Source organism: Oryctolagus cuniculus, chromosome 7 (assembly GCF_964237555.1).
Source record: "Oryctolagus cuniculus chromosome 7, mOryCun1.1, whole genome shotgun sequence".
Classification (NCBI taxonomy): Eukaryota; Metazoa; Chordata; class Mammalia; order Lagomorpha; family Leporidae; genus Oryctolagus; species Oryctolagus cuniculus.
In genome coordinates, this window is record NC_091438.1 from 74266589 (window position 1) to 74338677 (window position 72089).

Below are 72089 nucleotides of genomic sequence, written 5' to 3' on the forward strand. Positions count from 1 at the left end.
GTATAAAAATTATTCCCCAACAGTTGAAACAAGGGATGTTCAAAATCATTGCATCTCAAAATGTCAATTTCCTTTCTATAGATTAAATTTTAGGGACTCTACTGGTTACCACAGATCAGGTAGAACACATGGTATTTGTCTTTTGGGTCCTGGCTTATTTAAATAAGGATAATGGTTTCTAGTTGCTTCCATTTGTTGTAAACGACAAGATTACATTCCATAGTGTACATATACCATAGTTCCCTTATCCAATCTATAGTTGACCAACATCTGAGTTGATTCCATATCTTAACTGTTGAGAATTGAGCTGCAATAAACATGGTGGTACAGATAACTGTTTCATATGCTGATTTCATTTCCTTTGGGTAAATTCCCAGGAGTGGGATGGCTGGGTCATATAGTAGGTCTATATTCAGATTTCTGAGGTATTTCCATACTGTCTTCCAAGTTTACATTCCCACCAACAGTGGATTAGGGTACCTTTATCTCTACATGTTTGTCAGCATTTGTTGTTTGTTGACTTCTATATGAAAGTCATTCTAACTGGGGTGAGGTGAAACCTCATTTTGGTATTTTTTAAAAAGATTTATTTATTTATTTGAGAGTCAGAGTTACACAGAGAGAGAGGAGAGGCATCTGGTGGTTCACTCCTCAGTTGGCCACAACTGCTGGAGCTGCACCATCCGAAGCCAGGAGCCAGGAGCCAGGAGCTTTTTCCAGGTCCCCCACGTGGGTGTAGGGGCCCAAGGCTTGGGCCATCTTCTACTTTCCCAGGCCACAGCAGAAAGCTAGATCGGAAGTGGAGCAGCCTGGACTAGAACCGGCCCCATACGGGATGCCGGCGCTACAGGCCATGGCGTTAACCCATCACGCTGTAGCGCCAGCCCCTCATTTTGGTTTTGATTTGCATTTCCCTGATGGCTAGTGATTCTGAGCATTTTTCATGTCTGTTGGCCATTTGGATTTATCCTTTTGAAAAATGCCTCTTCAAGTCCTTTCTCGATTTCTTAACTGGATTGTTTGTTTTGTTGTTGTTGAATTTCTTGAGCTCTTTATAGATTCTGGATATTAATCCTTTATGAGTTGCATAGTTTGCAAATATTTTCTCCCATTGTATCAGTTGCCTCTTCATTTTTCCATTTCTTTTGCAGTGCAGAAGCATCTCAATTTGTTTTAATCCCATTTGTCAATTTTGGCTTTGACTGCCTGTGTTTTGGGGGTCTTTTCCAAGAAGTTTTGCCTATGGAAATTTCTTGCTGGGTTTCCCCAATGTCCTCCAATAATTTGATGGTTTCAGTTCATAGATTTAGGTCTTTGATCCATTTTCAGTGATTTTTTTTGTAAGGTGTAAAATAGGGGTCTTGTTTCATACTTAACGTGTGCAGAGATCCAGTTTTTCCAGCTCCATTTGTTGAAGAGACTGACCTTGCTGCAGAGATTCATTTCAGCTTCTTTTTAAAGATAAGTCAGTTTTGGATGCAGGGACTGATTTCTGGAGTTTCCATTCTGTTCCATTGGTCTACCCATCTGTTTTTGTGCCAGTACCAGGCTGTTTGATTATAACTGTCCTGTAGTATGTCTTGAAATCTGGTAGTGTGATGCTTCCAGCTTTGTCTTTGTTTTATAAGATTGCTTTAGCTATTTGGTGTCTCCTGTGTTTCCATGTGAATTACAGCATTATATTTTCTGGATCTGAGAAGAATATCCTTGATATTTGATGGGAATCATGTTGAATCTGTAAATTGCTTTTGGTATTATGGATTTTTTTGATGATATTGATTCTTCCTATGCATGAACATGGAAGATTTTTCCATTTTTTGCTTTCCTCTATTTATTTCATTACTGTTTTGTAATTTTCATTATGGAGATCTTTGACATCCATTGTTAAATTTCCAAGGTATTTAATTTTTTGTAGCTACTGTGAATGTGATTGATCCTAGAAGTCTTTCTCTGCCATGGCATTGTCTGTGTAAACAAGGCTACTGATCATTGTTGTTAATTTTATATCCTGTCACTTTATCAAACTCTTTTATGAGTTCCAATATTCTCTTAGTGGAGTTTTTTGGATACCATATATATAGAATCACGTCATCTGTAAATAGAGAAAGTTTAATTTCCTCCTCCCCAGTTTGTATTCTTTTTATTTCTTTTTCTTGCCTAATGGCTCAGGCTAAAACTTCCAGGACTATTGAATAGTGATGGTGAGAGTGGGCATCCTTGTCTGGTTCTGGATCTAAGTGGGAATGCTTCCAACTTTTATCCATTCAATAAAATACTGGCTATAGATTTGTCACAGATTTCAATGATTTTGTTGAGGACTGTTCCTTCTACACCCAATTTGCTTAAGGTTTTCATCATGAAAGGATGTTGTCTTTTATCAAATGCTTTGTCTCCGAGTATTGAGATAATCATATGATTTTTGTTGTTCAGTTTCTTTACACGATATATCATGTTTATTGATTTGTGAGTGTTCAACCATGTGTGAATACCAGGGATAAACCACACTTGGTCTGGGTGAATGATCTTTCTGATGTGTTGTTGGATTTGATTGACTAGTATTTTGTTGAGGAATTTTGCATGCTCATCCGGGAAATTGGTCTATAGTTCTCTTTCTCTATTGTAACTTTTTCTGATTTAGGAATTAAGGTGCTGCTGGTTTCACAGAAGGAATTTGAGAGCATTCCCTCTCTTTCAATTCTTTCAATTATTTTGAATAGCTTGAGAAGAATTGGAATTAGTTTTTCTTTAAATATGTGGCAAAATTCAGCAGTGAAGCCTTCTGGTGCTGACCTTTTCTTTCTTGGGAGGGCCTTTATTACTGATTCAGTTTCTGTCTTGGTTGTTGGTCTGTTTAGGTTATCTATATCTTTGTGACTTAATTTTTGTAGGTTGTATGTGTCCAGGAACCTATCCATTTCCTCTACGTTTCCTGACTTGTTGGCACACAGCTATTTGAAGTAATTATTGATTATTTTATTGTTTATTGATTATTTCATTGTTACTTAAATTAACATATAAGATTGTATTTATCACACATAACACGGTCATTTGAAGTATATACACTTTGCAGAATGTGACCTTGCAAAACTTCGGAAGTGCCTCTGTTTCCAGAATTTGAACTTGCCTATCAGCTTTCAGCATTTGAAAGTCCTAGGTGCAAGTGTTCCCTTGTAGGAAGAATCAGGCTCTGCAGTCCAGGTTGTGTGTATGGAGCGTGCTGGGCACTTGAGATTGCTTGAGAAGATCACACACATCATCATTTTCTCATACAAAGGATCTTACTCAACTGTTCTACTTCTAGCCAAATTCAAGGAGCCTGAGTGAACATTCAATGTAATAATGTGTTGTGGTTGGCAAAATATGTAACAGAAGCCCTAGTCACTTCTGTGTTGATTTGACCACCATGAGAAATGTGAAGGAAAGCCAGTGTAGGAGGGGAAGGATGGATTACAGAAGAAATTCTCATGAGAGCTGGAAGCACGTGCTTTGTGCTTTGTGCTTTGTGCTACTGGGTGTGCCATACCAGTGTTCCTGCAGTGACCTGACAGAAACGCAATAGGATTCTCCCTGCCTGATCTCAGCTTCAAGCAGGAGAAATTGCTGTGGAAATGGTGCTGTCTTTTCCCCAGTAAAGAGATTGCAGTATGTGAAACAGAATGGTCTGATTTAGGCTCTCTCCCTTGGCAAACTGAACTTTCCTAGGACCAACTTGTCTCTTTTATCTTGGAGCTGTGGTCTACAAAATGGCTTTATATGAAATGTAAATCCAATGGTAAAGAATCAAAATCTTCATGAGAGACACCAAGCTCTTTCTTGGGCTCTGTGTTCCCAACAGATTTGGAATTGGACCTAAAAGTATATCACAAGAGCACATATTAAAGTCCATAAGTCTGGGCCAACACTGTGGTGTAGCAGGTCACGCTGCCACCTGCTACTCCAACATCCCATATGGGCATGAGTTCAAGTCCTTGCTGCTCCACTACCGATCTAGCTCCCTGATAATGTGCTTGAATGAAAGAAGTAGAGAATGGCCCAAGTACGTGGGCCCCTGTACCCATGAGGGAGACCTGGATGAAGCTTCTGGCTTTAGCCTGGTCTGGACCTGGCCATTGCAGACAGCTGGAGAGTGAATCAGTGGATGGAAGAACTCTTTCTCTCTGTAACTTTGCCTTTCAAATAATAATAATAATAATAATAATGTCCATGAATCCATCTAGAATCCATATGACTTGCATCCTATCTAGATTTCTACCCATTGGCTCTGCATGAATATACCCAATAATACACACAAATGCATTCTATCCTTCTCTGACTAAAATGTTTTATTATAAATCAACCAAAAGATATTTTGCATATTATATATATAAGATTTTTGGTTGTAGGTTCCTATCTTAACTAAGGGTATAGACTAAGAAATATTAATTTTTAAAACCGTACCTAGCACAATATCATGCCATCTGTGTTTATAAAAATACTCATTGATAATCAAGTTATTTACATGTTTTCACGCACAAGACACAGCAGTTCTCTTCTGACAATTTAGTGCTGCTCTTTTAGCATCTGTTAGGACGACAGAGTACATTTTGTGTGTACAGGCACTGATAAAACAACAAAAATATGTAACAAATAAAATGAAAATGTTTTATATATAATTAAAAAAGGATTGATAGCAAGAAAAAGAAGAGGGAATGGGTGTAGGGCTGCCAAGCAGCAGTGTCTAAAGTTCTACATACATTGTAACCTTCTAAGAGAGGGATATGATCCTATATGGTATTATTCACCACATTATTTCACAGAGTTCCTGTCAGAAGCACTCTGAGGAAAACATAATTATCATCACGGCTGGAAGAGGCCCTTCACAGACTTTAATCTCCCTAGCATATAACTCTGTGTTCTGTTAGACAGATAAACAACCGGGGGAGGGTTACCTTTCTTCAGATTGTAATTCTGAAGAACCTGGGTCCTCTGTTGTTGCTATTGTTGGGTTACAACACTGTGGGAAGGTCTAAGTCTGCTGATGAAGATGCTGGCAAAGTAAGGGTTCATCTCAAGCAGGGGCATACAAGGAACAATTTAAAACAAACCAGTCCTCACCAGAGCTAGTCCTTGCTCTACCCAGCTTCCCCTTAATTCTCATGGTGAAAGAAGTAAACAAGAAAAACTATATACCAAGACAGTTTTATTTTGGTTTGCTTGTTACAGATTTATTTATTTATTTGAAAGTAATAGTTGCAGTGAGATAGGAAGAGAAAGAGAGAGTGAAGACAGGGAGAGAGAGAGAGAGATCTTCCATGCACTGGTTCACTTCCCCAGACCAGTGCGACAGCCAGGGCTGTGTCAGGCTGAAGCCAGGAGTCGGAGTCTCCCACGTGGGTGGCAGGGGCCCAAGCATTTGTGTCATCTTCCACTGCTTTTTTCCTTTTCTTCCTGGAACAGAAGTGGAGCAGACAGGATGCAAATCAGTGTCTACATGGGATGCTTGCATTATAGGCATCAGTGCCAGTCCCATACACCAAGATGGTTTATATCTAGCGGTCTTAGACTGTAAAATTGGCCTTAATTTGTTCACTCTTCCCATTTAAAAGGCCGAGTCAATAGTAAGCTTGGCATATCAAATGTAGGCGACTGACAGTGCTCCAGTTCTGAGTCTGGGTCCCAAGAGGCCTGTGTGTGTCTTTTCTCTGTCTTGCTCTGCTGTCTTGGACTTGCCTGCTGGAGTATATTCAAGTGGAAGAGGGCCAGGATGACCCAGACTTGTGAGAGTCCAGCCAAGGTTTTAATGTAATTGACCTACAACTGGCAGTTGACACTGAGTAAGTCTCAGTGAGCCTGGCTCTGAAGAACAGAACTGCTTAGACAACCCAAAGACTTGTGACCAATAAGTGTTTATTACCATATGCCACTAGGTTTTGTGTTCTCTATTGCTGTTAAACAGCGTCACAGTGATTATACATAACTGATACACTAACTCTGCTGAGAAGTCTACCGAATTCTTCCCATGTACATTTAGATTCCATAGTTTCTCACCTTTAGCTACCCTCCTTTGTCTTGCTACTGTTCCAGTATTTATCATTCTTTGACTAAAAAGTACAAAATCATCTTAATTTGGTTATTTTCTTCAGATTTCACTGTCTTATGAAGATTTCCATGTACACATAAAATTAATAAAACTTACATGCTTTTATTTTGTTAGGCAGCTCTTGTATTAAGTAGATTTCCAGACCCAGCAAGATTCAGGAGGTGGTTGAAGGGATCTCTTCATCCTCTAATTTACCTTTTAGCTTTATAAATTCACATTTTACATTTAGGTCTGTGACCCATTTTGAATTAATGTTTGTGAAGTTTTATGGTCCATGTCTAGATTCAAGGTTTTTGTTTATTTGTTTTGTATTTTTCATGTGGGTGTTTAGTGCTTCCTGTATCATTTAGTTGACAGGCTACCTTTGCCCTGTTGCATTGCCTTAGCTCCTTTGTCAAAGGCCAGTTAACTATATGTATATAGGTCTGTTTCTGGGTTCTCTATTCTTCCCATTGATTCATTTGTCTATTCTTTAACCAAAACCACACTGTCTTTTTTTTAAAGATTTTATTGATTTATTTGGGAGATAGAATTACAAGAGAGGAAGAGACAAAGAGAGGGCTTCCATCTGCTGGTTCACTACCCAAATGGCTGCAATGGCTGGAGCAGGGCTGATCCAAAACCAGGAGCCAGGAGCTTCTTCTGGGTCTCCCACATGGATGCAGGAGCTGTTTTGCTGGACACATTCAAGCCATAGTACAGACATTCAGGTCACAGCAGGAAGTGATGTGTTTTCAGGTTACCGACCATGCTATGATGAACATCCTTGTATTCGCCTTCTTGGCCACATGTTCTCAGGTGAGTTGAGCCATAGAATATGGTAGACAGAAGTCTAAGGTGCCTAGGAGTCTGTCCCCTGGTGTATGTAGCCTGTATAATTGCTTCCCTTTTAGTCTGAGTAGGACTGTGAATGTAAAGTATTTCACTTTCATGATTGGAATACATTATAAGGCATAGATTAAATAACTTTTCAGATATAATTAAGGAACAAAATCAATTCAGTTTGAATTAATCAGAAGGAAGATTATTTTGGGTATACCTGACATAGTAAGGTAAGCTTTAAAAGAAAATGGGCCTTTCCTGAAAAAAAGGCACTGGAAGCATGAAGAGGTCATCTTTCTGGCCTTTAAGAAGGAAACTGCCTTGCAATAGACAGCTTGTGGAGGGTCCCTCAGGCTGGTCCCTAAACACTGAGAACAATTTCTGGTCAACAATCAACAAAAAGCTGTGACCCATGTTACACAATCACAAAGAATTCAATGCTGTCAGCACACACTGCTCTTGGAAAAGAACCCTGAACTTTAGCTCAAGAGTGCAGATGTAGCTGATGTCTATTTCAGTCTGGTGAGGTTCTGAGCAGAGAACACTGTCAACCTATACACCGACTTCCAATCCACAGAAACTTTGAGATAATACATTTGTGCATTTTTAAAGTGTGTGGTGATTTCTTTTTGACAGGCAGAGTTAGACACTGAGAGAGAGAGACAGAGAGAAAGGTCTTCCTTCCGTTGGTTCACCCCCAAAGTGGCCACTACGGATGGCGCGCTGCACCGATCCGAAGCCAGGAGCCTGGTACTTCCTCCTGTCTCCCATGCAGGTGCAGGGCCCAGGCACTTGGGCCATCCTCCACTGCCTTCCCGGGCCACAGCAGAGAGCTGGACTGAAAGAAGAGCAACCGGGACAGAATCTGGCGCCCCAACTGGGACTAGAACCCAGGGTGCCAGCGCTGCAGACGGAGGATTAGCCAAGTGAGTTGCGGCGCCGGCCAAATGTGTGGTGATTTGTTATACGACAATAGAAACCAGTTAATAGATGCTATGGTTTGCATGTGCCCCTCCAAAATTCACATTCCAAATTGGTGGCCTTATAAAAGTCTAGAGGATCTAGACTGCTGCTTCGGCCATGTGAAGACTTAGAAAAAGGCACCACCTAAGAAGTAGTGCATGAACCTCACCAGACACACAATCTGTTGCCACCTTGATTTTGGACTTCCTTCTCTAGAACTGTGAGAAATAAATTTCTATTATATATAAATTATTCATTTCAGGTATTGTTGTAGTGGTCTGAACAGAAAGATAATAGGATAGGCACATTTTGAATTTTTATAATTCTACAAGATAATCAAAATCATTATAAAAATGCTTATTCCAAATAGAAGGAAATGAGGGAATCAGAGTTCTTATTTTCTTACAATACTACCAGCAAATGTTATTATGTGACTTTTATTTTTAAAATGTTTGCCTATGTGATCATTGTGAATCACTGTGTCATTTTGCTTAAATTTGAAAATTTTCTAGCTACTATTTGGAAATAATACACTTACTTTATTGAGCTCCAAAACTATGAAGGGTCTTAGATGCTATCCTACTTGCAAGTTAAGAAGTTAGCGCACGATAGTGAGGTGTGTGTGTGTGTGTGTGTGTGTACACACATATATTTTTATGCTAGCTACTCCTACTTATTTGTGTACCAGTTCCCAACAAGGCAACTCCATGAGGCCTCGATGTCTACCTGCATCTGAAGGTGTTTTGCAATACAGGAGAGGAGCTGTGGAAAGACAAGTTTTGGAGCCATGTTGAGTACCCTTTGAAGAGAGACACAGAACTTTCCAGTGTACTATAAGGAAACTCTCTGAGAGGAGGAGAGAGGCTTACCCTGGACCATAAGCAAATATTTCTAGAAGACAGGAGGAAGTTGTTTCTGGGTTTTATTACGCTTAGAATAGAAGCAAATTGCTCCAGGTGAAATAAATCTCTAAATCTTATCCAGAGCAATTTCCTTTTTCTAACTTGCAAGGCATGTTCACTGTTCAATCATAAAGCCTGAGCTACACAGAAATATGAGAATATTCATGGAACATTTCCTTCCAACAATTGTTTGTTAAGTCAAATGGGTGAAACAGTACTGTAAATTATGGGCATGCATGTGTGCGCAGCTGTGTGTGTCTGTGTGTATAAAACCAGCAGTCCTCTGCCTTCTGATTTTCTGTGCTCCAGCCCTACTCCCAAGAAGGAAATACGTTCAACTCTTTTAGCCATGTATTCTGAGATTTACCTCTATATCTATAAGTAATCAGCTCATCTCACATTCTTTAAGTTTATAATTTTGCCCAGTATCTTCTGGCTTCTTGTTACAGTAGAAATGATAATTAACTCTTCTACATGCTCCCTCATCCCATTTCCACTACTTTTCCTTCTTCTGGACAGAGGCATATCATAATTTAGGTTAAGTCAATACTCAGCATTCATGATTCCATAACTATGAAAATATTCACTGATAAATCAGTGAACTGTGATAATATGTTCTTTCTTGTATTACTTTTGAATTTCTTGGAGATTACTATTTGCTTATTTTGCTTTTTCTTATATTTTGAATTAATGCTTATTTTAAGTGCTGTAATTAAGTTATAATTGACATAGTAATTTTCATATAAAGTATATACTTGGGTAAGTTTTGTCATATGTTTCACAGGTGTATATAACTATTCATACAAAAATGATAATGAATACATCTGTCAACTCTCAAGGATTCTGTGAGCCCCTTTTTAATCCTTTCCTCCCTCCTAGTCCTTCTTGCATTCTAAGGAAGTTACTAATCTACCTTCCGTCACTATCGATTGGATTTATTTTTTTTAGAATCTGTATAATTTGAGGAAATGTTATAACTTATACTCTTAATTTGGCAACAGTTCAACAGAGTTACTCTGGGACCTATCCATGTTGCTTGTGTTCATTGCTCATTACTCTTATTGTGGAATAGTACTGCAATTTTTCCATGCCAGCAAACATTTGATTTGGTCAGTCTTTTAAATAATTGTTCTAAGGGGTGTGATAGGTGTGTTGTGATATGTCAATGTGATTAATTTGTATTTTCATACTGATAAATGTTATTTTCATGTGCTTACCTGCTATTCATATATGTTTGTTGATAAAATGTTTATTTAAACATTTTGCACATTTGATGTTTTTTATTATTTACTTTAAATTTTTTAAATTTAGTTTTAATTTTTTATTATTTTAGCTTTTATTGTTTGATTTTAAGAGTTATTTACATATAAAGTCTTCATAAAGTTCATGGGAAATGCCTGTTATGAAAAAACTATGACCTAAATGAATGATCTCTGTGAGTGAGATCCCAGTGGAAAGAACAGGTCTTCAAAGAAGGCGGTACCTTTCTCTGAAGGGAGGAGAGAACTTCCACTTTGACCATGGCCTTGTCTAAAAATTATCAGAGTCAGTGAACTCAGGGGGCTTCCATAGCCTTTGCAGCTCATGACAAGAGCCTAGGGTGATTACTGAGGCCATGAACAAGAGTGTCAATTTGTTAAGTCAACAACGGGAGTCACTGTGCACTTACTCCTCATGTAGGATCTCTGTCCTTAATGTGCTGTACGTTGTGATTTAATGCTATAACGAGCACTCAAACAGCATTTTTCACTTTGTGTTTATATGTGGGTGCAAACTGTTGAAATCTTTACTTAATGTATGCTAAACTGATCTTCTGTATATAAAGAGAATTGAAAATGAATCTTGATAGGAATGGAAGGGGAGAGAGAGCAGGAAAGGGGAGGGTTGTGGGTGGGAGGGAAGTCATTGGAGGGGGGAGCCATTGTAATCCATAAGCTGTACTTTGGAAATTTATATTCATTACATAAAAGTTAAAAAAAAGAAAAAAACTATGCATGAATTTTCATTTTTTGGCACTAAAATTAATATTTTAATTGCATTTTCTGTAACTTTTTGATGTAGACATAGTCTCATATTGTGGATACAAAACCAATATCAGATAAGTGATTTACAAACATTATTTGTTTTGTGATTCATAAATAATATCTTTTAGCCTGTGGCTCCTATTTTCACTTTATTAATTGTGTTTTCAAAGAGAAGTTCCTAGGGGCAGATGTTTGGAAGTCTGGCTATGGTACCACTTGGAATGCCAATGTCCTATATTGGTGTGCATGGATTTAAGCCCTGCCTTCGCTTCTGATTCCAGCTTCCTGAGAGGCTACAGGTGATGGCTCAATTACTTGGGTTTCTGAAACCCAGACAGAAGACCCAGGTTGAGATCAAGCTCCTGGCTTAAGCATGGCCCAGCCCTGTGTTGTGGGTATTTAGGAAATGAACCATTGGGTGGAAAATCTCTTTGTCTGTCTCTTTAACTCTTTATGCCTTTCAAATAAAATAAATATAAATAAAAAACAAATTTAAAAGTCCTTATTTATAAAACACAAAACAAACAACAAAAGCAAAAAAACACAAGAGAAATTCTTAATTTTGATAAAATCTGGTTTTCACTGTTCTTGGATTGTGGTTTAGATATTCTATGAATCCTTTTCCTAAAACAAGGTCCCAAAAGTTTTCTTCTATCTTTTCTTCTAGAAGTTACATAGCTTGAATATACATTTAAGTTTGGTGTTCATTTAGTTAGTATTTGAATATAATAGATAGGACATCCATTTGTTTTGAGCACCATTTATTAAACAGAGTATTCATTAATCAATTATTTTTCCTTTTTGTGGCATGAATCTATTTCTGGACTCTCCACTCTTTAGCATTGTCGATTAACCTATTTACATTTGTGTTAATAACATACTGACTTGATTAGTGTATCTTAGTGAGTTATGAAGCTAGTTATTGTAATGCCCCTTTGCACTTTAGCAGGTCTCTGAAAGTCCCTTATTTTGATAATGCTGGTTTCCACTTACCCTGGTCTCAAAGATGGGATAGCTGTAGCTCACAAGTCTTGGAAATTCTGGTATCAGAGTGGGAGACCAGAGGCTCAGCAGTCTTTAAATGGCCATTTTCCTCAAAGTGTGGCCTGTAGCTCTCTCACATCTGAACCAACTCTAAAGTTAGCATGTTTGTGATAATTTCACTTACATTCTGGATTTATGCCTCTCTAGTTGAGGACTGAGATCTATGAATCTACATATTCAAAAAGTCTTCTTGAGTGATTCTTACAGACACTAAATTGTGATAATTACTTAGACAACACTGTCTAAGGAAGGAGTATTTTCCTATTTATTTTTCACATATATTAAATATATGGAAAATAGATGTTATTTAGCTGGAAATAAAGGAGCAGTTTTAATTTACCTGGTCATTCAATCACTCAGTTTTTCAATCATTGATTTACTATGAATAGATCACAAACACTAAAACATTAAAGAGCAACTTGACAAATTTGTTGAGTCTATTTTCAAAGACAAGATGTGTTTCTCGGGTATTATTTATGGCTGTCAGAGGGTGAATAGCAGCTGATGCTCTCTGCAACTGGGGAACCGAAGAAATGCTGTGCTGGAAGGGATGCCCAAAGGCATTCCCACCCCAAGGCTTTTTGCAGAATTCTTTCAAACAATCCCAGTCTAAAAGAAAACTAACTTATTCTTAAATCTGTTTAGGACAGGAGATTTTGTAGCCTCCTTCAAACATCCATTCTGGCGCTTAATACTACTCCTTTCTCTACAAGTTTTAGAGTCACAACAGATACGGATTGTTACCAGGACAATAACAGTAGTGGTCTGGAAGTTTGTACAGGGCACGCCTGATAAATGTTCAGAAGCAGATGATATTGGTCCCCTTATTTTTAATCTAGTTTCTTTTAATGGGTTAGGTCCACACAGGCATCATAATGTTTGTTTTTGGTTCCTTCTAGTTCAAAATCTACATTAAAGAAGTGGTCTCTGAATCTCATTCATAACAATGACAAATGGTAGACAAGCGACACTTTACACTGTAGAACTCAGGTATGGAACTTTCAGATACTGGAGCCGAGTAAGGATGGTATCTTGAAGATCTTCTCTGGTATCCTGGAAAATAGTTGCTAGAGGCAGGTTGTTCTGTCTTCTCATTAGGGAGTCTCAGAGATTGTGAGATTAAAATTCTAATAACAGGCCAATAATTTTGAGCAGTCACACACAAAAATAACTGACTCTTTGCAATATAGAAGAGACATCACATTGATTAGATTTGCAAGACATGACTTCGGAGTCAAGAGAAACTTTGCTGTCATAGAAAGGCAGAGCATGCTAAATTTGGGACAGGGGCCTCACACAATGGTCTCATGTTAACAGATGAGGAAGTGGGTACGCTGAGGTGAGGTGATGCAGGCTAATTCACAAGGATGATTAGTGAGTATCTGTAACATGGAAATCAGGTATAATAGCCTCTACACTTTGGTAAAATTACCATGGGTTTACTAATGACACAGAGCCAGTAAAGAGCTTGCTAAATGCCTTCTTATTTCATAATCATGGCAAGCACTATGCAATACAAATGCAAGATCATGTCCTCTGAGCCCAGTCCTTTGTGGAAAGAGGCACAGTGTAAATAAACAAGCAAGCAAGTAACCTCCAACTTACACTCCCAACAACGAAGAGTTTTAATGTTTTTTTTTAAATGAATGCATCCATAGGGGTATGTATGTATATTAACTTATATTGTGTACTGACTAGAAAATGATCCATGATCTCTCAAAGGACTCTTTCCCTTGATTAGTAGTAAGTTAGGTTAGTTAATTAAGGTTACTTTAATACTAATTAGTCAGGGCTTTAATTATGTTTTCCAAACAAGAACACAGGAATGATATGGCTCTTAGTGACCCAGTTAACCAAAGTGATGGGATTTGTTATCTTCCCTGTAATAGTGATTTGTAATAAGGAACAGAGGGAGGAAGCTGATACTAATGGGATTATAACAGCATTCTTTAACCAGAGTCAACCTTGACAGCAGCAGTAGGTCTGAGATAAAAAGTGTCCTCTGTGGCTCCTGGAATATCCCTGCAGAGAGAAAGGCCACAAGGCTGAGGAATGGCTCACTTTGTCAAGGAAAGCTCCAAAGAAATTGGCCCGACAATATTGCAAGTCAATGGATCACAGAGTATAAGCAGTAAGCCAGGGCCTTAAGTTATAGGAAGGATGCCACGGCAAACAAACAGAGTGGACTGGGGAAAACATTTCTCCATTCAAGACAGTGCGTTTTGCTTACCAAGTGTCCTCTGTAGGATAGATGTGAAGTCTGAGTGGGGTTAAAGGGATGAGAGAGTCAGGATTACTCTTCCCAAGGAATTCAGAGTCTGGTGGGACAGATTTGTAGACAGATAAATTTCACTGCAACACATGAAGTGTGCCATTGGCAAATCTGTCACTTCCATCAGACTGAATGCAAACTGGAGTGTATCCAGTTTCTCACCAAATGAAGCATGAAAATTTAGTTAAACTCTTGCCAGCACCAGTACTCTATTTGAGTAGCTGTGGGCACTTGCATTTTCAGGGTAGTGCAGTGACAACAAAGCTGGCTTAACTTATCTGAGAAAACTTTTTGACTTGAGTATTCTTTAGAGGTGAGAATAAGCAATCCGACAACTCAGTCTTGGCTCAAAAGACTAAATTTGGAGAAAGTAATTGGATTTGTATATTTTGTGGTTGGTTTTAGTAGATTATATATGTTCTCTATATTTGCAAAATATTTTACAATCCCTTCCAGTAAAGCTGCTTTCCTCTAACATAAAAGTGATGACAGGATAATTTATTAAGTTATTAACTGGTACTGTAAGTTTCTTCCTTTGGCATGCATTTCCCTTCCTATATACCCAGCAGGCTGTGTGATTCCCTATTTGTTGGTCTTTCACATCCTTAGGCAAAAAAAGTTTTATTTGTAAAAGTCCAACCTCAAAATTGTACTGGATCTTTGCTGGAAGGTGCCTAAATGCAGAGGAAGTTAAGGGCAAGGCTTAGAGGCTGAATTACCATTCTGAAAGGGGGTGTTGGGGAAGGGAAGGCTAAGCCAGGATTTTGCACTTGCTTATCTACCTGGGTGGCTGCAGAATCTCTGAGGAGAATCACTGTGCACCCAGGGATCTTGAATACCTGTACTCAACAGAAACATATTGAAGTCTGCTCTTAAGGGACCCTGCTTGCTTAAATGGTGAACATACAAGCAGTGGTGCACAGGACACCCGAAGGCCATTTCAGAGTATTTGGCTGGACTGTACACATCCTGGAGTCTTTTTGTAGCAACCTTATTGATAACGTAGATTGAATTTCATGCCAACTTTTTTGAACAGGAGCTGAAAACAGAAATAATTTGTTTTAGAAAATTATAAGCAATTGTGACATTACTCTGTGCTGTAGTTTTCAAGTTCTTACACATTACCTCTTCCATGCTCCGTTATAAGCAAATGCAATCTTTGTCTTACATCAGAGACATATGTTCTCAACAGTCCCATTTCTGTGTTCTTAGGGCTCCTCATCTGTGAGTTAGTCACAAACACAGCAGTTTTTGATCATACTGGGGCAAAACCAGGTCACTTTGGACCTACTGAAAGATTTGTGTGTGTATTGTGTTAATATACAAGACTTGCACTCAGTTTTATATGAATGATCTAGGGAATTTTTAAGGATATTGTTGATTATTTTAAATTTCCTTTTACCTTTTTTCTTGGCTCTTGAAACTAGCCCCAAAGAGACTCTTTGCCATTCTCTCTCTATATTTTTTTCTCAAATCACATATGTACTCATATTATTCAAAAATAAAGAAATGTTGGGGCCAGCATTATGGTGTAGCAGGTAAAGCCATTGCCTACGTATTCCTTATGCATGCTGGTTCAAGACCCAGTAGCTCCACTTCCAATTCCCTGCTAACGTGCCTGGGAAAGCAGCAGAAGATGGCACAAGTCCCTGTGTCCCTGTACCTGGATAGGAGACCCAGAAGAAGCTCCTGGCTCCTGGTTTTGGATCAACCAAGCTCCAGCCATTGGGGCCATTTAGTGAGTGAGCCAGTAGATGGAAGATTGAGCTCATGTACTCTCTCTTTCTCTCTCTCTCTTTCTTTCTGTCTTTTCCTCTCTATGTGTAATTCTGACTTTCAAATAAATAATTAAATCTTAAAAAAAGAGAAATGCTGACTTTTCCCAACTCTACTTCCATAGTACTGTGAACACAAAAAGAAATGCCATAGAACATGTAAAATGTAAAGGAATTCAGGTAACATCTGATCTTCCAGGAAAGCCATGGAAAATATTCAGGAAGTTCAAAATGATGGGTTAGGGAAGTGATCAATAGATGTGACAAATTTTCCTGGCTTCAGAACTCTTTTTTTTTTCTCTCTCTTTTTTTTTTAACTTTTATTTAATGCATATAAATTTCCAAAGTACGACTTATGGATTACAATGGCTTCCCCCCCATACCGTCCCTCCCACCCACAACCCTCCCCTTTCCCACTCCCTCTCCCCTTCCATTCACATCAAGATTCATTTTTGATTATCTTAATATACAGAAGTTCAGCTTAGTATACATCAAGTATGGATTTCAACAGTTTGCTCCCACACAGAAACATAAAGTGAAAAATAATAGACGATTTTTTTTTAAATGATGATGAAATCAGAGCAGACCTATTGTCATGTTTAATCCCAGTGAGAGTCAAGTTGGGAATTGATAATTTCTTTTTTTTTTCTTTTCTTCTTTTTTTTTTACAGAGGATCAGTTTACTACGCATTAAGTAAGGATTTCAACAGTTTGCACCCCCATAGAAACACAAAGTGAAATATATTGTTTGAGTACTCGTTATAGCATTAAATCTCAATGTACAGCACATTAAGGACAGAGATCCTACATGAGGAGTAAGTGCACAGTGACTCCTGTTGTTGACTTTACCAATTGACACTCCTGTCTATGGCATCAGTAATCTCCCTATGCTCCAGTCATGAGTTTCCAAGGCTATGGAAGCCCTCTGAGTTCTCCGACTCCTATCTTGTTTAGACAAGGTCATAGTCAAAGTGGAGGTTCTCTCCTCCCTTCAGAGAAAGGTACCTCCTTCTTTGATGGCCTGTTCTTTCCAATGGGATCTCACTCGCAGAGATCTTTTGCCAGAGTGTCTTGGCTTTCCATGCCTGAAATACTCTCAGGCTTCAGAACTCTTATCTTTAAACCTGACACTGCAAATAGTTCACTCCATTCTTGCTAAATATTAAATATTTCTCTAAGAAACATTAATATTATCTAACAAAGAACACTCTTCTATATGGTTGTGGAACCCCAATTATCTTCTGCTTGTAGCTGGAACAGCTTCCATTGTTTTAACTACTACTAACCTTCTGATAGCTCGAAAACTTAACACCATAGTGACAACCTCTCTCCAGACCTGCAGCCTTTCATCCAATGGCCTGCATGACTTCTCCCCTAAATTTTTAAAAAAGAAAAAAAATCACAAAATGAGTAGCTTATATGCCCCATGCGGATACCTGTTCCAAATTCTTCACATTTTAATAATTAACCTTTTTGCCATTTCAGGTTTTTTTTCATACTATTTGTTGAACTCTTTACTTAGTGTAAGGATAATCTTCAGATTATAAAAATTGAAAATAGATCTTTGTAAGAAATAAGATTGTGAATAGGAGAGGGAGGAAGAAAAAGTGTAGGAATGTGGAGGGGAGGGAAGAGAGGATTGGAAAATTACTATGTTCCTAAATTTGCATATATGAAGTGCGTGACGTTTGTATACCTTAAATAAAAGATTTCTAGCTAAAAATTAATCATTTATCTAAGAGTTGATCTAGGCAGAGCCCAAGGACAGTTTTCTAATTCTTTCTAATCATGTCTCCACCCCAACATCCACATCCAACATGCTAGAAACCTGCCTACTGTGTCTGCAGACATATTCTAAGTCATGCAAGGTTTTTTTTCTCTTGTCCACTACTATCATAGTCTGAGTAATCACCATCCTTTACTAGGAACCCAGCAATAGTTTATAAACTGATCACTCCTTTGCCTTTCACATTCCTATCTCTATAGAGCAGCTATAGTGAATTAAATAAACAAAATTCCTATTGTATCCTTTCCTAGCTAACACCCTCCGGTAGCATCCCATTACATACAGAATAGAGTCCACATTTCTGACAGTGGTCTAAATGTTCCCATATGACTCAATGCCTATTTATCTTCATGAATCACTTCCTACCACTCTCTTACTTACTCAGCTATCTTTGTTTACACTGTGACCTTCTTTCAAGACCATTGAAATGCCAACCTCATTACTGTATTAAGGCCTGTGTGCTCTCTGTCCTCTCTACCTAGAATGTTCTTTTCCCAAGGTCTTCTCAAGGCTGATTTCTTTGTGTTTTTTAGGGCCCATCTCAAGTAGCAACTCCTTAGCAGGTCTTAATGAAACCCACTTGGAGCCCTGGCTCTCTCACATCAGTCTTTTTTAGTTTTGCATTCCACTGATCAATACTTGAGATGATATTTTTGGACAGTTTGTGATCTTCCTTTACCTTTCCATGACTATCTTGTTAACTGCATTGTTCTTGGCACCTGATGTGTTGAATGCATAAGGTAGACCCCCACGAATAAGTGTTATGTGTATGAATGAAAATCTTTAAGGTGTTCAGACCTCTATTCCTCTACACCATTTTTTTACTTTATTATTTCTATAAAGGGAACAAATTTCATGTATTTCACAGATACAGTTTTAAAGGAATAATGATACCCTCCCTTCCTCACTCCTATCCACAAAATACAAGTATCATAGGTTTTTCCTGATTTATGGTTACTAATGTACAGAGCACAAAAAATGTAATGTATATGAGCAATACTGACATTTCGAGATCTGATTATTGTTTATAGCCCTTGTCTATACTCTTGAGGAACAGTGGTTTTTCTACTTACTACTTGTTGAATTCTCTATTTAGTGGTGTGTTAACCTTGTAAATCTAGAGTAAATTGAAAGTGTGCCATTGTAAAAATGGAAAGAAAAAGATTTTTAATGAATGACCATGTGACAAACCCCTTACCCTTCTTTTGTTCTGTTGCTTCAGCTCCCTTTAAGGATGGCTACTGCTAAAACTCCATAGCCACAAGGGAAGGTTTCATTTTTTTAGAAAGCTTTTATTTAATAAATATAAACTTCATAAGTACAGCTTTTGGAAATAGTGGTTTTCCCCCCATACCCATCCTCCCACCCCCATTTCTGTGCCACCTCCTGCCCCCTCTCTCAAGCGGAAGGCTGCTGCAGTTCATTCCTTCTCCCACCTTCCTTCCTCACAAAGGGTGGGCAAGGGCAATTGCTTTTTGTGAAGCTGCATCTAGCTTCTCAGAGTAGTTCTGTGAATCCACACAGTTCATGGAGCAGCTTCTAGATCATGCTAAGGAAACACCTTTTGTTTTTCATGGATGTGTCCAAATAGTTTGTGAGATTGTTTTTAGCAGACCACAGAGCTGTCAATAGGAAGGTTCTTTTAGTAGATTTTTGCAGTCTTCATTCTCAAGAATTAAGTTAAGAGTTTAGGGTTGTTTGTAACCAGTGAAATAATCTGGGGAACAGATCTAATGTAATGCATATGCTATCATCTTTGCAAAACTAATCTGGTCAGTGGGCCTGACACTTGCAAGACACTTCGCTCCTTGTGCAAACAGAATTTATAGATCTTTCCCTCCTAGCTTCCAGCCTTGCCTAGATGTAGCTGGATCTCACCATGAACCCAGCTTAAGCTCCAGGAACTACTCCAGTTCCAAGCCAAAGTGCTATTATAGTCCTGACACAGAGCTGACTAACTATGCTGAAGTAACTGGGAAAGGATTCATGGGGAGATATTTCAGCTTGTAAGGGTAGGGGTAAATTGAAGAATTTAAGGCAAAGAAGGAAGTGAAGGCAGAAGGAAAAGCATATGTAAAGGCAAGAATTATACAATATGGAACATAAGAGGGATTTGGTAGAGTGAGCGTAGAAACAGAGAAGGGAGAATGGCAACATATGGGGTAGGTAGGGCACCTTAGAAGCAGATTGTGAAGGCATTGTAGGTCTTGCCAAGAAATTAGGTTTTAACAAATAGGTGAGTGTCAATGAATATGTTGTAAAACAAGAGATATAGGTGGTTATGATTTTCTTTTTCTTTTTTTAGATTTATTTATTTATTTGAAAATCAGAGTTACACAGAAAGAGGAGAGGCAGAGAGAGAGAGAGACAGAGAGGTCTTCCACCCCAGGAGCTTCTTCTGGGTCTCCCACACGGGTGCAGGGGCCCAGGGGCTCGGGCCATCTTCTACTGCTTTCCCAGGCCACAGCAGAGACCTGGATCAGAAGTGGAGCAGCCAGGACTTGAACCGGCACCCATAGGAAATGCCGGCACCACAGGCGGTGGCTTTACCTACTATGTCACAGCGCCGGCCCCCATGATTTATTTTATTTTCTTTCTTTCTTTCTTCCTTCCTTTCTTTCTTTCTTTCTCTCTCTCTCTCTCTCTCTCTCTTTCTTTCTTTCTTTCTTTCTTGACAGGCAGAGTTAGTGAGAGAGAGAGACAGAGAGAAAGGTCTTCATTCTATTGGTTCACCCCCCAAAATGGCCACTATGGCCGGTGCACCGTGCTGATCTGAAGCCAGGAGCCAGGTGCTTCCTCCTGGTCTCCCATGTGGGTGCAGGGACCAAGGACTTGGGCCATCCTCCATTGCCTTCCTGAGCCACAGAAGAGAGCTGGACTAGAAGAAGAACAAACGGGACAGACTCTGGCACCCCCGACCGGGTCTAGAACCCAGGGTGTCAGTGCCATAGGGCGGAGGATTAGCCTAGCGAGCTGCAGCACAGGCCAATTTTCTTTCATGAAGCAACTCTGGTAGAGGTCTGTATCATCAGCCAGAGTGTGATAAAACAGTGATAAAGAGATCAGAGAGGGCTCATTACACAGTTAGGCAAGTGTAGACTAAAGGGATAGCAATGATAGTAATGAGGAAAGTAAAGAAAGGTCTGACTTAAAGGACATTTCAAGGATAGACTAGACCTGATACAGGCTGATTGGCTTTGAGAATTATGGAAAATGTGTTTCATGGATGATTTATCAAAATTTATCTTTGGTGAACTGAGGAACTTAATTTGGTTTCAGTTGAGATCATTACTCCTGGAAGAGAAAGAACAGGGAAGCAGAAAGGGAAGTTTTCCTTATGCTTTAATTATACAGCCTAGAAGAAAAGTCTTAGGTCATGGATATAGCATTTAAGGGGGAGGTTGTTGTCCTCATAAGAGAGGAAGAGCTGCCACTCCATTGATATTGTAGATGGAATTGAGGGATAATCTGACACATGTGGCATATTATCAGTTTGTGCTAAAGATTTTGATCTGTATTGAAAAGGTAAGTGATCCTCGAAGAGCCACTGATCCTTGTCTGACATTTACCCATTCCCTCCAGCTTCCATTAGCAGGCTGCTGGCATTCTCACCTCGAGACATTTCAGTCTCATTGCACAAACACTGAATCAGTGTCCGTGCTCCAGGAAAGAGAAATCAACGTTTTGTTTTTTGCTTTTTAAACTTTGTGTGCTTAGAGTACAGAGGGATTGAAGTACAAAACTATGATTCATATAGGTGTTTTTTCTCATTGTTCAACAGGTTGCCTTTCTTCCCCTCTCCATCTCTCTCTCCTTCCCACCTCCCCTCCATTCCTCCTTTCTTCCTTTATTTTTGTGATTTATTAAACTTTGGTTTTGTAAGCAGTACAAGGATGTAATTGGTATTACTATCCATAGTTGTTATTTCTGCCTTCAGCCACATACAAACGTCCAAGAATCTCAACACCTCATATTGTGGTTTGGAAGAAGAAAATCTCAACTCCCCAACTCATTGTGGTTGCTTCCTAAATCTTCATTTCCAAGTTCATTTGATCCACTCAGATAGGATACAGTCTGCTGTTTCTGTGTTAAGTATGGTTGTGAGGGGTCTTGTTAGAGCAGAGAGCCTAGGCTATTAGAGTATTTAGGTATAGCATACAACCACTCCTTTACAAAGTCTTAAAGTAGAAACTGAATTGAGTATGGATCATTGCTATTTTAAAAACTGGTCAAACTTGCAACCCCCTTGCAGGTCCTAGGAGTTCAGAATATTTGATATCTATGTCTCATTTGGTCTTCTAGTCAACCTTTTTCATTGTCCAAATAATTTCTTCTCAGAGAGTCTTTGCATACAATATTGCTGTTTCTTTTTTTTTAAATTTTATTTAACAAATATAAATTTCCAAAATACAGCATTTGGATTACAGTGGCTTCCCCCCTCCCCATAACTTCCCTTCCCCTGCAACTGTTCCAACTCCCACTCCCTTTCCCATTCCATTCACATCAAGATTCATTTTTCAATTCTCTTTATATACAGAAGATCAATTTAGTATATATTAAGTAAAGATTTCAACAGTTTGCACCCACACAGAAACACAAAGTGTAAAGTACTGTTTGAGTACTAGTTATAGCATTAATTCACATTGTACAACACATTAAGGACAGAGATCCTACATGAGGAGTAAATGCACAGTGACTCCTGTGGTTGACTTAACAAATTGACACTCTTGTTTATGGCATCAGTAATCACCCTAGGCTCTAGTCATGAGTTGCCAAGGCTATGGAAGCCTTTTGAGTTCACCGACTCCAATCTTATTTAGACAAGGTCATAGTCAAAGTGGAAGTTCTCTCCTCCCTTCAGAGAAAGGTACCTCGTTTGCTGGCCCCGTTCTTTCCACTGGGATCTCACTCACTCGCAGAGATCTTTCATTTAGATTCTTTTTTTTTTTTTTTTGCCAGAGTGTCTTGGCTTTCCATGCCTAGAATACTCTCATGGGCTTTTCAGCCGGATCCAAATGCCTGAAGGGCTGATCTGAGGCCAGAGTGCTGTTTAGGACATCTGCCATTCTATGAGTCTGCTGTGTATCCTGCTTCCCATGTTGGATCATTCTCTCCTTTTTAATTCTGTCTGTTAATATTAGCAGACACTAGTCTTGTTTATGTGATCCCTTTTACTCTTAATCCTATCATTGTGATCAATTGTGAACTGAAACTGATCACTTTGACTAGTGAGATGGCATTGTGCATGCCACCTTGATGGGATTGAATTGAAATCCCCTGGCACGTTTCTAACTCTACCATTTGGGGCAAGTCAGATTGAGCATGTCCCATATTGTACATCTCCTCCTTCTCTTATTCCCACTCTTATATTTAACAGGGATCACTTTTCAGTTAAATTTAAACACCTAAATATAATTGTGTATTAATTAAAGAGTTCAACCAATAGTATTAAGTAGAACAAAAAAATTACTAAAAGGGATAAAGTATTAAGCTGTTCCTCAACAGTCAGGACAAGGGCTGATCAAGTCACTGTTTCTCATTGTGTCCATTGCTGTTTCTTTTCTGAGTGTGTGGTGAAAGGGAATTTCACGTGTCTGACATGTGAAATCTCTGTTTTGTGCATGTGGATCAGTTCCCACAGTGCTCAGTGAAAGGTAAGGGCTCCGCTGTTAGTAACCAGCATAGGTATCTGCTGTTGCTTCATAACCTCTTAGCCTCTTCAAACTCCACAGTCCTGTGTCATCTGGCAATCATATACTTCTGTTCCCCAGGAAGCTGACATGCAGGGCAAGTCAGTGGGAACTCCTGCTTTCTGGCTTTGGGTTGGGTCCTAAGAGCGAGAAGAATAAGGTTGCACTATTCAGCTGCCAGCTCCTGTCTGCAAGTTCTGCTGTGGACAGCTATAGATCCTGGCATGCAACCCCTGTTTCATTGCCTCTCTTCTCCTCTCCTTTCCTTACCTCTTCATGCCTTTGATGTGAAAATAGCTTCCACGGGCCCTATCCCAGAGGTATGCCTCAACCCTTGTTCATTTTCCTCCTTAGTTCAATAGTCCCCACTCTCATTCCTCTTTAAAGAATTTTGATTTTATTGAACTATTGGGTTTTCAAATGTGTCATGAATCACTTTCCAAAACTACATAATAATTCCATTCCCATGTCAGCAGAAGCCGTGGTCATGCAGTGACACCACGGTCAATGAAAGGGGAAAGGAGTCCTCCTGGAACACCGCAGGAGGTCTTCATTGCCCTTAAAAAGCAAAATCCAACAAGTCTTTGAATTTTATTTTAAATTTCCTTTTGTAAGTATATGATACTTGGGCCATTGCAGCTATTTTGAGAATCACCGCAGTTCAAGAAAATCAAAGAAACCTCAGAGAGTTGTTATTGAATACAGCCTGCAACTTTCTACCACCAAATGTTGCTTATGTTATGCAATTAATGTTCTATACTTGTAAGTGCTTTCAGTTGGAGTTTTATGTTACTTGTAACCAAAAATATCTTGGTTAATTTTGTCATTGTTCTCACTTCCTAACTTTTTGTGTAAAGACTATTAATGATAAAACATAATAATAATTCCAAGTGTTCAGTAGTTGATATATACTTTTTCTATTTCACTCCGTTTTAAAGTGAAGACTATAAAATAATAAAAGAACACTTATCCGTAAGGAAAGACTTTTAGTAGGATGAAATTCTGTGCCATCTGAGAATCACACACTTCTGAAATGAATGTGATCAGAATGGGACATCTACAGTTTCAACATATGTCAAATAGGGGTTAAATTTTTCTTGAGAGAGCAAAATAACAAAATAACATATTTAATGTTACCAAAATGCTCTTATGCTTTTCTTAGAATTTCAATTTTACTGTGGAAATCACAGAGTCAGAGAAAGTAAGGATACTTACTTATCGGTTTAAAAATAGACAGTTTCGGAGATGCTGGCAAGCTATATAATAGTCATTGTACTGATTGCTAATGTACCATTTTCCAAATGTTTGGAACGTGCCATGTCTATTATTAATGTAATGTGATTATTTGTTTAATGTCCGTGCTACACAAAAAGAGAGGTGGAAGTTGAGAGGAGCAAGTTTTCATTCTCATATGCAGCTCAGAGGGAATGGAGTTACTGAGTTGGATTTTCCAGTAAGGGCCCTGTTATTGGTACAGGTCGATTCATTCCGTTCTCCTATAGTGACTCAAGTACCACAGATCATGAGGGCTGTGAGTCATGTGACTCTACTCCTCTCTTTCATGTTTTTCTGTTTTGAACAGAAACTCTATCAGTTGTCCCTCCTTCCACCAGCACAAACACTGCAATTTTGTAAATTCCTGACATTCCCCCAGAGCTCTTTATGGTTTCATTCTTTTCAGTGCTTTTGTCCTAGGGAGAGTAAAAACAAGAAGTAGATAACATGGGATAGGAAAATGCTACAATCAACATTTATGTCTCTTCTTTTTCTGTTTCCTTCCTTCTTATCCCTTATTTGCATTTTTAAAAAAGACATTTATTTATATGTGTATTTGAAAGGCAGAACTAGAGAGAGAGAGAAGGAGAGAGAGAGAGAGAGAGAGAGAGAGAGAATCTTCCATCTCCTGGCTCACAGCCCAAATGCCCACAACTGGAGCTGAACCAGGCTGAAGTCAGGAGCAAAGAACTCCATTCATGTCTCCCATGAGAATAGCAGAGGCCTAAACACTTTGTCACCACTGTTTTCCCAGACACATAAACAGAAAACAGGATCAGAATTAGAGTAGCCAGGCCTCAAACTGGACTCTGATATTAGATGCAGGCATTTCAAGGGGCAACTCAACCTACTGCAGCATAACAGTGACCCCGCCCTTTATTTTCAATTTCGTGTGCCAACCTAGGTAATGGTCCTGACTCCTAGGCTTTGGGGAGGCATAGTGAGGAAGCAGGTGCTGGCTGTGAGAAATAGCTACCTCTTCTTCTATGCCTCTCATGCAAGATACTTATTGATACCAAAATAAAAACAAAGTACTACACGTATTATCCAATTTTTTTCTGTGTAAATCCAAAAAGACATTATTATTGACTGGGTTCTATATCAAGTCAGGGCAGGTTATCCACAAACAGGATAAAGATAATAAACTCTTCGGGGCATCAGGATACCATACAGCAATCTCACTGTTCCCTAGAGCTGCAGAAGAATTCATTTACCTCACATAGGTGAACCTTTCTCTTCCCCAGAGAGCATTTTGTTCATCTTAGCTCAATAGGAGATCAGATCCATTGTCAGCAGTAACAATTTGTAACATGTTTCTTTCCACTGGGCTCAAACTTAAAGCATCACAGAGTGGAAAATAAATGCCAATAGCTGCATCTCAATTTTTACAAAGCGGCGAGAAAAGGAGAGGGGGAAACTTAGAGAGAGACCAAAACCTTCGCCTGAAGTCACAGGGCCTCCAGTCAGTGATAAAACAGGAAGAAAAAGTCAGCCCTTGGAAACAGTAGTCCAGTTATTTCCTGAAATCTCCTATTTTCTTATTTGTTTCAGGTAAATGACAATCCTTGCCTTACTATCACTTACACAAGACAGCGAAGAACCCCTGGGCATTTGGAAAGAATTTTATTTTGCTGACTTTGGAGCCTGGTCTTAGCAGACTCTCCATTAATGTTAGAGGGAAAAGTCAAAGAACATTATTTTTCTATTAAAGCAAAGGTTTCTATGTTAACTCTGAACTTCAGGACACCACAAAGAGCTGAAGATAGAAGCTAGAGTGACAGTGACACAGAAATGAAATGAATTAAAATTGCCACTGACAATAAAGCGAGAAGCAGTGGTGGGCAATAAAGGTTTGTCCCTGAAAATTTTACAGCATTGCTGATGCTGGAGGGAACAGTAATTTAAGACAGTTATGAACCTGAAAAAAAAAAAAGCAATAATGTTGAAGTCAGACTCAGTCTGTATGGGATGGTTATTATTTGGTTTAAAACTGCAGAATGCATTTATGACTTTGGTAAAAGAGATACTGACCTTGATGCAGTGCAAATTTGAAATGTGATTAGAGGACCTTGTTCTTGAATCGCTGCTCAGGACAGAGGAGCGACGATAAGAGAATTTGCTAGCACTGGATATATGGGTATGCATGTGCAGTTTGATCTAGTCAGGTCTTAGAACGAGCAGACTGCTGGATTTGGGGCATATGTTCCAGAAGCTCTAAGAAGCCTGAATAGCACTTGGAGGTCACACTTGTGCACAGTCTCACTGAGGGAGGTGCCCTACTCCATCTGCGAATGCTGAGCATTGTGCAAGAAGTTGGTGATGGAACAAGGAACCAGGATCTCAAGACGGCACAGCTGTATCCAAGTCCTGACTCAGTCCTTATTGCTTGCGTTATCCTTGGGCCAGTTATATTCCTTTTCTTTGATTTTAATTTTCCATCTATGACATGGGATTATAGTTACACTTCTTTCATAAGGTTAAAGGATTAAATGAAAAAATTAAGGAATAAACTCTGTCAATATCAAGCACTATAAATGTTAAAAATTGGTTCCTCTACATTGGATTCACTTAAGAGACTGTAGTTGGCCTCCTTCTAATATGTGGATTTTTTTTTCACTTTGGCATTTGATATAAAATGCTATCAGAGCTTTGGACAAAATTGCAAAGCACGCAAAATTTGAGTCTTTCTAATTTCCCTGTGAACATCATGTCTACCAATTTCTTCTCTTACCCCTACTCTCCAGAGAGCCAGGTTAAAGTAGAAGGAAAATTGACATGTTAGTAGATAATGACATGCAGGCAAAGTGTCTCACATATATAATATTTCAAGAGCTACTGTGAGATTTGAAACCTGAAAAAATAATTTTGGCTCCAACTGAAGCTCAGCCCAACTTAAATAGGTTACCATAACATGTATTTATTGTATGATATAAGTATGTTAATATACTTAAGATTATGTCTAGTATGCACTGAGAATCTTGGAAGATCTTATACAATTTACCATAACATGTATGTATTGTATAACATTTTATATCTATATTATATTTAATATAATATTTTATATATAGTGTGTGCCTATAATCTTAGATTTTAAAAAGGCTCAGTGACAATGATAAGGAAGGATTTTTTTCACCATGGTGAAACCAGCATCTATCAGCTCAGATTACAGAGAAACTGTCTAACTGTCCCAATAATCCTTGATGTTGAGAGTGAGTGTGTGTGTGTGTGTGTGTGTGCATGCACATGGGTTGTATGTGACGAGATGACCAGGCATCATTGAACACTAGGTAGGGGAGACATTATCAAAACTGACATATTTCTGTCTCTCTCTATAGGACATAAGGTAAGATGTAGGAAGTGACATTCCAGGCTGTAACAATATTTGTTCCTCAGTGAATCCTCAACTGTGGCAAAGATCCCAGCACACACAGGCATTCGAGAAATACTGAGTGAGTAAATGAACCACTGGTATGAGTCAGAGTGGCCTGTGGCACCAGCGCAGGTAGGGAAAGGAGAGTAGCATGTGTCTGAATTGGGTGCCACCTGCCTGAACAGTACTCTGAATGAGATGAGGCAGTCTGGGAAGCTGAGCTTTTGGAAGGGATACTAAATATACTAAAGTCACAAAAATGAAATTTTGAATGTACTATTCATCTAGTGTTACCTTATGAAACTTGCAATCCATGGAATGTTTTATTATCAAATCAGCTCGGCAATACCGGCATTATCACAATAGCTGTTTTAAGGACAAAGAGTTACCTCACACAGCTAGAATGCAGCAGAACTGGGTCTCAACCCAGACTTGTTAGACTTCATGTCCAATTGCTCCTAATGACAGCAGTGTCGAGATCATTAAGGTATTCAGAAACGGAAAATAAAGCCCAATCTTAAAGGAAGCTGGGATGAAATCCTGGTTATGAATGCAGACAATTGACCTGGAGGGAAGATGCCAGAAATCCCCTTCCTAGGAAGCTAAAGGATATGAGCAAAAAAAGAAGAACCTGATTTCTTGATTTGGGCCACATAGTTATTACCTAGATATTACTTTGGACTATTCTTTCTAATGGGATACAAAAAGCAGTGATGTTTATCTCCCAATGGCTATGGCCCTTAAGAAGAGAATTAGACTTCTTATTCCGTTGAATGCAAAGGTTATGTAGGTCCCAGAAAGTCCCTGGTTTTCTGAGTTATCACATGGAGAAAAGCCATTCATTTACTAGGAACACTGGCAATGGGCTGAATGTGTTTAAGGAACACATCTGTTAGTGTATCAAGACATTAAAATACGGAGATTTGCTGTGTAAGCTACTGTGTGTGTGTGTGTGTGTGTGTGTAGCTTTTTAGCCTTTAGTGGAGGGAAAATGGAAGGTAAAATCTCAGTGAAGTCAAAAACAAACATGAAAGGGGAAACGAAAAGAAAAGAAAAAATAGGATGGGGCCAGAGTCGAGGCAAAACTGGGTAAGCTGCCATCAGTGACACTGGAATCACACATGGGTGCTGGTTTGTATCCTGGCTGCTCCATTTCTAATCCTGTTAGCTCCTAGGAAAGCAGCAGATGGCCCAAGAAACCTGTACCCATGTGGAAGACCCAGATGAAGCTCTTGGTTCCTGGATTTGGCTTTGACCAGCCCTGGCTGTTGCAGCCATTTCGAGAATGTACCAGCAAAAAGGAGATCTCTCTCTGTGTCTCTTCCCACCTCTCTCTGTAACTCTGTCTTTCAAACAAATAGGCATATCTTTAATAAAATAAAAGAAATATGAAGTAAAAAAGTGGTATAACTGACTAAAAATGCACCATGTCAATGGAGTAATCATGCAGTCAAAATAGTAATAGTTTCAGTTTTAATATGTAAAAATTATGTATATGTTATGTTAAAAATTATTATATGCATTTGGCCCTAAAAAGTAAAAAGTTAAAAGATATATATACATATTAGGCAAGTATGAAATAAAAATAATTTGGTGTAGCTATGCATATGTACACACATGCATATACAATTATCTGTTAGACAAAATTGTCTTCAGTGTAGAAACAGTTTTCAGGGTTCTAAGAAGTGTTAATATTTACTGATAAAAGGTCCAATTCTCTGCAATCAGTGTTTGGCTCAGTTGCGAAGATAGTGTTTGGGACATAGACCATCCCATGTCAGTTTCTAGGTTAAGTCCCCATTCTACTTCCAATTCCAGCTCCATGTTATAATTCACACCTTGAGTGGCAGCAGGTGATGGCTCAAGTATCTGGGTTTCTGCCAGCTACATGGGTGATCCCAAAATTATAGGTGCCTGACTTTGGCCTGGCCCATTCCTGGCTGTTGCAGGCATGTAGAAAGCAAACCAGTGGATGGAATCTCTATCTTTCTGTTTCTGTCTCTCTGCCTTTCAAATAAATGAATAAATGTTTTTTAAAAGGTCCAGTTCTCAGGCTGGTGCCGCAGCTCACTAGGCTAATCCTCCACCTGCGGCGCCGGCACACTGGGTTCTAGTCCTGGTCAGGGCACCGGATTCTGTCCCGGTTGCCCCTCTTCCAGTTTAGCTCTCTGCTGTGGCCTGGGAGTGCAGTGGAGGATGGCCCAAGTCCTTGGGCCCTGCGCCCGCATGGGAGACGAGAAGAAGCACCTGGCTCCTGGCTTCAGATCAGCGTGGTACGCTGGCCGCAGGGCGCCAGCCGCAGCGGCCATTGGAGGGTGAACCAACGAAAAAGGAAAATCTTTCTCTCTGTCTCTCTCTCACTGTCCACTCTGCCTGTCAAAAAAATAAAATAAAATAAAAAAAAGGTCCAGTTCTCATAGGAAGACATCAAAGACATTAAACTTATAAAGCAAAGCCTTCATATTAAGAGAAAATTAAATACCACTCATAATAGGAAATTTTCAATTTATTCATAATATATATTAGAAAATTCAGACAAAATCATTAGGAATTTGAACAGCACAAGTTTCATCTAACAGGCACTTGCATATATAACTACATTAAAAAAGCAAAGATTGTTCATTATTCATAAATACATACAGAACCTTTACAGAAATTGATCACATTCTAGGCCATAAAACTGTTTTTTTTTTTTTTTTTTTTTTGACGGATACAGTTAGACAGTGAGAGAGAGAGACAGAGAGAATGGTCTTCTTTCCGTTGGATCACCCTCCAAATGGCTGCTATGAACGGAGCTACGCCAACCCGAAGCCAGGAGCCAGGTGCCTCTTCCTGGTCTCACACGTGGGTGTGGGCTCCCAAGCACCTGGGCCATCCTCCACTGCCTTCCCGGGCCACAGCAGAGAGCTAGACTGGAAGACGAGCAGCCTGGACAAGAACCAGTGCCCATAAGGGATGCCGGTGCCGAAGGCAGAGGATTAACCAAGTGAGTCATGGCATTGGCCCCATAAAACTGTTTTTAAAAAATAAAATGTTTGTATTTTCTTTTAAAAATGTTTTTAATTTAGAAATAATTTTAAACATTAGTTTAAAAATCTATTTGGAAATTACAATAAAAGGTACTTCCAAATATTCACGAATCCTAATGAAAAAATCATAATGAAAATTAGAAAATTTTTAGAACTGAAAATTGACAAAAAATACATTCTAAAATGTAGAGGGAATAGACAAAACATTATTTAAAATAGTTCTAATGCTCAGATTTTTTGTATTATAAATTAATTTTGAAAATTGATAATCTAGGTGACAAGTATATGAATGAGAAAAAGAACAGTAAACTCAATCTAAGTAGTAAGGATGAAATAATAACAATAAAAGGAAAAATTAATTAGAAAGGAAAGAAATGAGTTGAAATAGAGAGGATTCATAAAGCCAAATACTCACTTTTTGAAGAGTCTAATAAAATAGGCACCCCTGGCAAGGAAAACAAAAGAGAATTCATTACAGGAAAATATTAGCAGTGAAAAGAGCAGTGTCATAACCCCAGAAACTCAAAAAGCAGATGTTTTTAAAAAAGAAACATAACTTTTTAGCAACTAAAATGGAGAACTTTGGGCAAAGTATTTAATTTTCTAGAGAATAATAATGAGGCAATAGGGATTCTAGAAGAAATTAAGAACTTGACTAATGCTTGAGTATGAAAGGAAATTATTTGATGGTTAAAAAATATCACTTTTTTAACCTTGTTTCAAAACTGGATATCTGAGTGAGTGAATTAAAGAAAAACTTAGTCAAAATCCCTACAGGTTTTTTTTCCTCCTTGGAATTTGACAAGATGATTATAAAATATATGAAAGTGCAAAGGAAGGGCTAAAATAGTCAAGATAATTTAGAAGAAGAAATACAATATATTTTCCTGCCTAATACAAATACTTATTATAAGCTATAAATAATGTGAAGCCATAAGCAATAAAGCCAATGTGCATTGTTCTAGGAAAGATAAATAGACTGAAGGAACTGAATAGGGAGTTGAAGCAGCTGAATGCATGGGTGGAACTATGATATTTGTCAGCTGCCGTGTTGCCCACCAGTGGAGAGGCTGTGATATTGATCAAATCGTGTAAATACTTAGTCTTCAAATATGGAAGAAAAAATTGGGCATCATTGTCTCTAATGAAGCACTAAAATTAATTCTCTAGATTGAAGATTCATTATGATATTGGTAATTTATAATGTAGGAATTATAGGAAACTATTTTTATAACCTTAAAATAGAGAAAGTTGTATGTTTTAGTCAATCATCTGTTTACTTTGTGATATAACCCCCCCAATATTAGGATTGCCTAATACTTTTTGCTATCATAACATCTTTATATTATTATTATTATTATTATTCCTGAACTGGCTGTTTTTATATAATAGATCAGGAACATTGGTGGATCACATTTATTCTTCCTGTGAATGGAATATTATTGTTCAAAGGGATCAATAATATTTCATCATTTAAGCAGAGTACCTTTAAAGCAGAGTTTAAATAGGTAAAATTCTTCAAACTGTAGGAATTGTACTTCCTTTCTAAAGCAAGAGGAAAAATAAGTCAGAAATACTTATTCAACTAATGGGGGGAAAGAGATTGTAGCATTTAATTTTAATTTTAAAGGTAATAAAATTTGTTCTTTTAATGAGGTTTTTAAAAACACAAATTTATTGAGCAAATCATAGGAGTGATGAATCAGAATATACTTATGACACCCTACATTGCTGTAGTATAGCTATTGGAAGCAAAGTATTATAGAATACTTAGCAGAGGTGGTGTCTATCTCTGCTAATCATCTTTGGTCTAGTATGTAACATAAATACAAATTTGAGAATGGGCATGTAATGTTTTGGTTTTTTTTTTTTTTTTTTTGACAGGCAGAGTAGACAGTGAGAGAGAGAGACAGAGAGAGAAAGGTCTTCCTTTGCCGTTGGTTCACCCTCCAATGGCCGCCGCGGCCGGCGCGCTGAGGCCGGCGCACCGCGCAGATCCGATGGCAGGAGCCAGGAGCCAGGTGCTTTTCCTGGTCTCCCATGGGGTGCAGGGCCCAAGCACCTGGGCCATCCTCCACTGCACTCCCAGGCCACAGCAGAGAGCTGACCTGGAAGAGGGGCAACCGGGACAGAATTCGGCGCCCCAACCGGGACTAGAACCCGGTGTGCCGGCGCCTCTAGGCGGAGGATTAGCCTAGTGAGCCGCGGCGCCGGCCCAAGAATGGGCATGTAATGTTTTGAATATAATTCTAAGAAAACATAGTGATCCTATATATCTGTTAGTGTCCAGCTCGATGAAATATAACTAAAAAGTGAAGCCTACTTTTTGTAGTCTTTGGTTTTACAAACACAGAATTTTATGTTCATTTTACTGTACAAAGAATTCAGCTATAAATATTTTGTGCATGTGACGAGACAAAACTGAGATAAAGAGGTATTTTATAATGGGGTTTCTTCTGTCTTTTATTTCAAGTAACAGCAATTAGTTTGTTTATTTGTAAGTAGCCTTAAATATTCTACTAACTTAAAAATGAAAAAATGATATGTTTTTCTACAGACTTATATGGTGAATTCTGATACTTTCACTAGCATTTTCATGTTCGTATCTTTTTTTGTTTTGACATGCAGAGTTAGATAGTGAGAGAGAGAGACAGAGAGAAAGGTCTTCCTTCCATTGGTTCACCCCCCAAATGGCCACCAGGAGCCAGGTGCTTCCTCCTGGTCTCCCATGCAGGTGCAGGGCCCAAGCACTTGGGCCAACCTCCACTGCCTTCCTGGGCCACAGCAGAGAGCTGGACTGGAAGAGGAGCAACCGGGACAGAATCCAGTGCCCCGACCGGAAATAGAACCTAGGGTGCTGGCGCCAGAGGCAGAGGATTAGCCTAGTGAACCGTGGTGCCGGCCCCATGTTTCTATCTTAAGATCACTACTCCTTAACAAATCTAGGACATTGACTGCAATAGAGAAGCAAGGCAACTGTAAATGTTATTTAGTTAAGCAGGGCAAAGAGTTGTTATGGCATACAACATCATAGTTGTTTTTTTTTTTTTCCCATGAGCATGGATAGTTTTGAGTGACCCTTCCTAATACAAAGAATAATTTTAATGAACTATAGGAACAGTCAATAAATTCAATATACTGACTTTGCATAGTAATGCTGTTCATCATCCCAATTTCAAGCCTTTGCTCCATGTGCAGCGTAGGGCAATAAAAATACTATTCTGTAGTTCATTTGTTAATTCAAAGATTTATAAGTAATTTATAAGTGTTCTCATTTATACAGCATAATTTTGATACAATGTTATAGGATAGTGTTTAGAAATCATTTTGAAGAATCTTTTTTAACAGTCTTCCTGGTATCTATTCTCCCTGTTACTCCACTCTTTTTTGAACCCAATATCTTTATAGTTTAGGAAAAAAATTTGCTTCCACCACTTTCTCAATTATGCACATGAATGAGGTTGAATTCATTTTCTTCTTTAGGAGCTGGCGTTGTTATGTAAAAACCAATTACAATATTGTAACCTTGCTAATATAGTGATTGGATTGAGGAAAGGAACATGTTCCCATTCAGGCCAATGCAAAGAAATGACCCAGGATATGTGCAGTAGCGACCATAAGAGATTCTCACTTCCATGAGAGAATGTGCCATCTAGAATTGCTGCAAACATTTGCTGAAATTACAGGAGACCCTGGAGCTCCCAGGGCAGCATGGGGATACAGCCAACAGAGAAGAGTAGAAAGAATATGAGAAACAAGGCCCTTGGAGATCTCATTTGAGGTATGAGATCAAACTGCATTCTGACTTTTTAGTAACATAAATCAATATTCCTTTTATGGTTTAAGTTGTTTCTGAGCTTAGAGCTTTTTGCTTTATTTTACTTTTTGTCACTTGTTCCTGAAACATTCCTATTGCAAATCCTAGATATTTTGACTTTGAGAGGCTAATGAAACAAACATCCTGAACCTTACTCAATGATTCTTTGAATGCCAGGACAACAGATCTACAAAGTAAGGAAATAAAATATTAGAAAGATTCCTAGAAGTGAAACCATTTTCTACCATACTTAATAGGACCCCTAAACTTTCTCTCTCTATTTTGCACATGCTCATCTTCTGTCTCTTTTCTGGGCATGCTTACTTTGCTACTTGAACTCAAAAGGTATACTTCTATACTCATGATCTTTCTCTAAACCATCTACTACAAACTACATCTTCCCAAGTATTCTCTTCTTGGTGTTGGATATTTCATTCAGTCTTTTACACTATACAAAAAAAATTGCATTTTTTTACCTTTCTTTTATCTCTAAGCAACATCCAATATATTAGCAATACCTGAGCTTTCTATCTACAAGATAATTTTCAAAATCATCCATTTCTACATCACTACTATTAGTACTCCAGTTCAGGTATCATTGTCTTGAGTCTTATCTATGGAAACAGCCTTCTTTCTATTCTAATTTCCACTCTTCTGCTCTCTGAACCATTTTCCACATGGTAACTGGTAATAATTCTTTTTTTAAAATATTTATTTTATTTATTTGAAAAATGGAGTTACAGAGAGGTAGAGCCAGAGGGGGAGGGGGGTCTTCCATCAGCTGGTTCACTGCCAGATGACCGCAATGGCCAGAGCTGAGCTGATCTGAAGCTAGGAGCCATCAGCTTCTTCCTGGTCTCCCATGTGGGTGCAGAGACCCAAGGACTTGGGCCATCTTCCACTGCTTTCCCAGGCCATAGCGGAGAACTGGATCAGAAGTGGAGCAGCTGGGACTTGAACCAGCACCCATATTGGATGCTGGCACTGCAGGCCCCTAGTTGGTAATAATTCTATGACATTTTGATATATTCCAGTTGCATTTAGAATACTGTTGAAACTTCTTTCCATTGCTTAATTTTTTAAAACAATTCTTTATTCATTTGAAAAGCAGAGAGAAAGTGGAGTGGAAAAAAGAGATATCTTTCATCCACCGGTTCACTCTTCAAATGGCCACAACAGTCACAGATTGGCCAAGCTGAAGCCAGGAGTCAAGAACTTCATCCAGGTTTCACACATGGCTAGCAAGGGGCACAAGTACTTTTACCATCTTCTCCTGAGTTCTCAGATGCATTATCAGGAAGCTGGATTGGAAGCAGGGTAGCTGGGACTCCCATGTGAGATGCTGATGTCACAAGCAGCTGCTTACCCCACTGCTCCACAACATCATGCCTTACCTAGTAGATTCTAAACAGTTTTGTCATTATTAAAATATGTCAAATTTTTTTCTATTTCTTTTTTTAAAGATTTATTTATTTGAAAGTCAGAGTTAAACAGAGAGAAGGAGAGACAGAGAGTATTCTTCCATCTGCTGGTTCACTCCCCAATTGGCCACAACACTTGGAGCTGTGCCAATCTGAAGCCAGGAGCCTCCTCCAGGTCTTCCCATGTGGGTGCAGGTGCTCAATGACTTGGTCCATCGTCTACCACTTTCCCAGGCCATAGCAGAGAGCTGGATAGGAAGTGGAACAGCTGCGACACAAACCTATGCTTATATGGGATGCCAGCACTGCAGGCGGTGGCCTCACCCACTATGCTGGCCCCTTCTATTTCTTGATACTTATAAGTGCTACTTCTCCCATTTATGAGAAGACTTCAAAAATTCATTTCAAAATGAAGTTAAATGATAAAAATAAAAACTTTATTTTTAAATGTAAGCCCCATCAAGTTCAAGAAAGTTTGTAAGTAAGTAATTCTATCCCTAAACTTCTGAAGGTCCTGGGAATTTAACCATATCAGTGCAGATATTTTTACATTATTAACTGTGGAAAATGGGTGCCCTTTAAGAATCAGTATGATTAGGAAACCAAGAGAAGTCATAGGAAGACAAATCAGGACTGAAAGGTGAATGCCTAATGATTTCCCATGGAAAATTCCCCAAATTGCCCCTTATGATGAGAAGAATGGGCAGAAACATTGTCATGGTGGAGAAGGACTTGTCAAGCCTTCCAGGCACAATACTGCTAATGTTTTAGTAACTTCCTCAAAATACTCTCATAATAAACAGATGGTATCATTCTGTGGGCCTCTAGAAAATCAACAGAAAAAGTCTTTGAGCATCCCTCCAAAATCTATTTCCATGACCCATGCTATTGATCCATCTGTTTTGGCTTTGACTGGACCATGTTTTCCCCCAAGATTTATTTATTTTGAAAGTCAGAGCTACAGAGAAGGAGTGAAAAGGAGAAGGGGAGGGGACAAGGGAAGGGTTATGGGGAAGGGTGAGAGGTGAGGGACAGGGGAAGGGGTAAGAGGGAAGAGGAGGGGGAGAGGGAGAGGGAGGAGAGATCTTTCATCTGCTGGTTCATTCATTAGAAGGTTGCAACAAGCCCTGAGTCTGGCAGAAGGCAGGAACCAGGGGCTTCTTCCAGTCTCCCACATGGGTGAGGAGCTCAAACATTTGGGCCATCTTCCATGGCTTTTCCCAAGACATTAGCTGGGAGCTGGATCAGAAGTATAGCAGCTGAGACAGGAACTGGTGCCCATATGGGGTGCTGGCTTTCCAAAAGGTGGCTTTACCAGTTATGCTGACCTCGACTGGACCAATTTTAAGTGTTGGTAGTCATTGCTTTGATTGTGATTTGTCTTCAGAATCATCTGTGTTTCATTCCTTTCACTATTCTTCAAGGAAATTCTTTAGGATCTTGATCCCACTTGTTTATAACTTGCATTGAAAACTGATCACGTGTTTAGTTGATTTTGCACACAAACTTCTGGCATCCACTGAGTAAAAAGTTTGCTCAATCTTAATTTTTCAGTTAAAATTGCGTAAGTTGAGCAAATTGAGATATTTATGATGTCAGCCATTGTGTCTGTTGTTAATGATCAGTCTTCCTCAATTAGGGGAAAAATAAGATTAATGGTTTACTCACAATATTATGTGGATGAACTGCTGCTGTGGGCTTCATTATCAATACTCTCTCATCCTTTAAAATAGAATTATCCAATTGTAAACTGTGATCTCTTTAAAACTGCCCTCATAAGCTTCACAAATCATCTATGGTTTCATCATTCTTCCACCCAAACTTTCATCATAAATATTTTTTAAAAATGTTTTTATCTATTTCAAAGGCAGAGAGATAAAGAGAAATCTTTCACCTACTGATTCTCCTCTCAAATGCTCACAACAACCAGGACTGGGCCAGGCAAGAGGCGGGAGCCTACAAGTTAATCCAGGTCTCTCATATGGGGGGCAGAGACTCAAATGCTTGTAAATAATTAGAAGTAGAGCAGGTACCTGAAACCAGAGCCTCTGATAGGTGATGAAGTATCCTAAATGACATATTAATTATGGGACCAAATGCCTGCCCTGACCATGAACTTTGTGTTTGTTTCTGCTTCAATTTTAACATGATTCACATTGCCCTGATAGAAACACTTTTCAAACTGATATGCTATCCTTCCTTGTGCCTCAAACTATATCATGTTCAGACAGCTTAAAACAAATGGGTACAAGTTTTGTTTGGTGTTAAACATTCTGAAATCCATGAGAGTACATTCATAATATGTATGTTTCATGAATTTTTAAAGACCTCTCATATACCATATTTTTATTATATTTTCCCCTAAAATCCACAAATTTCTTAGTCATTGCATTTTCTGAATATTTATTACAATATTTAAGGATTTTATTGAGATGCTATTGAAATACAATGACACACTTCTGTCTGTTACATGGCAAAAATGGTCTAAAATTTCACAAGGCAATCATGCTTTTAATCCAATAAGGCTATAACTGTGTATCCTGCTGGATGGTATATTCTACTGGACATGAGCACTGCCAAAACCATTCAATCTAAGTTTGAAAAGAGAGAGAGAAAACCCTCTTGTAGTTTATTTTATATAATAATGAAATGGATAATTCTTATCACTAAACCTTGAAACCTAGAATTGTTAATTCTGTCTATAGGAGAATAGCACTAAATAATGACTGCTGGGTTAATTATATACTCCATCCTTTATGTTAGAACAGTAACCTCTAATGATACTGTTATCTACCTAGTACCCGCACTGTGGCTCCAACAGAGCATCCACCATTCTGTTTAACCATCTGCTTCCTGGATGATGGGGATACATGGTAAGGCCAGTGAATTATATGAACATAAGATCATTAGTGCACCACTTTTGCCTTAATATATGTCATCTATTGCATGGATGCATTGTATGTCATCCATTGGATTGTATGTCATGGATTGTATGTCCATTGTATTTTGTGGAATATGACGGCTGTAGAAAAGGTATTTGGAGGGCCAGAGCTAAGGTGCAGTGTGTTAAGCTGCAGACTGCAACACTGGCATTCCATATGGGCACTGGTTCAATTCCTTGCTGATCCACTTCTGATCCAGCTCCCTGCTAATGGTCTTGGAAAGCAGTGGAGGATTGCCCAAGATCTTGAACTCCTGAACCCCTGTGGGAAACCCAGAAAAAGCTTCCTCCAGCCCTGGTCGTTATGGCCATTTGGGGAATGAACCAGCAGATAGAAGATCTCTTGCTCTCTGTCTCTGTCTCTCTGACTATAACTTTGCCTTTCAAATAAAATCTAAAAAAATTAACTTGGAAGGATGATATTGGCAAAAGTGTTGTGTGCAGTGAAGGTATTTACAAAATCAGACATATGCTTTCATCTCTATGAAGACAGTCAGTGTCTATTTCAAGACAGAAACACTTACTGTATGCAGTAGCCACCAAGTGGCTAGCAAACCCCTGATTGAGAATGGTTTCATGAAGTAGGTTGGTCATCTGGTATACTAGTAGCAAATTAGCCTTGAAGAAGGGAAATTTGTGTTATGGAACCTGTGACTAGTCTTTAATCCTGTTCCTAATAAATACTACATATGTGTAGTCATTTGATCAAACTCTTTGGTGGCTAGAGAAAGAAGCTAACTGATTGTCACAGCAAAGAACACTTTGTCTAACTGATTATCAAAAGGATTTCTACTGGATGTGTTCCAGTGGGCATTTATGGGGGAAATATTTGTACACTCTGGACTTCCCAAGAAGTTGGTATAAATCTCATAAACAACCTCTCTGCAATTTTTTTCTGTCCATAGTCCTGACCATTTAGACAATTTGATAAACACTGTTCACAAACCATCATAACTAAGACTATCTTTCTATGAAAAATTCATAATCAGTGAATTTTGATTTGTGTGCTACCTTGGTTTGTACCAACAGGAAATACTTCCCTTCATCACTACCTATCTCTGAATTGGGCTATAGTGAAGTGACAACTTATAATTCAAATCAGCATACCAGGCAGGTACACCTGTAAAACACAATTTTGCTTTTCTTCTCCAACTTGTTTGTCATAGGGGACTTCCATGATGTCCCATGTGTGGTTTGTGGAAGGGTCTATGAAGCTGTATGAGCATGTAAATTGTCATCTGAGAAACCCACTAATAAAGTTAATTTGTGCTTGTCTTCCAGATATGTTTGGGCAGCAATTTTAGTGCATCATTTCTTTCCACCAAGTAATGGAATAGAGCTTATCTGGGTCAATAGTTTTATGGACCATATAACATCTGGTATATATATTGCATAATACTTGAGTCCCACAGACTGCAGCAAACAGAAGAGCCCACCAGTCAGGCAGGAGCTCATTTTCAAAAGAACAATTGTGATCGGCTTGAAAAGGGAGTGGCCCTCCTCCCAAATCTTTCAAGTCTGAGCTGTGATTCATCTGTTCGCTTGCCTGAGCCTCCATATGCTATCTCTTCCTGTCACAGACACTTCTATTGCTCTTGAGTGAAAAAGGTCATCAAGCCCATGAAAAGACAAGCTTGAACACACACAAACTGGGAAGCCTCCTAGGTTATCAAATTTTTTTTATGTTGTTCCCCGAACACAAAGAAATCAGTAAGAGTTGTGCTTTTTTCTTTATGGTGGTCATTACATACAATATGTGGCAACTTGTCTTTCACTATGAAGAGGATACCCTGACAATCCTTGGATTACTGGACCTGCTAGAATCTGACACTCTCCTGAATGTTCATGTGCCTTATTTTCTTCCTACTTGTTGGCATACGTGTGTCTTACTATGACATCTGCTGAGTTTGCCAACTAGCAAAAGTTCACAAACATAATGGACCATGGTCGTGTTTTGCAGGATACCAAGATGACCAATGGGTCTCAAGCCTGTATTAAGATATCACTGGAGAGGTGACATAACTCTGAGCAAGACCATTATATGCTATATTGTCTTTTAAAGAAAAATTCCTATTGATTATCTTATTGCTGGAAAATAAAGAAAAATATTCAAAGATCTATTAGGTCAATAGCTGCATTCTATCTGCAAGAGGTTGGGTTGATTTGCTCCATTAGAGATATCACATCCAGAAATTCACTTGTGATTGGTATCTCCACCTAATTAAGTTTGCAATAATCTACTTTCATTTTCCATGAGCCATTTGGTTTGTGAGCCAGATACCGCCAATATAAATTGGTATATTACAAACATTATAGGAATATTTAAAGTCTTTGATGGTCTTACTAACCTCTGTAATTACTCTGGGAATGCAGAATTGCTTTTGGTTTACTTTTTTTGATAACTATAGAGAAAGGTAGGGAGTTTTATTGATTTTATTTTGCCATTTTCTACCTGCTTTGGTCTGAATGCTTGTGTCTTCTCAAAATTTCTGCATTGAAATTTAACAACCAATTTGAGAGTATTAAGATATGGGGTGGGGATTCCAAGATTCCAAGATGGTGCATTAGGGAATGACATACTGCACTAGGTTAGGGATAAATAGTAAAAAAACAAGAGTAGGGAGTGCACTCTTGGGGGAGAATTAAACAGAAAACTGCACTGAAAATTCTATAAAAGGAAGAGGAAGGCTGTAGAACTGTGTGGAAGGTACAGATATGTAGCACAAATAAATATACAAAAGATGACTGCAGCAGCCAAAGAGCTGAAGCGGGAAGCAGCTTCAAGGTGGAGGCAAGACCGGACTACAGCAACCTGTGGTGATATAGCCAGAGGGAGAGCATGGTAAGAGTCTTGATTGGACCCCCTAGGGGTTAGTGGTTACTAGTGGTTACTCATGGACCCAGTGGAAGTAAAAGGGGCATGTTTATCTCACCCAACCTTCCCCACAACCATTTATGCTGCCCATTTTGGTCTTGCGCTGCAGCTGTGCAAACCTTTGTGCATGTGCATGGCAACTGGCTGAGATAGGATGCTGTATTCTTGGCAGCAGTGGCGGCAGTGGTGAGGAATGACAACATTCAGCCATTGGCTCTTGTATATGCATGTGACCCCGTGATTCTAATGGAGGGAAAATCCACAGTTCTCACTGACTTTGAACCTAGCTGGCAGTATTGAAGCTGGTTGGGAATCCACATAGGACCCGCAGCCTCCCCACATACCACAGGCTCAAGCAGCCTAGGCAGAGCTGATTCAGGGAACATCTGCCTCTCTGTTGACTGGACAAGCTAGCAGGGCAGAGCTGAACCTCCACCCACAGTGATTGTGGGAACCTTGTGTGCTGAGACCATGGGAACTCAATGGCTACATGAGAGGATGCAGGTGTAGTTAAGTCTCTGAGCAATTACTAGGGGCTGTTTCACATGTTCCGAACTCTTAGGTTGCCTGAGATCACTGCAACTGGAACCATGTTCAGGGCGAGGACTGTAAAGATCATTTGTACAGTTCATATGGCAGAGCAAATGAGTGTTGAACCCACTGGAGACTAACACAGGACATAGCTCAGTTTGTAGGAGAGGAGATGAGGGGGTGATCACAACAGCAGAGGTGACCATTCCCCCCCTTCTGTTAACAAGATGAGATCTTCCACACCCAACTAGGGTGTTATTCTGGATACTTGTCCTACCCTGGAGCACTGACCATAGTTCTCTGACTACACTCAGCACACACCTCTTGGTATTCACTGAAAGCGCAGACATTCCACTAAGCCACAGAGGAATTGTTCAAAAATAAAAGCCTGCACAGGAAAAGACCAACAAATAACTCAAAAAATGTATAAAAATAAATGCAGAAATTCAAAAATAAGAATAAGGAAGACACCATGACCCCCTCAAAGGAACACATCAACATTTCAATATGAGAATGTGATGATGAAAAGATTGAAAAATTTCACAGAAATGGAATTCAAAACATTAATCATAGGGTTACTCAAAGCGTCAGAAGCAAATCCACAAACTAAATAAAACTGCACATAACATGAAAGAAAATTTTTCCCAAGAAATTCAGATTTTAAAGAGAAATCAAAATGAAATATCAATAATGAAGAATTCAATAGATCAAATAAAAAATGTGGTGGAAAGCCTTAACAGCAGACTTGGTGAAGCAGAAGAATATCCAAGCTAGAAGACAAACTTTTGGAAATCTTTCAGAGAAAAAGCAAGCAAACAAACAAATAGACAAAGTGACAGAAGAAGAAATTATAAAACTGAAAAACAGTGTTGAGGATTTATGGGATACTATCAAATGATGCAACATACACATTTTAGGAGTTCCTGAAGGTCAGAAATGGGAGAATGGATTAGAAGGTCTATTTAATGAAATAATTACAGAAAACTTCCCTAATTTCAAGAAAAAAGGGACATCCAAGGACAGGAAGCACACAGAACTCTTAATAGACGTGAACAGAAAAGATCTTCACCATGATACATTGTAGTCAAACTTTCCACAGTAAAGCATAAAGAAAAGATTGTAAAATGTGAGATTACTTCCAGAGGTTCTCCAATTAGACTCACAGCTGACTTCTTATCAGAAACTCTACAGACCAGAAGAGAAAGGCAAAACATAGTCCAAGTCTTAAGAGAAAAAAATTGTCAACCCAGGATACTGTACACTACAAAGTTCTCATTTATTAATGAAGGTGAAATAGAGATCTTCCATAACAAACAGAAATGGAAAGAAACAGTCAGTACTCATCGAATCTTACAAAAGATGGCTAAGTATGTGCTACACACTGAAACACAGAAAGGTAATCATCACTATGAAATAATGTGAATGCAGAAAATCACCCAGTAAAAGTGCATAGGAAATCCAAAGTAAACAATAAGAATACTTATGCGAAAATGGCAAAGCTATTACTTATCAATAGTCACCTTGATTGTAAATGGCCTCAACTCTCCAGTTAAAAGATACAGACCAGCTGAATGGATTATAAAGCAAGACCCATCTATTTACTGTCTACATGAAACACAGTTAACCAATAAAGACACACAGACTGAAAGTGAAAGGATGGAGAAGATATTCCTTGTTAATAGAAACTAATAAAGAGCTAGAATTAGCCATCCTAATATCAGATAAAATAGACTTCAATACAAAAATTGTTAAGAGACAAAGAAGGGCACAATGTATTGATCAAAGTGTCAATTCAACAGAAAGGTGGATTATAACAATTGGATATGCACCCAATTATTGGAAGCCTGGATATTTAAAAGAAATGTTAATGGATCTAAAGGGAGACATAGACTCCAATACAATAGTAATGGAATGCGTTAACCCCCTGCCCACCCCCCCAACACTTTCATCAATGGACAGATTGACTAGACAAAAAAATCAACAAAGAAACAACAGAGCTAATTGACACTTTGGACAGATTAGACCTAACTGATAGCTACAGAACTTTTCACCCAATAGTTGCAGCACATCATCTCATCAGTGCATGGAAATTTCTCTAGGATTGACCACATGCTAGGCCATAAAACAAGTCTCAGCAATTCAAAAAAACTAAATCATACCATGTGTCTTCCCTGATCACATGGAATGAAGCTGGAAATAACAACTGAAGAATCTGTACATCATATGCAAACACGTAGAGATGGAACAACATGCTCTTGAATGAACAGTGGGGCATAGAAGAAATCAAAGGAAAAATAAAAAAAATTTCTAGAACCAAATGAAGAAGATAATACATCATATCAAAACTCATGGGATACAGTAAAAGCAGTGTTAAGAGGGAAGTTTATCGAAATTAGTGCCTAAGTGAAGAAATTGGAAAGGTACATATAATATAATATTTGTCCCTCTGGGACTGGCTTATTTCACTTTGCATGATGTTTTCCAGATTCCTCCATTTTGTTGCAAATGACTGGATTTCATTTTTTTTTTTTACTGCTGTACAGTATTTTGTAGAGTGCATGCCCCATAATTTCTTTAACCAGACTACTGTTGATGGGCATTTGGGTTGATTCCAGCTCTTAGCTATTGTGAATTGAGCTGCAATAAACATTAAGGTGCAGACAGCTTGTTTGTTTGCCAATTTAATTTCATTTGGGTAAATTCCAAGGAGTGGGATGGCTGGGTTGAATGGTAGGGTTATATTCAGGTTTCTGAGCAATCTCCAGACTGACTTCCATAGTGGCTTAACCAGGTTGCATTCCCACCACCAGTGGGTTGGTGTCCCTTTTTCCCCACATCCTCACCAGTATCTGTTGTTGGTGGATTTCTGAATGTGAGCCATTCTAACTGGGGTGAGGTGAAACCTCATTGCGGTTTTGATTTGCATTTCCTTGATTGCTAGTGATCCTGAACATTTGCTCATGTGCCTGTTGGCCATTTGGATTTCCTCTTTTGAAAAATGTCTATTGAGGTCCTTGGCCCATCTTTTAAGCGGGTTGTTTGTTTTGATGTTGTGGAGTTTCTTGATCTCTTTGTAGATTCTGGTTATTAATCCTTTATCTGTTGCATAGTTTGCAAATATATTTTCCCATTCTATTGGTTGCCTCTTCATTTTCCTGACTGTTTCTTTTTTATTTTTTTTTTATTTTTAACTTTTAGTTAATTAGTATAAATTTCCGAAGTACAGCTTATGGATTACAATGGCTTCCCCCCCATAACGAGCCTCCCACCCACAACCCTCCCCTTTCCCACTCCCTCTCCCCTTCCATTCACATCAAGATTCATTTTCGATTCTCTTTATATACAGAAGACCAGTTTAGCATACATTAAGTAAAGATTTCAACAGTTTGCTCCCACACAGAAACATAAAGTGAAAAATACTGTTTGAGTACTAGTTATAACATTAAATCTCAATGTACAGCACACTAAGGACAAAGATCCTACATGAGGAGTAAGTGCACAGTGACTCCTGTTGTTGACTTAACAAATTGACACTCTTGTATATGGCATCAGTAATCACCCTAGGCTCTTGTCATGAGCTGCCAAGGCTATGGAAGCCCCCAGAGTTCACCGACTCTGATCATATTTAGACAAGGCCATGGTCAAAGTGGAAGTTCTCTCATCCCTTCAGAGAAAGGTACCTCCTTCTTTGATGACCCATTCTTTCCACTGGGATCTCACTCGCGGAGATCTTTCATTTAGGTTTTTTTTTTTTTTTTTTTTTTTTTTTTCCACAGAGTGTCTTGGCTTTCCATGCCTGAAATACTCTCATGGGCTTTTCAGCCAGATCCACACGCCTTAAGGGCTGATTCTGAGGCCAGAGTGCTGTTTAGGACATCTGCCATTCTATGGGTCTGCTGTGTATCTCACTTCCCATGTTGGATGGTTCTCTCCCTTTTTTATTCTATCAGCTAGTATTTGCAGACACTATTCTTGTTTATGTGATCCCTTTGGTTCTTAGTCCTATCATTATGATCAATTGTGAACAGAAATTGATCACTGGGACTAGTGAGATGGCATTGGTACATGCAATCTTGATGGGATTGAATTGGAATCCCCTGGCGTGTTTCTAACTCTACCGTTTGAGGTAAGTCAGCTTGAGCATGTCCCAAATTGCACATCTCTTCCCTCTCTTATTCCCACTCTTATGTTTAACAGCGATCACTTTTCAGTTAAGTTTCAGCACTTAAGAAGAATTGTGTATTGATTACAGTATTCAACCAAAAGTATTAAGTAGAACAAACAAAAATATACTAAGAGGGATAATGTATTAAGTTGTTCATCAACAGTCAGGGCAAGGGCTGATCAAGTCACCGTTTCTCATAGTGTTCATTTCACTTTAACAGGTTTCCTTTTTGGTGCTCAGCTAGTTGTCACCTATCAGGGAGAACATATGGTATTTGTCCCTTTGGGATAGGCTTATTTCACTCAGCATGTTTTCCAAATTCCTAACAGGGATCACTTTTCAGTTAAAATTTTAACACCTAAAAATAATTGTATGTTAATTACAGAGTTCAACCAATGGTACTAGAACAAAAAAAATACTAAAGTGGATAATTTATTACATTGTACATCAACTGTCAGGACAAGAGCTGATCAAGTCACTGTTTCTCATAGTGTCCATTTCACTTCAACAAGTTTCCCCTTTGGTGCTCAGTTAGTTGTCACCGATCAGGGAGAACATATGATATTTGTCCCTTTGGGACTGACTTAATTCACTCAGCATGATGTTTCCTGATCAGTGACAACTAACGAAGTATCAAAAAGGAAACCTGGTGAAATGAAATGGACATTATGAGAAAGTGACTTGATCAACCGCTGTCATCACGGTTGATGTACAATTTAATACTTTATCTCTTTTAGTATTTTTTTTGTTCTGCTTAATGCTATGGTTTGAATTCTGTAATTAACACACAATTATTCTTAGGTGTTGAAATTTAACTGAAAAGTGATCCCTGTTAAATATAAGAGTGGGAATAAGAGAGGGAGGAGATGTACAATTTGGGACATGCTCAAGCTGACTTGCCCCAAATGGTGCAGTTAGAAATGTGCCAGGGGATTCCAATACAATCCCATCAAGATTGCATGTACCAATGCCATTTCACTAGTCCGAGTGATCAATTTCTATTCACAATTGATCATAATGATAGGTCTAAGAGTCAAAGGGATCACATAAACAAGACTAGTGTCTGCTAATACTAACTGATAGAATAAAAAAGGGAGAGAACAATCCAACATGGGAAGTGGGATACACAGAAGACTCATATAACGGCAGATGTCCTAAACAGCACTCTGGCCTCGGAATCAGCCCTTAAGGCATTTGGATCTGGCTGAAAAGCCCATGAGAGTATTTCAGGCATGGAAAGCCAAGCTGGCAAAAAAACAAAAACAAAAACAAAAACAAAAACAAAACCCTAAATGAAACCCCTAAATGAAAGACCTCTGTGAGTGAGATCCCAGTAGAAAGAATGGGCATCAAAGAAGGAGGTACCTTTCTCTGAAGGGAGGAGAGAACTTCCACTTTGACTATGACCTTGTCTAAATAAAATCAAAGTCAGCGAGCTCAAGGGGATTCCATGGCCTTGGCAACTCATGACTAGAGCATGGGGAGATTGGTGACACATTAAACAAGAGTGTCAGTTTGTTAAGTCAACAACAGAAGTCACTGTGCTCTTACTCCTCATGTAGGATCTCTGTCCTTAATGTGTAGTTCAATGTTTATTAATGTTATGACTAGTGGTCAAACAGTATTTTGCACTTTGTGATCTGTATGGGGGCAAACTGTTGAAATCTTTACTTAATATATATTAAATTGATCTTCTGTATATAATGATAATTGAAAATGAATCTTGTTGTGAATGGAATGGGAGAGGGAGCATTAGATGGGAGGGTTGCAGGTGGGAGGGAAGTTATGGGGGGAAAAGCCATTGTAATCCATAAACTGTACTTTGGAAATTTATATTTACTAAATAAAAGTTTAAAAAAAATTGGAAAGGCACCAAAAAAATGAACTATAAATGCATCTCAATGTCCAAACAAAACAAAAACAAACGAAACCCGAAGTTAATAGAAGGAAGGAAATAGTTGAAATCAGAGAAAAAGTAAAAAAAAAAATTGAAACAAAAAATACAAAAGAACAGTGAAATGAAGAGTTGGTTTTTTGAAAAATAAATAAAATTGATACACCTCTGTTCCAACTAACCAAAAAAAAAAAAGAGGGAATAGACCCAAATTATTAATATCAGAGATGAAAAAGGAAATGTGAAAACAGGTATACAGAAATTAAAAGAATCATCAGGCATTACTAAAAGAGCTGTATGCCAACAGATTGGGAAACTTAGAAGAAATGGATAGACTCCTAGACACTTACAATCTACCAAAACTGATTCATGAAGATGTATAAAACTTAAACAGACCAATAACCAAAATGAAATCTGAATCAGTAATGAAGACCTTCTCAAAAAGGAAAACCCCAGGAATGGATAGCTTCTTTACTGAATTTTACCAGACATTTAAAGAAGAACTAAATCAATTCGTCTTAAGATATTCATAGCAACTGATAGGCATGAATTCTCCCAAACTCTTTCTGTGAAGCCTACATCACCTATACACATTCATTGGACCAGAACTGAGTCATGAAAGATGGAGTTTGAATCAAAAACAATTGAAAGGAAGGGAATCCTCCAAAACTCCTTCTAAGAGGCCAAATCACCTTAATTCCAAAATCGTAAAATATACAACAGAGAAAAAGAACTATCAACCAGTTTGCCTAATGAGCATAGATGCAAAATCCTCAACAAAATACTAGTTAATGGAATCCAAAAACACATAAGGGAGATCATTCACTTGGACAAAGTGAGTAATCCCTGATATATCACATTAACAAACTGAAGAATAAAAACCTTAGGATTATCTCAATAGATGCAGAGAAAGCATTTGATAAAAGGCAACATCCTTGCATGATAAAAACTTTAAGCAAATTGGGTATAGATGTAATACTCTTCAACACAATCAAGGCAATTATGACAAACCCACAACCAGCATCTTAGTGAAAGGACAAAAGTTAGAAGCATTTCACTAAGATGCAGTACCAGACAAGGATGACCACTTTGACCATTGCTATCCAATACAGGCCTGATAATTTTAGCCAGAGCTATTAGTACAGTAAAAGAAATCAAAAGGATTCAATTGGAAAGGAGGAAGACAAAACATTCCTGTTCCAGGTGATATAATTCGATATACAGAGGAGGATCCAAAAGACTCCACTGAGAGACTATTGGAACTCATAAGAGAGTTTAGTAAAATGGCATTAAAAATTAACACACAAAAGATAGCCTTTGTATACACAGAATAATGCCATGGCTGAGAATGAACTTTTTTTTTTTAAAGAATTTATTTATTTGAGAGTTGGAGTTATAGACAGTGAGAGGAAGAGACAGAGAGAAAAGTCTTCCTTCCATTGGTTCACTTCCCAAATGGCCACAATGGCCAGAGCTGCACCTATCCAAAGCCAGGAGCCAGGTGCTTCCTCCTGGTTTCCCATGTGGGTGCAGGGGTCCAAGGACTTGGGCCATCTTCTACTGCTTTCCCAGGCCACAGCAGAGAGCTGGATTGGAAGAGGAGCAGCTGGGACCAGAACTGGCGCCCATATGGGGTGCCAGTGCTGCAGGCAGAGGATTAACTTACTGCGCCACGGCGCTAGCCCCTAAGAATGAACTTAAGATCAATCTCATTCAAAGTACCTACCAAAAGAGTTAAATACCTGCGAATAAATTTAACCAAGGATGTCAAAGATCTCTATGATGAAAACTACAAAATACTAAAGAAAGAAATAGAAGAAGACACACAAAAAATGAAAAAAATCGTCCATGATTATGGATTGGAAGAATCAATATCATCAAAATGTCCATACTGTTCAGAACAATTTACAGATTCAATGTGATCTCAATTAAAATAACAATGACATTCCTCACAGACATAGAAAAAATGTAGCTAAAATTGATATGGAAACACAAGAGACTTCAAATACGTAACACAATCTTATACAACAAAAACAAAGCTGGAGGCATCACAATACCTGATTCCAAGACCTACTACAAGGCAGTTATATCTTGAAATTTCCAGCCTACAGTATTGTCAACAATAAATTACTATTGTTTATACATTAGCCAGTCAAAGGCACTTTTTTATAGCGGCCTGAGTGTACTAAGGTGGTGTTATAGTAGATTTCATTCAATGGTCATACCTCTTTCCCAACAATACTCAGATTTTAGCATGACACATTTAAGCATTTAATCTGAAGTGCTATTCTATCATCCTTAAAATCAGACTTTGAACTTGATCTGCAGCTGTTTCATGTCTACAGAAAAGAAAAAGAAGCCCTTCAAAACTGCCATGAGAATTTTAAGATTTCCAGGTAGTTTCTGAATTAGAAAGACATGGTCTTCAATTTATTTCCTGGGTCATCTCTGTGAGTCAGTTGAAACATCTGGCTGATAGAATCCTTATAATCATTGCTGCCACAGGAACCATTTATTCTTCAAATATCTTGTTCTCCCGTGGTAGTGCCTCCCATGACATCACTGAGAAATGCAAGTGAAGTGGGTTGTTGTTACTACTCCATGAGAAATGTGAGGGAATGATTACCAGAACTGGGAAGGTAACTGTATAGAAAAGGGTAACTAACTGGAGCCAAGCATTTAGAAAAGGGACACAACCACCCACCTTAAATGAACAGAGTGAAAGCTATAAAAATAAATGCCTGATCTCATTCTTCCATTCTACAATATTCTATGTCCACTGGTCAGACCAAAGCAGAAGCCAGACATATGGGAACCCATTAACACAGTTCATGTGGGACTGCACAGAGCAAAGAAAAGGGTGAATATATCAGGGCAAAAGTGAGTATTTTTCATGCTTCCCAACTATTCAATTGACTGAGCACAACTCATCTTTTATTTCTTAGATTAGATGTTATTTCATTATAATAATTTTTTAAACTCTAAATACAAAATTATGCATTAATTGTTTTACTCTTAGCACACTATTGCTTATCTTTCTAGGTTTTATTACCCTTTGTAACTAAATATAAATTAGCTGGATTTATAGGTTAATTTATGCAATGGGTCTTTTTTCATATTTCACTTATTCACAGTCCTGTTAGAGTGACTATCTGATGTTTTACACTTGGTAGATACTTATTAAATGTGTAATGTGTGTTTTTAAAATGAGTTAAATAAGCAGGATGATCTGGATTGGTCTATATCCCAAAACTCTACAAATAATGAGTTCCCAAATGTGTATCATTGCTATTTCCACAAAATTCCTAAAATCTGAATGCCTATAAATCATGATTAACATGTGATTGTATTTTATATCCAACCTCATATGGTAGCTAAAAATTTTTATAACAACTTCTGTGTGCTCATTTGCTTCTAAATTCTAAACGATGTTTCTCTATTTCTGTTGAATCTAAACAGGTATTATTATAATATTCCAGCTTTGATGAACTCATGAATATTTCTGAAAGAGTGAATAAATATTTCTGTAATTTTGAGAGACAACTAATTAATCCATCACAAGATTCCTACAAGGAAACATGGACTAGGACAGACACTAAGAATGAAAGACTACAGTATGTGATAGACAGGATACTGGATACTTGCATTTAGGACTACAATACAGTAAGTAGATAATTATACTCTCATTTTATAAATTTGAATATGGTGGCTTAGAGACATTAAACGGTAGAAGTCATTCAGTACCCTGAAAGATGAATTTTCTTTAGGAATTCATTTCTTTTCTTCTTTTTTTAAGACCTATGCCAAGTATCAGTATACATTTGTATTCCAAGAGTAGATACATGTACTCCTCAATAAATATTTTTTAGTTTCAGTAGATTATTTAGCAGCACATGAAAAAGAATTAATCTTAGTAGATTATTTAACAGCATGTAAGGAAAATTGTATCCCTCTTAAGTTATGCTTTCTGTTTTATCAAAAAATAAAAGATACTCTTTAATGGGAAAAATTAATTTCCAAGAATGAGCTTAGTAGGATCAAACTGGGAGACACATAATTTAGCAGGTATGAAATATAAAGGTTTCCTAGTCGCATCATTTCCGAACTCTAAAATTGTTATTATTATAACAGCTCAGTGGTAATTGACACCACTGCTGAATGTTGCCTCTCTAATGATGCATGAGCCTGTATTATGCAATGATGTCAGTATCATCTGTCACATCAATTTTTTAAGGAATTAACTTGAAATGTTTTTTTTGATGGTGCTGACATATTTCACAAAGGTTAACAATATGTTGTTGTCCCTGCTATAGAGTTCATAGGAAGCTCTATCTGTTAGACTTTTGGCAATGTAGTGGCATTTTATACGGGTAATTTAACAGTGGCATAGTCCTATACATATGATTAGTCACAGACAAAGTCCAGTGTAATATAATTCAATAAGAGAATGAGAAGTGACAATAAAAGAGCTCTGTGCAAATTGTCATGATTAAATACTATTTTAATGGTTCAAATATTGGCAGGATTAGTTTTATTTAAAGGCATAGTTTTTTGGCAGTAAAGCATGCTATCAAGCAAAAGTCAGAAGGACTTTTCAAGTTCTATTTTCTCCATCACAGTTTGTTGACTCTGCCACTATATCATGAAGCTAGTCATAGACAGTAAGTCACTATGCCTATATCTCAATAAAACTTTGTGAACCCTGAAATTTGAATTTCTTGTACTTTTAATGTATTAATTAAACCACAAATAGTCTTCCTTGTTATCAGTCATTAATGTTCTTAGTTTTTTACCCCCATTCAGAGATTTGAAATTCATTATAATCATTCTTAGCTCATGGGTTATAAACAATTGGCTATATTTGGCTCCTGGGTAGTATGCTTATCTGTTGCTCTAAACAATATTGTAGGGACAAATTTTTGTCCTCTTTTATGAACAATTAATCTACAGGTTTTGAAATATAGCTAAAGGTCCACTAATAATTTGTACTTTCTATTCTATGTTATCACAGTCCTGGGAAGCAGATGTCTAGCCAAGATCTCACCCTTCCTTACCCTGGCCTCCACATTTCCATTTTTAACTATGCAACTGGTTCTCATTAAAGAGACATGAATGGAATGATACATATCACCTTAAGGCAAAGGCACTTATGCATAGATGAGAGGACTAAGAATTTAAGGAATGGCACAGTCACAGAATGAACAGAGCCTGAAGCCTGGAATCAGTACATGGGGGACAGGTGCCAACAGATAGACACCTACAGTGAAATGTTATGTAAGGGAGGAATAAACTTGTTTTGTTTTTGACATTGAAATAGTGGAGTTTACTGTTGTAGCAACTAGCATTAAGCTGACTGATACAACAGTAAAAATTAGACTCAATACCTGCAGTGTACAAATATTTCCTTAGATATGAAAGGTGACTTTCTTTTCTAACTTTTGTTTCACAGTTGTGGGAGGTGGTGGTAGTGCATGTGCTGTGGTAGAATGCCAAAACATTCATCCTACAGTGATCTTTTGTCTACTTTCTCCGTTTCATGTCACATCAATATCTTCTGTGGTCTCAGTTATTTATATAAATTACAGATGATGGGAGTATCAATCAGCATCTTTTCCCCAGAAATTTTTCAAACCCTGCAGAATGAACTTTACAAAGGAATTTCTGATCATGTCATTGGCTACACTTCTTAGGGCATCTAAATATTTTTTTGTCTTTTTATACTAGATCCTAATCTTTCTAATTTGGCTTACTTGATTTTACAGGTATGGTTTCTGTTCTCTCCAAGCTCTTTTCCTAAGTTTCTGCACATTGGATTCATCTTTCTCCTTTGAGTCACTGGATCCTTGCAGATGCTATTTGCTTGATCAGAATGGTCTCCTAGTCTTTCTGTGGTTGACTTCTTTTCCTTCAGGTCTTATTTCCATCATGACCTCTTCAGAGAGCTTGTCTGCATTTCTATTAGTCATATCGTATTGGTTTATTTTATCACCTGATACTTTTCCTTTGCAATATTTATTAAACTTTAAATATTACAGTTAACTTGCAAATGTTTAACTATTAAATGTTAAATGTTTAACAAGTTTCATGAAGATATGAAAATGCCTTTTCAATGTTATTTAAGTCTATATCCCAGGAATACTGTCTATAGAGTAGCTGATCAATTTTTTGTTGATTAGTATTAAATCATCAGAGAAATGATAAATGAAATCATGGTGAGATATCACCTCACATGTGTTAGAACGATTATCATCAAAAAGATGAAAGATAACAAGTATTGATGAAGATGTGGAGAAAAGGGTACCTTTTTATACCATTCATGGGAAAACAAATTAGTTCAGTCAGATGGAAAACAGTGTGGAGATTCTTCCAAATTAAAAATGGAATTACTATGTGATTCTGCAATCTCTCTTCTCTAAGCATACAAAAATGAAGTCTGTTATCGGAATGAGACATCTGCACTCATGTGTTCATTGCAATACTATAAAATCTAATATATGGAATTATAAGGGTCCATCAATGGATGAACGGCTAAAAAATATATCTGCAATGGAATATTTAGAAATATTTAGAAAAGGACTCTCATCTTTTGCAAAAACATGGGTGAAACTAAAAGACCTTATATTAATTAGAATAGTCAAACATGGGGAGACAAATATTGATCTCAATAAATCAAACCCATTGAAACAAAGAGTTAAATGACAGTTTCCAAAACTAGGAAGTACAAAGACTGGGAAGATGTTGGTCAAATGATATAATATTTCTTATTCAACAGGTGTAATAAATTCAAGAGATCCATTTTACATCATTGTAATTACTGCTATTAACAATACATTATATATCTGAAAATTGCTAAAAGAGTAGATTTTAAGTATTTGCACCACAAAAAATTATAAGTAAGGTAATTCATATAATAGATAGCTTGATCTAGCCATTCTATGCTTTCCACATGTATCACAACATTGTGTTGTACATCATAAATATGTACATTTATACTTGTTAATTAAAAGTAAAGATAATTATTTGTTGATTGATTGAATGAATGAATTCCACAGTGCAAATTTTGTGTTACAAAATTCTTTCACTTGCAGAATAATTTGTCTTTTGGATAAAGCTGTGGTAATTACTTTCTTCCTTTACTTCATAACAACCAAATTAATCATGTAAGCAGAATCTTATTTCCTTATGTTTTACAACAGTGGAAGCTGATGTGTGAAGAAATTGAGTGTTTTTCCTAAGGTCACTAGCTACCTAATGGCAGAGATCAAAGCAAAATTCTTGTCAACTGATCATTGTACCCTTTAATTGTTTCAAATTTTATGCATAAATGGTATTGCTTTGCATAGGAATTAGGGACAGATTCTAAAATGTTTGGACAAATTACAGTAATTAATGTTACCTTTCCTTAAACACTGCCACAGATTGGGACACTTGAGTACTCCAAGGAAAGTATAATCATAATCAAGTGATCAGTCCTACTGCTTAAAACTCCTCAGGTGACAAAAACTACAGAGAATTTCCCTTTACAAGGACAACTGACAAGAGAAGAAAACCAGTAGGAAGGGCTCTTAATATAGAATCTCTTGTACCAAATAGAAGAGGGAAGAAGGAATAGGTTGTGGGGGAAGTTTGAAGAGAACATGTTGGGTAGGAAAGTTTGCATCTACGCTTTCTCTCAACTCGGATGCTTAGGAATAAGTAGTTTTTTCATCTTGGGCAGATCGTTTTCATCAGGTCTTAGGGTGAAGATCAGTTTTAAAATGCAATTTCAAGGATAGACTATTCTCCACCAAGGGAGAATAATTTTATGAACTCCAAGTTTTTGTAGATCTAAGGGTTAGTGAGAGCTGTGCTCAGGGTCTCTTGCTCTTTGATGCCTAATTAACATCCATTATTCTATCATTTTGATTCAGTTACTAAATAATAATATAATAAATTCTTTAATATTTCCTTTTATTTTTTAATTTTTTCTACTAAAAAGATGGAATTTGATTACTATGTGTCATACACATTCCATGATGTGACTGTGAGGAATTCAAAGTGTGAAATAGATCAGAATGATGTCACAAAAACAGATATGGGCATTTGTCCATTCACCAAAAATTAACTTAAGGACAATACAAAATGGAGCTAAGATATACATACACCAAGTTATATACATTATGTAGAAATCTCATTATCTTTATTTTCTGCATCAAGAGACTTACAACTTCTCCTATGAAAACATCAGCACCTAAAAGCAAAAAAACATTTTTTATGAGTATCTCTAAAAACAGGATTAAAGAATACCTGAAGGATATTACTTCTACCTTTACTTTTCTGTCTTCCAATAAAAATTAATACACATAGCAATATACATTTGCATTTTTATCAACAAATTTTAACAACAAATGAGCAATTTATATTTCTAGATATAACTATTGTAAATATATATATGTGTTTGTGTGTATATATGGATGTATATTTCTTGCCTATCATGTTTTCATAAATTTGTTGTTGAAAATTATGAAGTATTACAAAAAACTGTCAAAAATAGCAAACAGTGAAATAAATGGAGATAAAATGCAAAAGAAGATGAAGCTACATTTTATTTCTGGAAACCAAGAATCATTAATGAAGGATCATGCTGGGCCAGAAACAGTGAAGAAGATCATTAATGAAAGTTATTGCATTTTTCACAGAAAATCAAGGGTTGAGTGTAAAAAGAAATCAGAAAGAAAAAAAGAAACAACTAGCATTAATTCAGCACCATCAATCTCAGCTATTTTGCAGAAATACTAAGGCATCATACCACAATTATTTTATTATTTACTTCTCACATCAAACCATATATATGTATGTATATACATATGCATATATGCGTGTGTATATATATATATATATATAATTTGTAAATCAATCTCAGAAGGCTTACCTAACTTGGCAACCACTAGAATGTCCTGTGTTTAGTAAAGTTATGGTAGACACACCAGTGTGTGTGCTTACAAAGTCCTCATTTACCCAAATAACAAACATAGTGAGCATGAAATGTTAGGGCCCTCGTCAGCCATCAGGGAATAGAGAAATGAGAATCATTTAGTCCCTGTCTCAGAAGACGCATTAACTAATCATGCAACTAGGAAAACTTGTGAAAAGTTCAGTTTTGCATTTCTCTTTCTTGGCCTTAGTTACAAACTTTGTCATTGAGTAGGAAACCACTGGAAAATGTTTATTTGCTCACGCAACCTTAATATTCCTAAATACACTGTTCTATTTTGCACACATGTTCCATGAAATTCATTTATAACTGTTTTGGTAGATATCTTCCATTTCTTATTTACAACTTCTTTAATGAAATCTCATTTTGGGAGCCAATCAGTCTCTGCTCTGTGAAGTAGTTCTAGTGGTTACTCCATTTCAATGCTTCTTGATAATTTAGTGATACAATTGACATTCTTATAATTTTCATTACTTCATCTTTGAATGGTATTTTTTTAACAGGAAATCATTTGTGGGCATTCTTTTACAGACTCTGGATACTTTTTAAATTTATTTAAGAAACACTTAAGTAATTGCATTCTCTCAAGATTGTGATGGAATCTGTAAAGAAATATGATTGGCTCACAATTATGTCTTTTCTCTTAAATAATATTGGAAATTCTTTAGCAAAACTGGTGTCATCCACATTGGATAAAAGCCATGTTCACAGAGTGAAAGGAAATGGAATGATTCTGATGTTACAAATTCAAGATACCACTTTTTATTGAGCTCTGTTCTCACAGAGTCTTGCCTCATAGAGATGTTTTTAAAATAGAAAAGCATATGTGTGAAAGATACTAATTACATATGATAGTTAGATACTAGCATTAGAAGTAAGTTAGCTTCAATCAATGTTGTTTTGTATAAATAGCAAACAACAAATGCTGAAAATCAAAGCTGCATTACTTGGGTTAAATCAATTTCTACTTAAACTTAGAACACAGGTTAAAATTTTAGCAGTAAAGGTCTCAAAATAATTAGTGACAGAAATAGTGTTATAAATTTGCTAAGCTCAAGAAGCAATTCTTTTTTTTTTCTTTTTTCTTTTTTACAGGCAGAGTAGACAGTGAGAGAGAGAGAGACAGAGAGAAAGGTCTTCCTCTTGCCGTTGGTTCACCCTCCAATGGCCGCTGCGGCTGGCACATCGCGCTGATCTGAAGCCTGCAGCCAGGTGCTTTTCCTGGTCTCCCATGGGGTGCAGGTCCCAAGCACTTGGGCCATCCTCCACTGCACTCCCGGGCCATAGCAGAGAGTTGGCCTGGAAGAGGGGCAACTGGGACAGAATCTGGCGCCCCGACCGGGACTAGAACCCGGTGTGCCGGCGCTGCAAGGTGGAGGATTAGCCTAGTGAGCCACGGCGCCGGCCTCAAGAAGCAATTCTTTAATTAAAATCTTTGATATATAAATTTGACATTCCTGGATTATGTTAAATCACGACAAACCCTGTTCGCACATATAACATGGCCCCCATGCTTTCATTTGTTTGTATACTTTACTTTTAGTTTCATGAGCAGAAGAGGAGGTTTGACTTGATACCTATCTTTAAGAAAATATTTGATGTTATGAACAGAGTAAAAGACATGATATAGTAGTGACTTCTTAAAACAAAAACTAGCAGCTTAAATCTATCTTTGAAAAATATGTAGTCACGAGTACCACAAATACAGAATGAGAGCAGCAGGGAAGTTAGTGCAATTATACTTTCTTTTAAATTCTGATTCACTGCTATTTAAAACACCTTGAAGCAAGTCTTTTGTTTTAAAGATTGATCTTTAAACTAAGGTAGCAAACATTTTGCCATGTAATGGCAGATGTTCTATGCTGTCCTGGACCATGTTAATTACAATTGTGATATAGTTTCGTTCCCCATCACAGCGATTTGTTCCCAATGACCCTTTTGTCCTTCCTAGGCACATTTTTTGCTGTCGTTGTTGCAGTTTCCCTTTGCATTGTATTGCTTTGACAACTGTAATTTGAATCAGATCTGAAAGAGGTCCAGAACAAAATATAGTTTGATATTAAAAAAAGAAGTAAGTTAGCTTAAATCTTTGTCTTTGAGTTATAGTACACGATCTCTAAACATTTCCAAATATTTTTTAAACACAGATTCCTTTTATTTTTCCTTTTTCATTTTAGAAAAAAAGTCATTTATTTACTAATTAGAAATGTGAATTTTTGACATATGAATGTAAAGTTATTGAATTTTAAAATAATGTCCCATAACAATATAATTAAAATAATACACTAGAAGATATTACAAGATGATAGCAATGTTTTGCTCAAATCTGTTAGATCTTCAACCTCTTGAGAAATAAATAAAACAACAAACTTCAATGTCATTAATAAACAATTTACTTTAGTATTATTTGTACTTATTTGAGAGGCAGAGAGAGACAAAAAGAACTTCCATCTTCTGGTTTCCTCCTCAATTGCCCATATAGCCAAAACTGTACCAGGCCAAATCCAGGAATTCGACTCAGATCTCCCAAATGCATGGAAAGAACACAACCACTTGAGCAGTCATTGCTGTCTCTCAGGATCTGCGTTCGTGGGAAGTCAGAATCAGGACTGTATATGGGTATTTCTCCCAGGTGATTCAAAAGGGAATGCAGGCATCTTAACTACTAAATTGAATGCCTGACCTCACAATTAAATGTAAAGGAAAGCCAGAATATAGGATTGCTTCTTACTTGGTAACCTTTGTCCCACCAAAGTTTTTAAAGATATGACATTTTCCATCTCACTATTGACTTGTAATCTTATTTTTTTCCCACTCAAGAAAGTTAAGTTTTGTAAGCTTATTGTGCAAAGTCCTCAATATATTTACATTTCTGACTTATGTTGTGTATAAACAAAAACACATAAAGATATACATATATCCTATATACAATTCAGCGGTGGCTTTGTTTAAAAGAAGTGGCAAAAAACCCTAAAGATAATTAGCCTAAATCTATTACCTTCTTGCTCTTCTATCTACAAAGTTGTCTCCACCCACAGCTTTCTTTGTTGCTTTCCTCTTCTCAGTGTAAGGTCAATTCTTCTTTATTTCCTGTGTGAGTCACACTCTCCTACCAACTCATCAATTTTTTCTTCGTCTCCTTCCCATTACCCAAACTCCATTTTTCTCTGCAGCTATTTCCATTTCAGGATATAGTAGCCGTTAATCTGACCCATAAAAGAAAATTCTACTGTTAGATTTTTCTCAGTGATTTTTCTTTTCCTTTATCACTAAAAATTCTTGAAGGGGAGTGACCCTTTGCTATGCCTCCTCATTCACTCCTGTGAAAGCTGTTGTGCTAAGTTCCAGATGACCTTTACCTTTTCCAAGCAATGTGACACCTTATTCGTTTAGCATTTGGGTCCCTTTGACATGTTTTAACTGATACTTTCTTTCTGAAATTCTTTTTTCTCTACATGTCTATGATAGTACTTTCTCCGAGTTTACAATTTCTTCTTAATGTTTTTAAAGTTTAGATAGTACCATTTATTCTATAAAATGTCGGCACTTTCTAGGGATATACTCCCAGTCTGCTACTAATCTCCATATATGATTGCTGTGAGAACAAACTCACACTCAGGGATTCAATCATAATTTATGTATCAAAAATCCTAATTGTATATTTCTGTGACTGACCACTCCAGTGATAGAAAAGCTACATTACACAATTTACTCACTCCTAGGCATCTCTATATAGCTTTTTCATATGAATTTTACAACCACAATGACCAAAACTCCATTCCAAGTTGTTTATTATCCATTTTAAATCATTGCTAATGTATCTCATCTTACCTTATTGATAGCTCAATGACTGAGAAAGTTATCTTTCATCTCCAAGGCTCAATTTTCTTCCATGTTGATGAAAGCAATCATAATTTCAACAGGTTTTTATAAGAATCTCAAGCATGTATCACATAATACAATTATAATTATATAATTATATAAATTATAATTATATAAATTATATAAATGCTAACTATAGAGAGGGTACACCCAAAGAAGCAGAATTGTTAATATTGTCCTCATTTTTTAGTTGAAGAGCTGTAGACACAATATGGTAAAGTAAATTGCTCAGAGTTGCCTAGCTAATTTGTGTTCAAGCATGATTTGAGTGAAGTCTGGGTCATGAGCTTAAGTTCTTCGTTGCTGCACAAGCCTGTCAGGTCATGACAATAACCTATAGAAAGCACCTGACACCATCCTTAACACTTATTAGATGTATCACAATCAGAAGGATGAGGCAGCAAACTTTAAATGCTCTGGAAATCTGAATTTTAAAAAGCTCCCTGGTGCATCTAATATTCAACCTGGTTTAAGGACTGACATAGCAGGCTCTCAAAAATGTTTGTCCCTTTTATCCAAATGAAAATAATTGAATCCATTTGACCCTGTGAACACTTGCTGAAATTCTATAACCATTAAGCCTAAAGTACCTTTCAGGAGGACTCTACTAGAAATTCTTTTCTAAGACTACAATAGAAAAGCAGTAATAAAAACATGTGCATACAAAAAAATCCTCATTATTAATATAACCAGAGGCATTTAGTACATGCATTATGTTATAATTTGTATTATATCATTTGATCTTTTGGAGCAAGAACCCTAAAAATATTATATATATTATAATGTATATATAATATATATTTGTGTATATATATATATATATATATATATGTGTGTATCACAGAAAAACCATGTTCTTAAAATTGTTTTGCTTTTGGGTAAGATGTACTATTTGGTTTAAAAATGCTCTTTGTTTTTAGAAAAAACTTTCTCCCTCTATTGATGCATATACTTTCTCTCCTAGCCATCCATACTTCCACCAATTGTTTCTCATATGTTTAGAGTAAGACAATTTCTCCTTCAGAATATAGCTGCAAAACCAAAATAGGCTGAAAAGATACAAAGAAAAGAAAGACCAATAAATTCTATTCTCCTTATCAAGACTTCTATCTGAGTGTGTGCACACATATGTGCATGTGTATTTGTATAATATCTTATACTCTCCTCCAGTACACAATTTATAATTGGGATATAATTTGATTTTTTTGTTTGCAAATACCTGATTATAATGCTTTTTTAATGCAAGCAGCCAATTCAAGGGAATGAATTGGGGTGGCTCATTGAAATAAAGGAAGATGTGTATAGATTTAACATCCAGATGCAATATGAACAGGAGAATCTGAGATCCTATAGCTTGTTAGATGTCCACAAGAGTGAATTACCCCAAGCTTTCTTTCCAACTTGAAATTATTTGATATCATTTCAATCTCATTGGCATAATATAGCTCCCATGCCCAGCAATTAGGTTTAGCACCCAGGTGGTTCTACAAGAACAGCACACAGGATATTGAGGTGAATTTTTCAAAGGAAACTGGAGATGATAATATGAAGAAACAAAGACAATGCAAGAGGGAAATCTCCAAATTATAAGTCTGTGCTCTCCTTTGTAATAATTAAAGTATCACAATTAACTCTACGCTAAGTAAAGAGTTCAACAAATTGTATGATAAAAAACTTTTCCTCAACACTCTTCCAGGTTCTGAGCCAGACTGGATGCATCAGCCTGAACAATCAGGCACACGGAGACTTAATCATGTGGTAACCTGTCTCCTGGAAGGCATGCAAAAGAATACTCATGCTTATGTCAACCATAAGAAGGTCAGGGAAATGACCCAAGGCCCTGGTGAAAATCCGGCCCTCTTTTAATCTTGCCTTATGAAGCAGTCCAAAATTATACAAATCTAGATGTAACCACCCAGCGGGAACTCTTTATCTTCATGTCCATTCATTAGCCAATCAGCACCTGATATCAGACGCAAACTCCAACAATTGGAAAAAAAAGGCACGAAACACCCCAAAAGGAGCTCCTAAATACGGCCTTTAAGGCATACAACAACTGAGAGAATGAGGCAAAATAAGAAAAAGACCAGGACAGAAAAATTAAATAAAACATGCTGGCCTCAGCCTTCCAAAATCAAAATTCGTCTGGCCCCAACACTCCGACACTCAAAAGCAGGAATCTGCCTGGTCCCTGTTTCACTGCAATCAGACCAATACTGGGCAAGAGCATGCCCTAACTCAAGGTCCCCAACAAAAGCATGCCCCTCATGTGGCCAACTGGGTCATTGGAAATGGAACTGTCCCCTGGGACACCTTTGTGCCCCTGGTGACTTTCCCTACCCTGACTTCTCACCAGTACAACTGTTCCAATGACTGGGCCCAGGTTCTTCAACCCCAGTTGGAATTCCCAATTTGTCCAAAGAACTCCAGGTCATTGGTGTGAGGATTCTGATGGGTTAATAGGTATTCAGGAGATCGCAGTGGAACTTGGGGTGTAAAATATTTGCTTCTTTCCCCAACTCATTATTTTTAGCAAGTTCAAACAGGCCACCCTTCTTCCTTTGGAATTTCCAAATTTACTATGAGAACAGCAAGGGAGCTCTTAAGCTTACAGCTTATTGTGAAAACAAGTTATCCCACCCTTATCAGGCCAGAGAATTGTACATCAGGCCTTTTGATGGGTTTTTATTCCTTCCAGGTAACTGAATGCCAATTTGATTGTCAATTTTTTTTTCCTTTTGAGATTTTACTTAAAAACCTGAATGCTACAAGGCCTTTTGACTTCTTTCCTCTCTTGGAAGCCCCCTTTCATGCTACTCTGGCTGGACGTCCTCTGCACCTCTCCCAACAAACAGCTCTGCTCTTCAAGCCTGACTTCAAATCCCCATGCCCACCGCTGGCCTCTGGGTGGGCTCAACTCCAAAGTCTTCTCTAACTAGTGGCTCCTGAGCTCTGCACCTAAAGGGCCATCAAGTCCATTGTAAAGTCTTGGGAGGAATTTCAGGAATTCCATACCCATGAAGCCCTCTACCCAGCAATGTTATACACACACACACACACACACACATGCACACACACACAAGGTCCCCCTCCTAATATTAGATCCCCTGCCTAATATTACCTGAAAGATATCTCTTCCAAACTATGTAGAATAGTACTCAAGACTATGGGCCCCTCAAACCTACAGGCTTACCAGGTTAATTACTATCTCTAGGCATATCTCCTTTTCCATAATTGCCCCTTATTCTGTCACCTATAAGATTCTTCTCCTTAAAAATATCTCTTTCTCTGTCTCTCTCTAACCAGAGGGGTGAACATCTACTCTGATAGATGCCCTCCCCCATGAAACCTAATATAATGGTAAATAATAACCTCATACATAAAATTTTGGTTCAGCTGTACCTGGACATTAGGTTTAAGCATAGAACTGTGTTATTAGTAAGAAAGGTTAAGATAGAAAGAGAGAAAAAAGATAGAAAGAGAATTATGAATGAAGAAAGGACAAGGCTTGTAAGAATTTATCCTGGGGCCATCGCTGTGGCATATTGGGTGAAGTGGCTTCCTGCAGTGCTGGCATCCTGTATGGGCGTTGATTCGTGTCCCACTGTTCCACTTCCCATCCAGCTCTCTGCTATGGCCTGGGAAAGCAGTACAAGATGGTCCAAGTCCTTGGGCCCCTGCACCCATATGGGAGACTGGGTGGAAGCTTCTGGTTCCTGGCTTCAGATTGGCACAGCTCCAGCCCTTGCAGTCAACTGGGGAGTGAACCAGAGGATGGAAGACTTCCCTCTCTGCCTCTCCGTCTCTCTCTGTGTAACTCTGACTTTCAAATAAATAATTAAATAAATCTTTAAAAAAGATTGTTTCATTAAAAGATCATTTCTTAAATATAAATTTGTGTGTATATACTTGTTTAATCATTCACCACCTACAGATAGGCAGAAATCTGATGATGGAGAAACATGAAGGTCAGCATTCCTCTAAGGGTAACAGAAAGATACTAATTAGGACAAGAGTTAAGAGTGTCAAATATTTAATCTGGACTACCATGATAAAGATATTCTCCTGGACTCAGGGGCAAACTCTAGTCTGCCATTCAAATCCAGCCCAAGTTGTGTTTTTATACATCCCATGAGCTAAAAATGATTTTTTATATATTGAGAGGGTTCAGGAGATGAAGAAACCCATCTGGTGAGAAAAATCTTATTTCTTTTTTAAGATTTTTTTAAAATTTTATTTATTTGAGAGTTAGTGTTATAGACAGTGAGAGGGAGAGACAGAAAGGTCTTCCATCCTCTGGTTCACTCCCCAAATGTCTGCAATGGCTGGAGCTGAGCTGATCTGAAGCCAGGAGCCAGGAGCTTCTTCCAGGTCTCCTAGGCCCAAGGACTTGGGCCATCTTCTACTGCCTGCCCAGGTCATAGCAGAGAGCTGGATTAGAAGAGGAACAGCTGGGACTAGAACTGGCGCCCATATGGGATGCCGGCGCTGCAGGCAGAGGATTAACTTACTGTGCCAGAGTGCCAACCCCCAGAAAATCATGTTTCAAATCATACATCTAAGGGATTAATATCCAAAATATATAAAGAACTAAACTCAACTGCAAGAAAATGATTTAATTTAAAAATTGGCAAAGGGCATGAAAAAGAATACATATGAATGACCAACAGGTTCATGAAAAAATACTAGTTATTAGTATTCATTAAGAAAACACAAATTAAATCCATAATGAAGTGTTATCTCAAACCTGCTATAATGTCTTTCATCATGAAAATTAAAGGTAATTATCGGTGAGGATGCAAAGGAAAGGAGAGATACGACATCGATAGGAATGCAGAGAAAACAGCCATTGTGGAAAACAGTAAAAGGGTTCCTTGCAATTAGTCAGTATTGTAGTGTAGTGGATTAAGACACCATTTATCATGCCAATATCAACTCTTGGTTGCTCTTCTTTCAATCCAGTTTCTTGCCAAGGTGCCTGGAAACACAGAGGAAGATGACTCGTGTACTTGGGTATGTACATATGCACATGTGGGAAACCAGGTGGCGTTCTTAGCTTCTGGCTTTGATCTATCCCAGACCTGATTGTTGCAACCATTTAGAGGTTAAACCAGCGGATAGAAGCACCCCCTTCTCTCTGTATCTCTCTCTCTCTCTCTCTCTGTTTTTCAAATGAATTAAGTAAATGTTTTAAAAATCTACAGATAGAATTATCATATTGTTACCATAGATCTCCTGCTCAGAGGTATTTGCCTTTGCACAGAATTCAGATGGGAGCCAGAGCAGCAGTAAGCATGCTGAGTTTAATGAAAAGAAATAATGAGAAGAGTACACCTGAAAGACCAGTCATGTATCTTGATAAAGGACTGAGAGCCCAGTATGTATTCAGACTGCAGTCTATAAGGGAATTGTCTCCAGTTCTTCTCATTATTTCTCCTGCCTGCTACCCTCTTCTAATGGACAAAGCGTTTGCTGGGTGTGAAATAGGTAAAAATTGCCCCCAAGGTTTTATTACACACAGTGTTATCAGGCTGGGTAGCCTTCCTGGCACCAGGCAGAGGAGATTCCCCTAGGGTGTCTTTCTTGGGGAACTCTATGAAGTTTTTATTACCCAGTGCAATCAGATAGAGTAGCCATTCTGACCTGGGAAGAGATTCTCCTGCGGAGCCCTCCTTTAGGGAGACGGTTGGGTCCATCTTCAAAATCATGGGGCATGGGCTGGACTTTGTAGTCCAAAATAATGGGCTGCTACCAAGACATGCCTCCCAGGCTGCCAGAAGCTGCTACATTCCCTTCAGCACAAGCCTGGTTTTTCTTAGCCCGCCCCCCCCCCCCATCCCAACCACACACATAGGCTAATTTCTAATTACCTACCTAACAATGTGATCCAGCAATTTCATCTCATGGAATACATACAGAGGAATGAAAGTGATATTTGCACTTCCATGTTTGTTACAGCATTACTCACAAAAGCCAAGATACAGAATCAACTTAAATGTCTGTAATAGATTACTGGATAAAGAAAATATGCTAATATACAGAATAGAATACTATTCAGCCTTCAAAAAGAAAACCTCATTAAGTCAACATGGATGGGGGAAACAGTTTTTTTCTTTCTTACTATTTATTAACCCTTTACTTAGTGTAGGATTAATCTTATAAGTATAAAGTAAACTAAAATTATATCATTCTCAAAATTAACAGAGGGATTAGGATAAGAAGGAGGTTGAAGGGTGGGAGCACGGTTGGGCAGGAAGGGTAGGGTGGGAAGTATCACTATGTTCCTAAATCTGTATACACCAAATGCATGAAATTTTTATACTTTAAACAAACTGTTAATAATAAAAAATAATAATAGTAAAATCCTTTAGCACTTAAAAGTGAGAATAAAAGAAAAAATGGATGAATCTAGAGAACATTACACTAAGTGAAATAAGACAGGCACAGAAATAAAATACTATATAATCTCACATGTTAAATGTAATAAAAAATTGAGTCCATAGAAGTAGAAAGTATAGGAGTAAACTACAGTGGAAATTCTATGGAAGGAAGAGGAAATCTGAGAATCTGTATGCAAGGTGCAGACACACAGCAAGAATATGGACACAACACACAACTCCAGCAGCCAGGGCCAGAAAAAGTGCCATCTTTGGAGACTGATGTAAGATCACACTGCAGTAACCCATACAACTGGTGATAGAGCTGGAGAGAGCGTCTAGTGTGAGTCTGGCCTGGAGCCCTAAATGGAGAGAGTATCTGCTGACCCAGTTAAAAAAAAGGGACATTTTTCTGTCACCTCTCATCTCACCAACAGCAGCACCAGCAATCTGTTGAGAGAGGGTGTGCCATTTTTGCATGCACATAGCAGCTAGCTGAGACAAGATGTCATCTTCTCAGCTGTATTGCCGGCAGCAGCATCAGTGCAAGTGGTGGGGAGAAAGCAATATTCAGCTAGTGGCTCTTGTGAACACATATAATCCAGAGATTCTAGCATAGGGAAAAATCCATGTTCCCCACTGACTTTGAGTCTAGTGGGGAGGATTGACAAGGGGCTAGGCACCCATGTAGGTCTGTGAGGTGTCCCCAGCTTCCCAACATACCACAGATTCTCGGGTTTAAACTACCTCAGGCAGCTGACTCAGGGAACATTTACCTCTCTGTGGACCAGACAGGTTAGTGGGGCAAAGCAGAACCTCTGTACCCCTTGAATATGGGAGTTTTGTGTTTTGACACTGTGGGAACTCTGTGACTGCATGAGAGGGTGCAAAGTGTAGCTGGGTCTCAGGGCAAACTCCAGTGAAGCCAGATTCACCTTAATTCCTAAACCAGAACAAGAGACAACACACACACACACAGAGAGAGAGAGAGAGAGAGAGAGAGAGAGAGAACTATAGATCAATATCGCAGATGAACCTAGATGCAAAAATGCTTAACAAAATACTAGCTAATGGAGTCCAACAACACATCAGAAAGAACATTCACCCAGAGCTAGTGGGTTTTATCCCTGGTATAGAGGGATGGTTCAATATTTGCAAAGCAATCAATGTGATACATCACATTAAAGAACTGAAGAAAGAAAAACAGATGAGAATGATCCAACATGGGAAGTGAGATACACAGCAGACCCATAGAATGGCAGATGTCCTAAACAGCACTCTGGCCTCAGAATCAGCCCTTAAGGCATGCGGATCCGGCTGAAAAGCCCATGAGAGTATTTCAGGCATGGAAAGCCAGACACTCTGGCCAAAACAAAACAAAACAAAGCAAAACAAAAAAAACAAACAAACAAACAAAAAAAACTGAATGAAAGATCTCCACGAGTGAGATCCCAGTGGAAAGAATGGGTCATCAAATAAGGAGGTACCTTTCTCTGAAGGGAGGAGAGAACTTCCACTTTGACCATGGCCTTGTCTAAATAAGCTCGGAGTCAGTGAACTCAAAAGGCATCTATAGCCTTGGCAGCTCATGACAAGAGCCTAGGGTGATTACTGATGCCATAAACAAGAGTGTCAATTTGTTAAGTCAACAACAGGAGTCACTGTGCACTTACTCCTCATGTAGGATCTCTGTCCTTAATGTGCTGTACATTGAGATTTAATACTATAACTAGTACTCAAACAGTATTTTTCACTTTATGTTTCTGTGTGGGAGCAAACTGTTGAAATCTTTACTTAATGTATGCTAAACTGATCTTCTGTATATAAAGAGAATCGAAAATGAATCTTGATGTGAATGGAAGGGGAGAGGGAGTGGGAAAGGGGAGGGTTGTGGGTGGGAGGGACGTTATGGGGGGGAAGCCATTGTAATCCATAAGCTGTACTTTGGAAATTTATATTCATTAAATAAAAGTTAAAAATAAAAAAATAAAAAAAAACAGATGAGTAACAATAGATACAGAGAAAACATTTGATAAAATACAACACCCTTTCATGATAAAAATTTTAAGCAATTTTGGTATAGAGGTAACAAACTTAAACACAATCAAGGTGATTTATGAAAACCCACAGCCAGAATCTTATTGAATACAGAAAAGTTGGAAACATTCCCACTAAGATCCAAACCAGACAAGGATGCCCACCATCATCATTGCTCTTCATATATTCCTGGAAGTTTTAGCAAGAGACATTAGGCAAGAAAAAAAAGTGATACAAATTGGAAAAGAGGAAGTCAAACTATCCCTTTGTATCCAGAACCTATAAAGTATCCAGAACCTATAAAGAGCTCAAGAAACTTAAGCCCAGTAAAATAACAATCCAGGTAAGAAATGTGCAAAGGAATTCAACAGGCATTTTTCAGGAGAGGAAATTCAAACGGCCAACAGACATTTGAAAAAATGTTCAAAATCACTAGCCCTTGGGGAATGCAAATCAAAACCACAGTGAGGTTTCACCTCACTCCAGTTAGAATGGCACTCATACAGAAATCAACAAACAACAAATGCAAGTGAAGATGTAGGGAAAAAGGTACCCCAATCCACTGTTGGTGAGTATGTAAACTGGTACTGCCATTGTGGGAGACAGAATGGGATACCTCAGAAATCTGAAAATGATCTACCATATGACCCAGCCATCCCACTCCTGGGAATTTACCCAAGCAAATAAAATTAGCATATTTAAGGGTTACCTGACCCCCCCCATGTTTATTATAGTTGAGTTCACAATAGCTGCTATGAATCAACCCAGATATAAATCAACTGATTATTGGATTAAAAAAATGGTGGTATATATACATTATGGAGTAGTACTCAGGTGTAAAAAAAATTGAGATCATTTCTTTAGCAACAAAGTGGATATAACTGGAAACCATTATACTTAGTGAAATATGTAAGTCCCAAAAAGACAGATACCATATGTTTTCCCTGATATAACAGAGTACCTAGAATGTAATGTATAGGAGTGAAACTGATATTTTGATATTCAATGATTGTTTATAGCCCTTGTCTCTACTCTTGATGAACAGTGTTTTTTTCTTTATACTATTTGTTGAACTCTTTACTTAGTGAAAGGTTAATTTTATGAATACAAACTAAAATGAAAATAGATCTTTTTAAAAATTAAGAGTGGGAATTGGAGAAGGAGGAAGAAGAAAGGTCTATGTGTTTATGGGAGTGAGAGTAGGTAAGAAGTATCATTATGTTCCTAAATCTGTATACATGAAATACATGAAATTTTATATCTTAAATAAAATAAAAAACTGTTACTAATAAAAATTAATTAAAATAAAATCCTATAGCACTTAAAAAATAGAATAAAAGATAGCATTTATTGATCCAGAGGATATAACACTAATTGAAATAAGACAGACATAGAAATAAAATACTATATAATATCACTTACATGTTGAATATAGAAAAAATCAAATCTATAAAATTAGAGAGTAGAATGAATATTACCAGGGTTGGTTGTGGGAGAGAGAGCAAAGAAAATGGGAGTTGTTAATCAAAGGGTTCAAAGTTTCAACCAAACAGGGGGATGAATTTTTTAGATTTGTTGCATAGCCAAATGACTATAGCCAATTATAATATATTTTATATTTCAAAATAACTAAGAAGATAAAATTCAAATATTTCACTAGATAAAAATATTAAGTAATTCAGGTAATGAGCATATTAACTAGGTTTATTAAATCATTCCACATTGTATACATATATTGAAAAATCATATTGTACTCCATAAATGCAATACAAGTGTTATTTTTCAATAAAAATAATATTAATTAAAAGGAGGGGAAGGCAACATCAAGAGATATATGTGGCCCATAATGCTCAAGATATTTATTGCCTGGTCTTTTTACTAATGAATTTACTAATCCATAAACCCTAATACTATGCAAGTGGAGTGTATATTTGAATGGGTTTTCCTTTCAATGAAAGAATCACAATGTTAAATACGTTAGTTAAAAATTAATCGTTCAGTGGAGGACTGTTATTTTGTTGATGATAAAACAATGGACTGCACAATGTTCAGTCACTAGTGTTCACCATAATTTGTTGCATAGTGTAGTGAAAGCAATGGGAGTGAGACCTACATGTAAGTGAATTGTTTATGTTTAATACTAT